Source organism: Quercus suber, unplaced genomic scaffold (assembly GCF_002906115.3).
Source record: "Quercus suber isolate HL8 unplaced genomic scaffold, Cork oak 2.0 scaffold_55, whole genome shotgun sequence".
Classification (NCBI taxonomy): Eukaryota; Viridiplantae; Streptophyta; class Magnoliopsida; order Fagales; family Fagaceae; genus Quercus; species Quercus suber.
The window spans coordinates 866,994-928,301 of NW_027069520.1; the positions used below are offsets into that span (position 1 = coordinate 866,994).

The following is a 61,308-nucleotide window of genomic DNA, read 5'->3' on the forward strand; positions in this document are numbered from 1 at the left end:
TCTATGGCCTCCTTGGAAATTGGTAGCGTCATTATTAGCTCAGCTGATAATTCTCTTTTCGAACTCTGCATGAATTAATTTTCACCAACCCCTATCCCCTATATAAGGTGAGGAGATGGTTTCTCCACAATCCATGAACTTCCCAACACAAACAGAAAAGACACATCCTTTCAGCTTCCCAATCCCTTTTAATAACTCCGCCGGAATTGTGACTGGAGTTGGCAAATATGAGGCGGCTTTGGGCGGGTGTGAGGACATCCGTGCCAAGAGCCATTATGGCCGCAGCCCCCATTGGGCTTCGGGTGCGGCAGAATCTAGGCGTAACCCTGATGGCGCCATATAAGGTGGCCTGGAGGGATGTTGTTAGAGTACCTAACGTCTCTCCTCGGAGCGCACCCCCGACGAAGAAGACGTGCTAATTCACCTAATGGGTGGTGCTTGAGTGTTGCCGTCTCCAACGGCCAACACTCGTGAGGATTGGAGAGAATCAAGGGAACATCATGAGGGAAGGTATCTCGGAGCCCCTGCATCTGCTCCTCTCTTTGTTCCAGCTCCGCCGCGCCGAGAAGGGAGTTATCGGTGGCCTGGAAACATGATGGCCTTCCCCCTTCCCTGCCTTTTGTGTCAAGCTCTCCCATTCTCTTTATACCAATAAAGGGACGGCTTGACACTTCCCACCGGCTAGTTTTTTTAGGGCGGCTCTACCTAGGCCTCTGATTGTAGAAATAGCTGGTAGGATTAGCTTGTAAATTTGTTTGTGAAACACACCTGCCTGAGCCTCTGATTGTAATTTGTACTGTTTCTATTTATGAAATAATAATATCAAGATTTCTCTTTTTGTTGTCGAATCTTCTATATTTTGTTTTTCAACCTACTGTAAAACGACCACTTAGAACAATCGCCTGGTGCGCCGGCCAGCACCCTAATCCTTCTCACAGACGGCGCCAATTGTAGGGACTCAGTTTGGATTGACCCTGAGTATGAATGGGTTTTCAGCCCAACAAGCCTAAACAATAAATTTATAGAGAGTGAGTTAAAGGTTTAGGCGCTGGCCGTCGTTCATCAAGCATGAACTCTCTTTTATAAAAAAGATACTTAGAGTTTCTTTACAACTGGGGGGATGCTCCTCGGCCATGGGCCGAGGAGACCTCTTTCTTTCTTTCTTTCCCCCCCCCCACTATTTTACTTTACTTGCTTTTCTTATATAGTCTTTATCTTCCTATCTCCTTATTCCATCTGTTGATCATCCATTTGTCTCTCTTCTGGCCGTCCGTCCCATCAGAGGCCTTATCAGTACTCAAGTGGTTCACTCTGATCAACGTCGCCCTGCTAAGGGGTTATATCCCCATTAATGCGGCCAGGGGGGTTAGGTGAATGTATTAAATGCGAGGGTGACAGCTTACTTTGGGCCTGGTCTTTGCCAAAAATCATCCTTGTCAGGCCGAGGACGAGGAGGTCCTCGGCGTGGATCCGGAAAAGAGACTTTCCTCAATATAGCCTTGAATAGTCAGTATTCCTCGGCGTGGGCCTTGGGCCTGCTACACGATGGGCCGAGGCTATCAGGCCCATGGGCCCCACAATAAATATTTTGGTATTTGGTTGCTAATTAAACATTTATTGAATTTTTTAGATACATTGGGTCAAAACTTAAATATATTTGTTTTGTTATTATAGATGTAGCGATTTATGACAATTTGCATCATATGATGCAAATCTTTGTTTTTTTTATTGATAAAATTATAATTTATGTGATTATTCAACATGCAAAGTTATTGTCAATGTGTTTTTTACTTTAAATATGAAAATATATAAGATCTTACGATTTACGATCCGATCTTACGATCTTGCCTACTCCTTACATAGGATCCTGATTTTGATAACCTTGATACCAAGATAGTTTCAAGAAACATTGCACAAAGAGCTGAAGCTCAAAAAACGACAATAAAAAAACTTCTAGCTGTGGGAAAATACTATTTGCACACTAACAAAAAAAAAGGGGGGGGGGGGGAACGTGACTTGAAGAAAAACCTGCACTCCTTTTTTTGCCAAATTTCTAGAAATTAAAGGCAGTCCAAGGTATTTAACAAAAAGCTTCCCTTCTTTAAATTGGAGTAAGCCCATTGTTTGTTGTTTTAGGCTTGGAGGAGTAGCTGCATTGAAAATTGCTCTTAGGAAATGTTTAACATGTTGTAATAGTTCTTGTAATCGAACGGTTATTCTTGTGTAATAGTTATCTGGTTATTTGATTACATTTTTATTATGAAAAATAACTATTTCTTAAAATGAAGAATAGTTTTACATTTCTACAATGGAATAACTATTCTTTAGTGCATGCAATAGTTTTTTAAATTAACATATTTTAAAAAATACAAATTTTCCTTATGCATCATCTTTACGAGCTTTTCATATGTAACAACCAAACTTATACTATCGCGCACCCTTAGCCTAATGGTCACTCCACAAGTACAAGTTCTTATGGGATGGAGGGGTAAGAGCCAAGATTCAAGTTTCTAGGAAGGAGTTTCACATACATATACTTAGATTAGTTTAGAGTATGATTTCTATCTCAGATAATTTTTTTTTTTTTTTTTTTTTTTTTTTTTTTTTTTTTTTTTTTTTTTAAAAAAAAAAAACCTAAACTTATGAATAAGAATAATACTTATTTCATTACAACTTCTTTTATTTCTTGTAATAAAGATTACTATTTTTAATTAATCTTTATTCAATGTATCTAATGTGCCCTTAACAATGTTTGCCCTCAAATCCGATAGTTTTGTGGACTTATTCAAAGCTTCAAGGGTCACTTGAATAAATTGTAGATAAGCTCCTCAAAACACCATCAAATCATCAGCAAAACATATATGAGTGAGCTTCAATGCAACATACTTTGGATGATATTTGAACTTAGCACATTCTCCCACTCCTCTCTACAAAATCTTGGAAAAAAAAAATCTCCATGGCTAGAACGAATATGTAATGGGAAAGGCGATCCCTTGCCTTAATCCTCTTCCCTTTTTGCAATAACCCACCAGGCTACCATTGAAGGCAATTGAAAATATTGGAGTTGTTATGCACTCCTTCACCCAATGGACATAGCCAAGCAATCATTCATCAATTGATCTCCCATTTGATTGATTTTATTTCAAATTTATTAATATCTAAATGAGTTTTTTTCTAAGGTTTAAGATTAACAAATTTCTACTTTTATTGTTGGACTAATTAATTTTTTTTTCCAGATTTTATATCAAATTGGTTTGTGATTAATTTTTTTAGTTTTTTATTTATAATTTTGTTGTTGGTGTTTAAAAAGACCAAGATAGTGTTAAGAGAATCATATTCAAGCTTATTTCAACTGGTTTTAAAAAAGAAAAAAAATTAGGATCAAGATGTTCAAATTTTTATTTTAGGGGTCAAAACTAAAAAAAAAGAAAAAAGAAAAGTAAAACACACACACATATATATATATATATATATATTTTTCAGTGTAGGGAGTTCATTTGAACCACTTGGGCTCCACACCCCTGAAGATAGTGTAGTACAATATCTCATTCAACAATATTGTAAGCCCCTTCATGAGATCCACTTTATGAGTGCATATAGGCTGGTCTTTATTTTTGTTGTAGATTTTCAGTATTTCCTGTGTTAGCAAAATATTCTCTACAATATTCCTTCTAGGGACAATGGGGGTTTGTTATTATTGTTGGGTTACACATGTGAGTAAAGTTTCACATTTAACAATGATGAAAAAAATTAGTTGTTAATATAACATAATTAAGTACATACCCATAGGGTTTAGGCATTTTGGGTTAAAATGTGTCTCTATAAGTTATATTAATTATTCAAAGAATCTCTCCAAGGTGTTCATATCGCTAACAATGGGTATCAAAGCCCATGGTGTTCTAGGACAAAGATGGCAAGGATATCGAGGTTCCTTTCGCAGTTGGACTGGGAATGGGGTGGGTGTACTTAAAGCCCTTTCACAAATGGAGCAGGGCAGGTCCCTTTCCCAATTGGAGCAGGGACAGTATATTGCACCAAGTAAGCCTATAAAGTCCACACAAACGATCTTAGAAAAGGACCAACAAAGGAGTATTATTGCCAAGGATGCTAGACAAAGATGAGATGCGAGGTTCCCACAGAGGATAAAAAACATGCAGGGTTGATACATGAAGGCCCATGAATAATGCACTAGGGAAGGGAAATGCCCATTACGCAAAGGGGAGCGAGTAGGACTTGTTCATGGCCTACGGAGAGGTCATGAAGCCTACAAAAAGGCAAACTTTTAGATGTGAGGGAGAGATTGTTGGGTTACACATGTGAGTGAAGTCCTACATTGAATAATGTTGAAAAGAATGAGTAGTTAACATAACGTAATTAAGCACATACCACACCACTTAGACAAGGCTTCAATCTATTTATTGAAATTGAAGTAATACATTTGTAGATTATGTTACAGCATGAGATAATTTGTTTGAAATCACCCATCTTAGAAGGGTTAGGGGTTTTGGGAATCAAAGACAAGATTCCTACAATTACCTCACCAAGGAGTTTACCTAATTGAAAAAGGACACAATAGCAGCTATAAGATCTTCATGAACAATGCCTTCATAAAAAATTGGGAAGTAAAACCATAGGATGCATACACTAAACAAATCATTATGAATTTTTAAGCTTGAAACCTCAGTTTGCAAGGCAAATTTCTATTGCTCGAAGATTTTATTAGTGAGAAACTAAGAGATCAATGCTACATCACTATGATTTAAGCTGATGCTTAAAATACCAAAAATTAAAGATGCTCATAAAATTCCATTGCCATGTCTTATAAGAGCATAGGGTTTGCAAAATTCTGCCACTATGGTCAACTAGGTGTTTGATAGTGCTCCTTGATTTTCTAATGGAAACAATTTTGGAAAAAGGAATTATTTTGATTTTGATCCCCTAGTGACAACCACTTCACTTCACTCTAGCTTTTTTCTTTAAAAAACTCTCCCTAGCTTGCACAAGGAACTGATAAAGATGCATACTTTCCCTCTCCCTCACAATCAAGTGAGCTATCCCAAGAGTCTGGAATATTGTTTGGACCTGCTTAAGTTCCATTTTAGCCTTAAGACCTTTAGAGAAATGCAACCAGATACTTCTCTATTATTACTTTTCAAAAATCTCTTGTGCTATTGCTTCATGTGGAAACCATACACTTAACCTCTGTAGCTATGGGTTTTTTTTAATATTAAAATCTAGAACTGCATGCATTTTCACAAAAATAGCTAAGATTTGTGTATTTTTTTTCCACAATCACAAAACTGTCTTTTATGTCTTTTTGAGTTTTTCCTGTTAGTATTGCATTTACAAGTCGCAACTCAATACAAAGGCTAACAAGAATCAACTTATATGGTTCCAGGTTGAGAAATCAGAATATGTGTTTAGGCCAAAGTCAATCCAAAAAATGGAACTATTGGTGCTCTCTCTACTAGATTGGAGGATGAACCCGGTCACCCCACTTTCTTTCATTAACCACATTATCAAAATGGTTCCCATGGGAGATCACCAGCATTTGGAGTTCTCTGCATTATTTAAGCATCGTGTTCTTTCTCTGCTCAGTGATTTTAAACTAGTGCATTATCAGCCATCTATAATTTCTGCAGCCGTAACACTTCATGTGATGAAGCATATGGATTTTGGTGGTGAGAATTTGGATTCCTGCAAGAATGAACTCTGTGGTATTCTTCAGTTCAACAAAGAGAAACACGAGGCATGTTATCAACTCATCCAGACATCTTTAGCAAATGGCAATAGCTACTAGTTCCTTTTTCTTTTCATTTTTTTTTTAAAATAAATATGGTCTTCTACATATAATACAACAGATCAGATGTATCTCTTCTAGACTTTCCATAGAAAACAGATAAAATTGAATGGTATATAGAAGATTACAACAGGTAGATTCACCTCTCTCATGATGTACTTTTTCCTAAATATTATTTATTATTTTCTAAAAAGAAAGTTAGATTACACAATAGCTTGGCTCTTCTAGCCATACGAAAGTTTGGGACTGCATTTACTGCCCACAATTCTAAATCTGTAAAATTAGAAACCAATTCAGGGAACATGATTCTTTTCATTTAATTTGAAATGGAAAGGGTCCATTTCATAATTAAAATTTTTTATTTCCACACTATTCTTCCGCCTGGAAAAAGAATATCTTCATTTCAAATCATGTTCATCTCATCCATTTTATAATTCAAATTAATTTTTATAAATCTAAAGATGTACTGAATGTTATGTCATTTAAAATTTTAAATAACCTAATAACCTCTACATTATTAGATTTGGCATATAAAATGTGTGAAATGGAGAAAATAGATTGAAATTTGCACTACAAGAAATCTAGGTTTAGGCGATGTTTTACAAACGTCGCTAAAAACCCAAAAACCATTGCTATAGACACAAATAATCTCCAACTACTTTTTTTTTGGCAACGTTCAAAAACGTTGCAATAGAGCTGTTGCTATATGTCTATTACAACATTTCTAAAAACGTCGCCATATAAATTTTCTAAAACGTCAATAAATAATATAACATTTTCATATGTAATGTAGAAAAATACATTTAGCGATGTTTCAAAAATGTCGCTAAAAAGTAAGAGAAAGTCCTTTTAGCATTTTAAAAGTGTCGCTAAAAAGGATTCCTCTTACTTTTTAGCGACATTTTCAAAATGTCATTAAAACCTGCTTTTTTTTTAAAATTAAAAATTAAAAATGCTATATAAACCTGCTCAAAATTCAATAATAACTAACATTAACTTGTAATAGATCAAATATACCTATTGATCATCAATATTCCACAAGAACAAATGCCCAAACTAACCATAGATTCAAGTAGATATATATATATATATATATAAAATACCAATACATGTATCATCTTGAATTGAACAAAACACTTGTCTACCTACACAAAAAGAAGTAAAGAACAACCACTTAAACTATGATAGTATTATAAACAAAGTACAATACTTCCAAAATAAATGTGGCTGTAACAAAACCCTTGTCTACCTACACATTAAAATAATAATAATAATAATAATAATAAAAATAAAAAAAAAATAAAAAAACCCACCTAAACAAAGTACAATACTTCAAAAACAAATGTAGTTGTTCAAAACAACTATGTAACAACCCATGGAATTCTTAAAACACTGCATTTACCACTATATGCTAGTTTCTTGACAGGATGAAGTCTGCAATCTATGAGGAGTTGGAGATTGATGATCTAAACCAAAACCATCCTAAACACAAATTAAGAGTATCTAATAAGTTCATAAAGAAATCATTTTGAGTAACAAAATAATAGATGCTATACTTAAAAAATTTAAACACCATGGAAGTAGAATTATGCATACACTTAAATATAGTGCACAACATATTCAAAACTAAATAGTTTCATAAACATGCAAATAGGATTACATATAATCTTAAATATACTAAACAAACCATATCAAGTCTATCAATATCCTCATTCACACAAATGGACTAAGTCTTAAAACTCTACAAATTTAAGCAAAAACCATGGAAGTAGGATTACACATGCACTTAAATATTATACATAACACATTCAAAACCACATAGTTTTATAAATATGCAAATAGGATTACACATAATCTTAAATATACTAAACAAGTCATATCAAGTCTATCAATATCCTCATTCACACAAATGGACTAAGTCTTAAAACTTTACAAACTTAAGCAAAAATCATGGAAGTAGAAAACAAACCTATGCTTCTAAGAAAACAAGGCAAACTTTCCAAATTTGAGAAAATGACTTGCAAGTCACACCAAGGTCCCAAGTGTAGGCATAAGGAGTCTAATTTCATAAGTAATTTATTAATACATTTGGTAACTAATCAATATCTCTTGATAACTGTCATTTAGTTTGCATGTTTGACATGTGAAAGAAATGAAATAATCAAACAATAATCCACCACAAAATAATTATCAATGCAAGCCACCCGCTTGCTCCAACTCAACAATCTACTACAAAAAAAAAAATTATCAATAGAATGCTTACAAGTATTGAAGTCCAAAAAGTAATCAACAATTATAACTCAAAAATATCCATCCAAATTGTCAAAAAATAATAAACACTTCCAATATGAATGTAAACCGCCTTATAACACCATGCAAACCACCTGCTTTCTCCAACTCAGCAATCCACCTCAACACAATTATCAACATCTCAAGTACAAAGTTTTAAGCAAAAGTTACTGAATTAAAACCTGCATGACACTTTGGCTTTACATGTGTTGAATTTCACTTGGTTGCATGTGTAAGTGAATTACCACTATATCCTTTCTTTGACTACCTACTTACAACCTTAACCATATTATAACATCTCATGTATTACACCTAATTAAAAAACCAACTATATATCTAATAACTTAAACCACTTAATATAGTTTGTACATACTTAGTACACAATCATAAATTCATAATACAATTAGCCATTCAATTATATATAATCTTTACAATTCTTATTCAAAGATATTATACAATAATATGTTCATTAAATACTCTTCTATTAATTATAGAAAGGAAGTGGCTTAAAATAATAATTAACCACTCAAACACATAGTTTAACTATAAAGTTTTGTCGGGATGTTACAGAAAATGTGACAACAATGTGGATATCAACAATTCATTTTCAAGGACCAGATCAATGATGATCTTCAAACACTAAAAACCTTGTCCAAACAGTAAAGAGCGGGCTGTTCTGGACTTGCTAAGTATAAGATAAATTGGCCATTATCATTCCGAGTTGCAGGTAGTCATTTTCCAATAATACAACATTGGAAAACATACCAGTATGTTCATAACTGTAGTATAGATACCAAATACATATTTAAACTATGGAAGAATAATCTATTTCTAAGCATAGGTGTTGTTACTCTAAGCATAGGTATTGTTATTGTTGGAAGACCATCTACCTAATTTTATTTTAACTAATGTCTAATGATATTAGTATATTACTTCCTCAATACATCAATCTTGAGGAATCCATATTGTCCAAGTCCCTGTATGTAGCCATTAGTGGGTAGTTGGCTCTTTTTAAAAATTAATCTCAAGCTATCTAAACCACAAAACCAATAACAAAAAATTCAAAATCTACAAACTATAGAAAAATTAAGTAGAAAAAAAAAATACAAGATTTACAAACTTGTACATAAACTTTCAATGATTCGGCCCTTGATCCTCAGGTCCTTTTGCTCAAAAAGCCAAATCTGAATAAGAGCTTTCTATACCAATTTCCAACCAAAATAGAAAAGGAGCAAAAATTAGCACAAAAGCTCCATGACCCATTAAAGAAAAACCAAATCAAAGCAAACCCATAAGCCAAAAAGAAAGAATTACACTCTAAAGAAACTTGAACAACAAAAACATTCCAACCAAAACAGAAAAAGAGCAAAAATTAGCACAAAAGCTCCATGGGACCATGACCTATTAAAGAAAAACCAAATCAAAGCAAACCCATAAGCCAAAAATAAAGACTTACACTCTAAAGAAACTTGAACAACAAAAAAGAGGGAAAAGAATATGGTGGTGGCAGTGGGTGGTAGTGGAGGTTGACAATGGCCGTGGTGGCTATGGCGGTGGTAGTGGGTGGTGGCTAGGGAGTAGATGACGATGGTGGGTCGGCTGTGGCTTAGGGTAGCTATAACGGTGGCGAGGGCAGTGGCTATGGCAGTGGCTAGGGGTGGCAAGGGAGGGAAGAAGATGTGTGGTGTCGTTGCTTTGGAGATTAGAGAAGTGGGAGAAGAGAGACTAGAGAACTAAGAGAAGTGGGAGTGTGGGACATGAAGTGAACAAAAGAAAAGAAAGAAAAACAAAGTGGAGGGGGGGAAAAAAAAAGAGAAGTGGGAGTGTGGGACACGAAGTGAACAAAAGAAAAGAAAGAAAAACAAAGTGGAAAAAAAAGGGGGGGGGGAAGTGTGGGAAATGAAATGTTGGCAAAAGTTTGTGCTAGAAAAGTCCAAAGATGGATGGAACTTATAGCGATGTTTCCAAAACCTCGCTGGGGAGTCTTCTTTAATATCTACTGTGAAATCTTCTTAAAACGTCATTATCAACTAGAAAAACGCTGCTAAAAATATACTTATTGCGGTGTTTTTAGAAACACTGCTATTGTTTTGAGTTACATCGATCTTTTTTAGAAAACTTTGCTAAATCCTCACTCTTTAGTGGCGTTTTTCAAAAATGTCACAATATACCACTTATAGCGGCGAATTTAAAAACGTTGCTAAAAAAATGCTGCCTAAACCTAGATTTCTTGTAGTGTTGAAATTGACGCGATCCTATTCCTTCTTGGATGGACACAAGTAGTAGCTTCACAATTTTTTATGGATCTTATAACCATATTGCAATTAGATGTTGGGATTTTTGTTTTTTCATGTAATAACCCCCCCCCCCTTTTTTTTGGTGGCAAAATAAGCCTTTGCTTATAACGTAGATGGGTCTATTCTCAATAAACTCTAGTGTGGATAAAAAAAAATACGCAAATGCCCTTTTACCAATTCTTATTAGCTTTTTCTTTTTCGTTTTTGTTTTTATATATGATAGAATTTTAATTTACAGTGTTCATCCCATGATAATTACTCTTATCTTCTGAATAAGATATCAATCAATTTTTTTGTGTATGCAGAGTTTGAACCCCAAATTTAGTATTCGACGATAAAAGACCTTACTAGTTAAGCTAATCTATCATCTCTTACAAGAAATTAAAGTATAACAACACTTTTCTTATGAAGGTTTGCTTATTCAATAAAATCATATAGGCCTTAGCTAGGTCTACGTTCCACCATATTTTCCATCATATTGGCATAAAATAAAAACATTTCCATAATATTGTCACGACAAATCTTAGGTAATTGGTTGTTACGTATATTTCTTGTTATTGGTGAGCAAAAAAGTAATTTTAATGGTGGATTCAAATTAAAAACCTATAACAACTTTCTACCAAAGATTTGTTATAAAAGTGTTGCGAAAATATTGTAGACATATCTTTTCTCCAATACAAATGTCTCAGAAGTCAAGTGGAAACTATGGTAAGTAAAAACTAAAGTCCCTGCCTGTGTTATTTTGAAGTAAACTACAGGCCCACAACTTGTCTGCCTCTTGGTTGAGACTTAAGAGGCCTTGAATGAGATTCCAAATGGGACCCAAGGCAAGCCAATTATCAAACTAAAAATTTGTAGTCTTATTATTTCTATAATGGGTTACGTATTTTTTCCATAATACACTCAAGTCCATTAATTACCCCATTCCTAATTCAATCTCTAATTCCTTGCTATGGGTGGCAATATTTGACATAGCATGTGAAATTGGTGCCAAGAGTGCTTCATATGGACTTCCACAAGTTGCCCATTTTTGAGGTATCCGATCATTCACCACCTTCCCCACCCTGTTTTGACTCTTCTAGGATTTTGAGGGCTACTTCGTAGCCACTTCTAACAAAGAATGCACCATTTTTTGTCCAAGCCCAGGATTGAAAGTCCTCAAGTAACCTCAAACTGATTGGTATGCCAAGAATCACCTCCGCTTCATGATGAAGGAAAGTGCCTCTTACCTTTTCAATGTCCCAGCCACCCCTATCCAAGTCCAAGAGGTTGTCAAGCCTAGATTCTTGTCTTTTAGGACTAAGCACCTTGAAGGAATCAAGGGTAGGCAGCCACCTATCTTTCCAAATGTCCACCTTACGACCATTTCCAATGTTCCATCAAAGTCCTCTCTTAATGGTGCCACATGTAGCCATAATGCCCCGCAATGTCTATGACGGATTTTTTCCTAATTGGGCTTCCATGAAGGAGGACTTTGCAAAGTACCTAGCCCTGAGAACATGGTGAAGAAGAGAGTTTTGGTTCATTAAAATCCATTAGCCTTGTTTCACTAACATGGCTATATTAAAGGCTCGGAGATCTTTAAAACCCAATCCGCCATTAGATTTTTTGGAACACAATTTCTCCAAAGCCACCTAAGCCATTTTCCGCTCTTTTTCCTTCTGCCCCCACTAGAGGTGTTCAATTCATTACACAGTGACGAGAAGTAAAAAACAACTCATCATATAGATGGGTGTTGCTTGAGCCACCGCTTTGATGAGAATTTCTCTACCGATGTTGGCTAGGAGTTTCCCTTTCCACCCCACAATTTTCCTCCCCACTTGGTCTTTAATCTAGCTAAAGGCTTTTTTCTTTCCCCTTCCAACCATCGTGGGCAGACTGAGATATTTCTCATGTTGGTATATGATTTGAGCATTAAAGAGGTCTTTTAGGCCTTCTTGAATCTAACCCATAGTGTTTTTGCTTGTAAAGTTGTGATTTACAACCATGTTTTAATGTTGGCTTTATTCCATGACAAAAAGTGTTGTATTTGCTTTAATTTTGTTCATTATATTTTGTGGGATTTTATTATATTGAGTTTAGTATTAAATAGGTGAAGACTCAAGCTTAAATGAAGAATCAGTGGATTTCACGAGAAGCTTGCGAGAAGCTAACCCGCGAAAGAGCCACGTGAGAAGCACATGATTGGAAGCTAAAGAGTCGTGCCAGGCTGTCATTTTTGCAAGTGTCTCGCGGGTAAGGCCTTCCCGCGAGATAGTCGTGAAACATTCTGCCTGAAGGATTTTAAGTGTTACTTTCTTACCCTTCACCCATACTATATATACCCTCATTACCCACAAATGTAAAGGAGGATATTCAAATAGAAATACTCTAGATAGGTTTTCTACACACACCTATCAATTAGAGAGAGAGCTACTCATCCTTAGTGAGAAATCATTGTAGCCACTTCTCCTTCCCTCTCCCATTGTCATACCTTAAGAGGAGATTTGTACCCAAACACAACCCACACCTTTTAAGAGTGTAGTGAGTGTTTTGGAGCTTGAGAAGTTTTGGGAATTTGCCAAAAGAAGCCGATGAGGCTTGGTAGATGCAATTGGACGTATTGCGGGATCCGAAAAACTAGACTAGACACAGTTCCAAGAAGTCTTGTTGGAGTAGGAGTTTAGAGGGCTTAGGTACATTGGGTAGATTAGGCTTGAAGGGTCTTTTTCTATTCATATATTCTAACTTATTGTCTAGTGGATCGATTTACCGCTTGGAGGGCGATGGAGAGGTTTTTCATAGAGTTCTTCGGTTTCCTCTTCGATAACATATTGTCGTGTTATCTTGTGTTTGCATCTCTCTTCCCTTACTCGTGTGTTTTACTTTTATTGTTTTTGTTCATGTTTATGCACTAGAGTAGTATCAGTTGATTGCGCTTCATTTACTCTTGTTTCCACATTTAGATAAGTTAGAGTAAAAGAAATTTAGACGTAATTTTAATTTGGGGGTCTAAACAGCTCTTGTGTTTTAACACAAATTCGAGATTTAAATGCTGAAGAAAAGGGAAGTCTTTTCTTTGTTTAACTTTTGCCCCGAAACTTCCTCGTAATCTTTTACGACCTTGATTACTTGGTTTCCCTCTTCCATAATAGCTCTGTAAAAAATAATACTGTCGTCAGCGAAAAGGAGGTGTGAAATTTGGGGAGCCCCTCTGCACACCGACACCCCTTTGATCCTCCCCAAGCTCACCTCCTATCTCAGTATTGCTGAAAGACCCTCAGCACACAAGAGGAAAAGATACAAAGATATGTGGTCACCTTGTCGCAGCCTTCTTGAAGAGATGATTTTACCTTTTGGTACTCCATTTACGAGGATTGAGTAAGTTATTGATTTGACACGCATCATGGAAAGGGAGATCCACCTTTCTTGAAAGCCCATTTTCCTCATTATTGCCTCAAGGTAAGCCCATTCTACCCTATCATACGCCTTGCTCAAATTGAGCTTTATTTCCATCCAGCACCCCTCTCCAGTCCTTTTCCGATTTATGCAATGCATGGTCTCAAAGGTAACTAGAACATTGTCTGTAATCTGTCTTCTGGGTACAAAAGCCCTCTGTTCTTCACTAATCACCACCGGCAGAATTTTTTTCAACCTATTTGCAAGGACTTTGGAAATAATCTTGTATATGACATTACACAAACTTATGGGTCTAAATTCTGTAATTTTTTGGGGGCATTTAAAATTTGGAATTAAACAGATATAAGTCTGATTTAAGCCTAAAGGCATGATGCCTAAGTTTAGAGTGTCCAGTATGCAGCTAATAACATTAGGACCAACCACATCACAATATTTTTGGAAGAAGATAGGGGACATACCATCCGAGCCTAGGGCTTTTGTGGGGTGCATTTGCTTGAGGGCCATTCTAACTTCTTTAGCTCTAAACTCTCCCATAAGCTTAATGTTCATGTCTGGGGAAATTTTTGGAGTCACCGCATCCAAACTTGCTTCATCAATACTAGGTTGTCCAGTGCTATATATCTCTGAAAAGTAATCCAGGATAATTTTCTCTATCCCCTCTTGATTTTCACACCATACCCTATTTGGATCCCAAAGCCCTTCAATCCTATTTTTCCTCTGTCTCTGTGTTGCCACTGCATGAAAAACTCTGGTGTTGCGATCTCTGCACTACATCCAAGTGGCTATATCCTCTGATTCCACATCATCTCTTCCCTGTTCAGCCCTTCATTTATTTTCTTCCGCAGATCCTATAACTCTTCAGTAGTTTCATGGAGGAGATTCAAAGTCTCTAGTTGTTGCAAACACTCTTGTTTCTGTTTCAAAGCCTTTGTCACATTGCCAAAGGTCACACAATTCCACCTCTGTAAATGGAGTTGGCAATTTCTAATTCTATCTTGAATTTGAAAGTTTGGACATTCCTTGAAAGGATCCCAGGCCGATTCTATTACCTCTCTACACCTTTCATCGCGAGTCCACATGGATTCGAAAAAAAATCTTCTCTTTATGGGTTTCAAATGCACCCTCTTTTTAAAATATAAAGCTAGAAGACAATGATTAGAGGCTAATATCGAGACATGATGGACCGTTGCTTTAGGGAACAATGCTCTCCAACCTTCATTTGCTACAAATCGATTAAGTCTGACTAGAGTTCTTTAGGTGCCCAACCTTTCGTTACACCAACTATACCTTTGCCCCACAATTCCCAAGTCTGTAAGCCCACAGTTACCTAAGCAATCTCTGAAAGCTTGCATTTGATCAACGTCTCTATCCAACCATCCTAGCTTTTCGTCCAAATGGGTAATCTCGTTAAAATCACCAAAGACCACCCACGGCATGTCGCATTATGCCTTCAACGTTTCTAGCAAACTCCACAAAATAAATCTCTTGCTCAGCTCAAGTTGCCCATAGAAAGTCGTTGCTTTCCATGGTATCAACCCAGGCCCTCCATAGACCACCACGTCTATGTGTGAGTTAGAGTAGCTTTTGAGTCTAATGTTAGAGCCTTCTTTCCAAATCATTGCGAGACCTTCACTTTGACCATCACTCGGAACTGATATCCCTTGCGTTAGCTAAAGCTTGTGGTGTATTCCTTTTATTTTACTTGACTGGCTTTCGTCTCCATAAGGAAGACGAGGATTGGCTTCTTGGATTTCACCTCGTTGATGAGAATCTGAACTGCCAAGGATGATCCAAGTCCTTAACAGTTCCACGCCAAGACATTCATCGGGCTTGACATTGCTTCCCAACAATCGCCACCTTACCACCATCAGTTAGACTCTCTAGCTTTTGGATTTTGTGGGTTTGATTTTTCTGTTTTGGTTTTCTGAGCTCCAGCATATCCTCTTCAAGTTCTTTTAATAGAGTCGGGCTCTTTCTCTTAACATTTGTTGGGCCTAAATCACTTTGTTGCCCTTGGGCTTGGCCTCATCATGCCAATCTTTTCCAATGCCTGCTATTATGGCCCAAATTCTCTACAACCTAGCCTGAGTCCTTATCATATGTCATCGCCATTGGGCCTATGCTATCGTATTCCTTTTCCGCTTTTTCCCCCAAGCTATTTTTACATGGGCTTTGTTCCCTCTTGAATTCAAACGGGGGTCCCCCACGTGATGGGTCATAATCTCACATTGCATCGGCTCCTCTATCACATTTTGAGATTCGGTCTTTGCTATAGCTTCCTTACCTAATATGGGAAGAATATTTTCTAGGGACTTACCTTGACGTTCCTCAAATGCATTGGTATTGTTTGTTTCCTTTTCCGTGATACTCTTCCCTAGGTAGGCTAAAGTTGACTTTGGATCCCCACCTACCCCTACGGCGGTTATCAGATCTTAGATTTCCTTCGCCACGTTCTTGTCGATGCCTTCATCAGAACTTCTTCTGCTTTCCATTGGTTCCTTGTTGTTGACCTTTTGATCGTCTTTTATGTTCCTCTTTATGATATCACCCCTCAACCATGGTCCATATTGTAAACTTTGTGGATCTAGCATCTTGTCCAATCCCAGGTTTTCCAAGCTGTTAGGTTCTAAAAATTTGAGATTTTATGTATTTAGAACTCTAATTTGTATTGTTGGCAAACCATGATCAAAACAGATTGTTTAGTCTTGTTTAGGCTTACTCAAAGTTGGGTTTTTCATGTAAAGTTGGAATCGAGAGGCGGCAAATGCATTGGTGCATTTCGGCCTGGCTAGATCGATCGAAAGAAAGACTCGATCGATCGAATCTCAAGCAAAATGTTTTTTCTGCAGAATTTCCAACTCAACCCAAGCCCATTAAGGATTAGGGTTTCAGATCTACTTCTCCCACTATATAAAGGAAACCCTAAGCCACGTTTTTTAGAGCTTTTAGAGAGAGAGAAGAGAGTGCCTCTTTTGTATCTAGGGTTTTGTACCCAAACCTCTCTAAGCCTTCGTTGCTCATATTTGCGGTTTATGTGAATCTCTTGTGAGATCTAGAGGAGCTTTCCTTCCCATAAACTTAGGGCTTTTAAGGTAGAGATATTATCTACATCTTGATGATCAACAAGGTTGCTGCTATTGGAGCTTAAAGAAAAACAAGCGGGGGTGCTTGTATCTTGATTGGAGAATCCAAGAAAGAAGGAGTCTGTGGATTCGGAGCTTGCACGTGGTCGTGTCAGTAAGTTCTACTGGTGGGTAGCATTAGGAAGTCAAGCGGGGAGCTTGTAAGTCCTTTTGTATGAACTTCGATTCTTTCGCAAAGTGGATTTAGGTTAACCTTGAGGATAGCTAAGTCAAATCCTCCCCAGGTTTTTACCGTGTGGTTTCCTGGGTCATCATATCATTGTGTTCTTTATATTTCCACTGCTTTGCATGATATGATATATTTGTGTTAACCTAGATTTGTTTAATTTTGACTAAGTAATCACTTGGCTAATTAACTAGGTTAATCTAATTGTGTTTTAAGGGGTCTATATTTCTATCACAAGCAGTTGAGATCATGGTTTAACATCCCACATTTGTAGCAGAAGTTTGGGAGTCGTTCGTACTTGAAGATAGCTCATTTGCCTTTGTCTTCCTCAATGGCTACCTTTTTTCCCCAGACCAGACGTTTTGTAACATCAACACTGACCTTGACTCTAAGACATTTCCCCCATTGTACTCCACTTTCTGCTACATCCACATCCAACGCTTCACCTATCGTGGCCCCAATGGCTTGGCTCGTTTCCCTTGTTCTGCTCTTGAGAGGCAGGTTGTGAATCTGTATCCAAAATGGTGACCTTGTTAGGTGTATCTCCTTTGGTGCCTATTCGCCTTTGAACTCTTGGAGAAGGATTAGCTGTTTTTCAAAACTCCAGGGGCTCATCTCTAACACCTTCTTCTTATCCTTTGCATCCTCGAACTCCACCATGTACATTTCATCTTCTATTTTTGAAATCTGTACTCCTTTTTTTACCTTCCATATCATTCTCAGGTTTTTTCTTAGTGAATCCAGCATGATACTCCTGCGGGAGAGTATTTACATTACAAGGCAGTTTTTTCCACGATCCTTCGCCGCTTTTATGCTACTGCTACCTAGGGAAATACTTTCATCTTCCTCCTCTGTAAAGGAGAGTTTCTTCCATAGCTTTTCTAGTTCCTCTGCCATCTTGGCTTTGTCTGACCTTACTTGAAACGGAGGTCACTAAAAACTCTTGCAAGGGAAAACTCCTGCAAGACTTACACTGCATCCACATGCACTATGGCACGAGAGCATATTATCTCCAGTTTTTAATTCTTGAGCTCTTAAGTTTTAACCATGAACAAATTGCTAATTAAATCTAGATATTGTAAAAAGTAGAAGAACAAAAAGTTAAAAACTATGACTCTGTTGATAAATAATAGTTTTGATGAAATGTGTAATGATTATATTTCTAGAGCGCATGATAATTCATTCTGATCCATAACACTTACCCTAAAAAGATTTGGTGATCTCGAGTGCCATATCCCTCATTTTAACCTTCAACATAGACTTTGTATGCAGCAAATAAAACCATACATGGAAAGGTCATGGGATAGGCATTTTGTAAAGATTCTGATCCCAATTAACGGGTGTTTATAAGGCATTTATTAATAGATGATTTGAAGAAAGTTTTAATACTATTTTAATGAGAAATATAAAAAATGGTTATGAGATAGGCATTTTGTAAATATATTTGATGAGATCTTTTCAAGATCCTTCGAGATTTTGGCTAGATCTAGGGAGATCCAATTGAGATTTGGCGAGATCTAGTCAAGATCCATCAAGATCTAAGCCAAATTTGGTGATATCTTGTTCGCCACCACCTCCATTATTTTCGACTGAATCATGGATAGCCCTACTTTAGGTCATCAAATAATTTCATTCAATTCCACCATTGGCTCCAATGATTTCTATTCATACTTTTCTATTTCTTAAATTTTTTGAATATTAAAAAAACTACTTAAATTTTTCGCCTTAGACATCAAAATGTGTGTTAAGTCGAACCTAGAGTCAGTGCCCTCCTTTCCAAGGAGTTGAATTTTCCTCAAGTCTTAAGCATGTTGTCTGGATAATCATTCAATATGGTTCAGTTTGGCTTTTGTAGGGCTGAAAAGCAACGTATTTGTTTGTCATGTCATGGACATTTTCTCTAACATTGACAAGGAACAACAAAGCAATCAATTAGAATAGACATATAACAAATGCCCTATTTTTCAAGGCACAAAAATATTTGGGACTTAGCCACCTATTAGGTATTAACAACTTATCGACAATCTATATTTCCATTATGTTGTACAATTGGATTGTGAAGAACAAGTAACAAATATGTTTTGTGTTGAAACTTAAATGTCCATTTTAGTGACATGGTTACTTTCAATACTACATATGACATCATTAAAGATTTTTGGCCCTTAGATGTGTTCCTCAGTATTAAATGCTAATCGCCTTCAAGAAATAATTATTTTTGGGGTTACTTTTATATATGATGATATTGCAGAATTATTAAAGCATATTTTTGGAAGCTTTTAAAATGCACACAAGAATTAAAAAACCCAAATCTATTTCCATTGAACGGGATACTGCAATGACAAAAGTATAAGTTGAGATAATGCTAAAAATGATGCAAAATGACATCAAGAGAAATTTTGGAAGCTTTTTATTATTATTATTATTATTATTATTATTTATTTAAAAAGAAAACTTGTATGTTTGTGTAAAAAGATAAAACATTTAAAATTATTGATTGAAGATAAAATTTGATTAAAAGCACCTTAACCATAAACATAAACATAAATTGAAACAGAAATCGAATATTTTTTTTTCTTATTTTGTACCAAAAACATATGTGTTTTTTAATCAAATATAAATATGGAATATGTAACTATTCAATCCATATTTGAATTAGTTATACAATTAAAAAATCAATTTTTGACTATAAATATAAGAGGTGTTTTAACTTTCAGTCTTTAGACTCTAAGAAATTTTTAGTGTCTCTCCTATAGCACTTGAGCATTTGGTGAGGAAAACAATGATCACCCTCCCTAATAGATGATTCACAATTCTAATATTAGGTATTAATTTTTCAATCAATTTTAGGCCATATGCACAAAATAGAATGAAGTATTTTTCAAACTTCATTTGAAAGCATTTTGAGACATGTTCGGGGATAAAATATTTTCAAGATGCATTCAAAAGACTAGTTATATATGGTGTTTTGTCCTTTCTTGTAGCAACAATTCATGCTTCTTGGTTCTTATAATTATTTCGTGCTGCCATTGGATTATTATTTTATATATTTTCTCTACCACAATTATTAAATTTTTCCAACTATTTGCAGCATTATTTCAATTTTATAAACAAATGCATCACCTTGACTTCGTTGCAAATATCAATTGTAAACTAGTTTTCCTTAATATCATATGTACTATTTCCCTCTGCTTTATTTTTTCTTCATCAAATACTTAGTTATCACTTCTCCCATTGAGTTATGATTTTTTTATTTTTTTCTCCACTACAATTATTGGATTTGCAAACTAAAAGTAATTGACCTTTCACACTAATATACCATAAGCAATTTTATTAGTATTTAGTGGGGAGAGAAGGTAAATAAGTAGTAGAATTTTAAATTATTTAAATAAAGTAGAAAATAAAACAACTTTAGAATTATCTTTCAAATCTAATTAAATTTGTTCTTTTTTCATGAAATTTGTTATACAAACAATAAAATTTATGTTAATGTTGACCTTTTGTTTATGAGGAAATTACACTCTATCCTCCTAAACTATACCTCTGAATACACTTTGCACGCTAAACTTTTCAAATGCACATTTTGTACTTTAAACTATGATCTCTGTTATACTTTGCTTCCCGACATCAAGTTTGTCATTAACTTAGATGGAAAAATATGACACTACGTGAAAAGAACTAAATGTCCATCTTCTTAATTCCTTAAAAAAATGAGAAATTACAGTTTACTACTTTAAACTATACTCATGATTATACTTTGTATCCTAAACTTTGAATTTCCGTCAAAGTTAATATCAAACTTAACTTTAGAGTGTAAAGTGTAACAAATATCATAGTTTAGAATGCGAAATGTGCATTCTAAAAGTTTAGAGTGTAAAGTGTAATATATAGTTGTAGGGTTGGTATTTGTGACCCAAGCCCAAAAACAATTAATTTGTAGAGTATGGGTGAAAGAGCTAGGTTAAGTATGGGATTGATAACAATGGATCACAACATTCAAACACAAGCCAAAATGAGTTTACACGTAAAATCCGAAAATCCGAAGAGCTACACTATTATTTATCTGATGAACATAAATTTTAGGGTTACAATCAAGCTCTCTTTTTTCTTCCTTTTCCTCTTGTTAGGGGCTTCCTTCCTTTATATAGTCACCCTTCTCGTCATCTCCATCGTCCACTTGTTCCTCATCCATGAGTTTGCTTAAGTACATGTCACGTCAGGCATCTTCTTTTGGCTCTGTGTGAGTGGCGATAGGTTAGGATGCACTGTTCAGGGGTCTTCTCCACATAAATGCGGCTAGAAAAGTTGCTGCAATGCATTAAATACGGCGGTAGCAGCTTTCCCCTTTGATATTTCTCCATCCTTATCGTTCCATAGCATGCTCAGAGCTTATCTTGATCAGATGGAGTCCTCGGAAGTTTATTTTGGCCTTTCACACATTCAATTGATTTATAATATTGCGTCAGAGGATTACAACCTCTTCGGACAGGAGATATCCTCTTCGGATTATGATAATTCTTCCTTCTGAGGTTCCCACTTCCAGACGGGCCCTGCCTTTTTTATCTTCTTCTTCTCAGTCGCAAAATAGCCCTCCTATGGGCCTTCGACCCATTACGTTGGGCTGGGCCTTTTTTCCTCCCACAATAGTATATTTTAGTGTGGTAAAGTGTAATTTTCCATTCTTTTAAACTGGAAGCAAAAGACCACCCACGTGACCATCACCATGAGAGTATTGGGCCATGTTTGGATTTTTTGGGTCTCACTTGTATATGATGAGAGTGAGAGATGTAAAGAAGAGAATTTATTAGTGTTTATTTTCTTTAATTATTAGTGTCACTTGACCAGCACCACTACTACATTGTTACTCTAAAATTTTTCTTATGAATTCTTCTAAATTCAATAATTGCCTTTGACCAACCCTACTAGTCAATCTCCAAGCCTGACCCAAGGTCTCCACGGCTCCAAAGATCCCACCCCTTCAATTAAAATATTCCACCTCTATTATATATAGGACCCAGGATAATTCAAATTTTACTGCATACCATTTACCAATATTAATGGGCAAAATTTAAATACAGTATTTAGGTACTGTTTCTTACTTTTCCTTTTAAGATCCGGTCATGTGACTTTTTTCTTATTGGATGAAAGTATATTTTTAGTTAAGTACAACCATATAGCTGAATTTTAAGAGAAAAACCCAAAGGATAGCACCTAAGTACAAAACCTAAGTTTTGCCCATTACAAATTGATGTGTCCCAAAAAAAAAAAAAAAAAGTAATTTATTGATTTTTTTTTTTAATCCGATAATTATATTCATTGTCACATCAATTTATAGAGATTATATAGTAAAAATTGTAGCATTTTTAGCATTTTTCTAAATTTCACTACATATGGCTTACAAGTTAATATGTCACTAAAAACAAAAAGGTAATTCAAATATTCATTATTTAGATTGTTGAAATTCACCAATTACATTCATTGTATGATAAGTTTGTAAACATTTTGTAGTAAAAACTTTAGCATTTTTTTTTTTTTCTCATCTCTAGCAAGGCTTCCAAATACTAGACCAATAGAAATCTAACCTAATTGAAACCCTAAACAATCTGGGAAAAAAAATATTGTAAACATGTTAGACCATCAATGATAATTAATTTCTCCGAATAGTTTGAGACTTTAATTTTTATGAACCAATATCCTACAAGACCTACAGTATAGATTGTCAAAAGGATACGGTAAAAAGTACAAGAACAAAAGTTAATTACTCTGTCTCTGTAGATATATAATTGTTTTGAATGTGATTACTAGTTTTAATTATCATAATTTTAGAGCACATGATGGAGCTCTCTAATCTATAAGACCAACCCTTCGCTTCCTTTTTTTTTTTTTTTTTTTACTACAATGTTGAGTGCATTCATCATCGTCTGATGTTTTTGACTACGCATTGTAATTTGTAACCTTTAGCAGAATGCTTTGTTGCAAATAAACCATAGGATAAAAGCTACTCCGTATTACACACGTGTTGTTACTCACATAAAAAGGCAACTGAAATCATGGTCAATTACTTTTTTATATGTGTGTAAATATATGGAAGAGATCATAAGATAGGCATTTTAGAAATATAAAATGCAAAAGAAGAAGAAGAAGAAGAAGGAAACAATATCTAATTACAAGTATAATACAATCATATTCATAATTTTATTGGAAAACGAAAAGAATTTTTCTCCAATTTCACATGTTGCTTCACTTTCATTAACATTAATAACATATAATGTAAGTAGCAATTAACCCCTTTTTGTCATTTGCGTGACAAAAAGCTACAAGTAAACTTATTTCTAAAAATAAAAATATAATACTGGCAAAAAAGCTAACACAAAAAAGACAAAAAGCAAAAAGATTTTTGCCTTTATCCAAACGGACACAAGTGGATTAATGGATGAGGAAATGCAATAATAACAAAAAGGAAAAAGTCTATTGCACAGTGTGTTTTATTACACACTACAATAATACTCCGAAAATGTGACCTTATGTCACATTTTCAACCTGAAAGATTTAATACAGTTATATTTTAATGGAATATAATATTTTTTTTTTAGACTAGTCAGTGTAGATGTGTCAATTGAAAATGTGATTTTAGTTTTTGTAAGTTTTCAATAGCCAAACATAATTTATTTTGCAATCATGGAAAATGGTATTGACGTGAAAATGTTAGTGGAACCTTTACCCAAGGATTTATGAATTTTTTCTAATTGTCCTCACTATCTTCCCCAAGAACTCGAGCAATGACACATGAATAGCATTTCCTAGGACAGAATACCAACGAGGGTGCTTGCTATAATGCTATGAGAAGAAGAACACACAATTATCTGTTGTCTAGAATCTTCAAACTCACATGGATTTCAATTTGTCATTAGGTTTTTACAAATTAATATATGTTAAACATGGTGACTGCTGATTGCAAATTAGAAAAATATTGTAGTTTGTACCTTTACATTTGATTTTAAAATAACTTTTTTTTTATTCAATTTACTTATCTTTATTTTATTTATATTTCTTCATTATTATTATTTTTTTGAACACACCTTCAACTACTATATATAAAACTTTAATAAGGAAAACAAAAAAGGCATGAGATAATTAATGATGAATATCATCAGATCAGAATATGCTTTATTAGATGTGATCAATTTTTATTTATTTTTTTTTTTTTTGTCAATGACCTAGCCTTTTTGAGAGAGAGAGAGAGAGAGAGAAACATGCAGTGGAGGAGTAAGAGAGAGAGACGTATATATATATATATATATATATATATTTTTTTTAAGATCCTCTAGATTTCTTAAAGTACTCAACCAATAGATTTCTTTAAATCCTAACCACTGTTTTATGATTTAAGAATCTAAATTCTGTCATGTTAGTATTTTACTAATAATACTCTTAAAATAATAAAATAATTATTCTAAAAAAATTAATAAAATAATGTTGCAAACAAAATAATTAAGATTATTGTTAGTAAAATGTTGACATGGCAAAATCTAGACCATTAAATCATTAAAGAATTGTTAAAATTTAAGGAAATCTATTTAGTAGAGTACTCTAGAAAATTTAGATGATCTAAATTCCTTATTTTTAGGTTTAGAAATATGTATGAAATGTAATAAATAAGGAATAATTAATGAGATTATAATCAGAATATTAGCATTAATGAGTATTTATTTTTAACTATTAAATCTACTTAAATCCAATGATTTAGAAAATGTGTAACTCTTACATTAGATGTAACTTAGGCTCCGCTTGGGAGGAGGGAATGGAATGGAATGGAAAGGAATAAAAAGAATAATTTTAGAATATTCTTCCCTTCTCTTGTTTTGGAGTTTTAATGGAGGGAATGGAAAGTTCATTCCCTTGTTTGGGAGTTTAAGTGGGAGGAAATGGAATAGGTAGGAGGGAACACTCATTCCTTTCTATTCCCTTAAAATCTCAAATTTTCATTCCCCCCGAAATTTGGAGGAATTGGAGAGAATGGAATTAGATTTAATGATTTTTTTTACTAAAACTCCTAAAATACCCCTATATATTCAACCCTTTATTTTAAAACAGGGGTTTAATAGTAATATTGTCATAAAATGATTCCATTCCATTCCCTCCATGTTGCTCCCAAACAGGATTACTTACATTCCATTCATTTTCATTCCTTTCCATTCCTATATTTTAAAACATCCAAACAAGATTACTTAATTCCATTCCATTCCATTCTTTTCCATTCCTTTCCCTTACTTAAATACATTCCATTCCATTCCATTCCTTTCTATTCCCTTATGATTATCTTATTCCATTCAATTCCATTCCCTTATGAACTCCCAAGCGGAGCCTTAAACTCATCTCATATATAATATATAAAACTTTAATAAGGAACATGAAAAAGGCATGGAATGATTATAGATGAATATTATCAAATCAGAATATGCTTTATTAGATGGGATAAAAAAATTCTCCCAATTTTTTTCACCTCTTCCTCAGTTTCAAAGTCCGTTAAATTACTATGTGAGTCTCTCTACTTTAACTCTACTTCCATATTTTTTTAATGTTTAGAAATTTGGAATTTTTTTAATGTTTAAAGTTTTGGATTGTTTTTAATTATTGATTTCAAGGTTTCTTTGTGTGTATGGTTATGTTTTGTCGCAATTTCTACTCTCAATTTTAATTATTTTTTTAAAATTATAAATTTGGATAGTTTTTAATTTCTGAAATTGGGTTTTCTCGCGTAACATTATATATCAGGGTGATTGCTCGGTATTAAAGCACAAATATTAGTGCACTTTTATTCATATTTCGTGTAACATTAGGGTGTTAATTATATTTTTTTTTTTAATAATTAAGTTAGGGGATAAGATGTTGATATTAATTTTGTACTTATATTTAACCCAAAAAAAAAAATTGTACTTATAAATTGATTTATATAGACATTTTAGAGTGTTAAGAGTTTATAGAAAAGACATGACGCAGACATGTAATAATAATGGATAGAAAAAACACTGTTGACTAATAACTTTTCTTTATGTCATTTCCTTTATTAGGTCTACAAGGAAATTGTGTTACAGATTTTTTTTGCTGAATAGAAATTGTGTTATAGATAGTTGTTGGAGAAATTGAAAATTTTATGACTTTTAATGCCTGTTCCTTATTAGGCTAATGTTTTAAGCTTAAAGGACCTGGTGTCTGTTAGGCAAAAAGATTTTTGCATTTTGCATTCCATTTTTTTGTCTCAATTTTTTATTTATTTAAATCTAACTAAATTAATTTTTATTTAAAATAATTTAATTTTTATCTTTCTTTCTTTTTTTTTGTCACATATTTAACAAATAAATTATCAAAATTTATATATTTTGTCTCATATTTTAACAAATAAGCTAAACGAAATTAAACAAATGGTGTGTTATTAGTTCATGTGGGCTTTGCTATTTCTCCGTCATGATCACATTCACATTAAGCTAATGAGCTCCAAAAATACGATAGAAACTAAAGGATACACCAACTCAGAGTCCTTGACATACAATTTCATTTAAAAATAAAAATAATAAATAACAACAACAATAAGACATAAAGAGTACTTCATTTTTAAAAGATACCTTATAATATTATTTTTTTTATAAAGAAAGTGACTCTATTTCCCAAGCATTATCTCCTTCAAATCAGTATAGACACTTTAGATACTAAAAACCCCTTTAGGACCTCTTGCAAGTTGATTATTGACACTTGCATTTATTTCATCAGATTTCACCTAATTCTGGTAATGATATGGTGCTTGTATATTAGCCAGAGAACGCCATCTGCAAATTTCATTACTTTTAAACTATTCAAATATTTCTTATTTTTATATATGTGAGTCACTAAAATGACTCGCAAAAAAGTGCTAATATGATTCTTTGTGATCAAGAGTTATTCTTTTTATTTTTTGATTAAGTTTGACATGCTTTTGTAGTAAGGAGGAAAAGTAAACAAATGCCCTAGGTTAAAGAAATATTTTTTAATATTTTTTATGAAAAAATTAAAAAAAAAATTAATTTTTTAACAAGTTTTTATATTTTTCATAAAATTTTTATCAAATCTTTCTTAATATAGTGCATTAACCAAAAGCCACCAGCTACCTAGACCATTGTATTAAGAAGCCAATACTAATTCTAATTGGTTGGTGAAAAGTACCACATTACCCTTTTCAAAGTATCTAATAATTTTCCAAAGTGAAGGACTGTTTGTTCTCGGCTGTAGGTTAGGTCTTTGTCTTGCCTAGTGTGCCAAACGCGCTTCCTTTTTTTTTTCTTTATTTCTTTTTTTTTTTCAGATGGATAGTTTGACTTTTGCGGACTTTTTAATTATTTTTTTATTAAAAATAAATTTTACGATGCTATTTATATATTTAAAAATTATTTTATTACAATATTTTTTAATTTTTAATTTCAGATGGATAGTTTGACTTTTGCGGACTTTTTAATTATTTTTTTATTAAAAATAAATTTTACGATGCTATTTATATATTTAAAAATTATTTTATTACAATATTTTTTAATTTTTAATTCCAATTTTCAGTTTCCATCTATATTTAAACGGATCCCTATAGTCAAAATTGGCAACCCAAGTTGGACCGACTTCTAGACATCATGAGTACGACATTAACGATTGATGTATACAAGTCTCAGCATATGTAGAAGGAATTGTTTTCCAAGGGAGAGTAAGACAACAATGGGTGTGTTGAAAACTAAAGAACAATAGGGCTCAGTACTATCAAAAACAAGACAACGAACATGTGTTATCTCAAATCTCAATCAAGACATGTACACGATAAAAAAAAAAATGGAAAAAAAAGAAATGAAAATAAAAATAAAAATAAAAGATCACGCAACAAATACTGCCAGCTTTATAGTTACAATATTTTTCAGTTTTCAATTATATTTAAACGGATCTATATAGTCAAAATTAGCAACCCAAGTTGGACAGACTTCTAGACATCATGAGTACGACATTAATGATTGATGTATACAAGTCTTAGCATATGTGGAAGGAATAGTTTTCCAAGGGACAGTAAGACAACAATGGGTCTGTTGAAAACTAAAGAACAATAGGGTTCAGTACTATCAAAAACAAGACAACCAACATGTGTTATCTCAAATCTCAATCAAGACATGTACACAATAAATAAATAAATAAAAAAAAGGAAAATAAAAATAAAAGATCACGCAACAAATACTGCAAGCTTTATAGTTACTATATATGATGGCTAGTAGGTCCAGCATCAATTTGAAGGCAGACATGAATGGAGGATCTCCAAAAAAAAAAAAAAAAAAAAAAAATGGATATCAATATTTTTCAGAGGTAGAGGAGATTTAGACACAAAACCCAGGCCCAGTAACCTGCATCAAAGGAGTTCTTCACAGCCACATATATATTAAGGTCAGAAAACACTGGCAAAAAGCTTTCATTGACATCCAAAATCTGCCATGAGGTACCACCCATTGATGGTACACTAAAAATTATCTGAGCTTAAGGGGAGGTTATCCTGGGCTAATTGCAATCAACTTGGTTGCTTTTGCACAAGCCTCCTAGAATAAATATATACATACACATATATACACGCGCACACACACACACACACGAAGATCTACCTGTAGAGAGATGCAAGACTAATGTGATATCAGAAACATATATATCTTACATGAGTTCCCAATTTAGTAGGTTATGATAGTGGTAATTAAGGATGTTGAATGTGCAATAAAATCAATGAATTAAAGAAAAAAAGTACATATATAGAGGATGATGCTTACAAAGGATTGCAAGAGGCATTTACATATAAGCACTATCAATAATCATCACATTTGGGCCTGCGTGACTCCCCTCATGCCAAGTAGGAAGGTTGCCAACACTCTTTGACAAGCTTCATATATGGCATTCAGGGAGCCAGGCAAGCATAGCTAGGCATATCAACAGTAGACGAGTACTACTACCAGACTTGGTGTGGTCCCCTAAGTTTTGAGCTTCCCAAACCTGTAAAATCACCACAAAATTATGTAAGCATTTAGAATTACACCAAGTACAAAAACAATGGCAATTAAGAACATAAAATTCTTCTTGCCCTACCTTTAAAAATGGAAGAACAGAGTATTTAGTTAATAATAATGTTGAAAATATGAAATCACCAATAACTAAAACTGTTATTTTCAGGTATATATTGCTGACTTTATTAAATAAAGTGTTCCAGGACTTGGAAAACGTACCAGCTGATATGCAGAGAGAATAACAAAATTTGCAGATGGTAACAGCAGAATTTCAGAGAGAAAGCTGTGTGTAGCTCTTGCTTTCCCCAATATATTGTAGAACTATATATATATATATAGCATAATTAAGCTTTGATGAGCTTCCTAATAATATCATTTGTGTGGCCTTGAAGAGAGGCAAAGAGTAGCAGCTAGGAATGGATAGAGAGAGAGAGAGAGAGAGAGAGAGATGTAAAAGCAGAAGGGTAGAGGAGATAAGACAATAGAAAGCCCATAGATAGGAGAAGGACAGGTCCTATAGAAGGCAGCAGCCAAGGCCTCTTTCTAACAATAGTTCCATCGATAGAGCCAAAGCTGCCTGGGTTTTACAGGTAGCCTCCTTTGGATTTTCTTCACTCCCTCGGAAAAGGTGATCCCTCTTTCCCCATTTCAATAACTTCTGTGTCTTTTTTTTTTTTTTTTCCTAATTTCAATTATATTTATATACTGTGTATATGTTAATTTTCTTCTTGGAAATTAATTATTAAAATATTTTATTGGGTACTAAACTCTTTTAGGCTAGAGGAAATATCAGGAACCCTCTTATTTGATTCTTCGCCCATCAGAATTACTATTTTCATTTTTTTAATTTTTTTTTGTATCATATCAAAATAAAAAAAAATTTATTAGAAAGCATAATTTTGAGTTCATTTTTAATTTTATCAATATGTGTTTTTTACTCGATTTTGTAATGGACATAATAAATGATTAAAAGGGTTATGCAAAAAATAAATGATTAAAAGGGACTATTTGTTATATAAATAAAAATCTCCGGAGATGGAACATAGTTTATAAAAATAAGCAAACTTCGAGAAAGGTTATTGCAATTTACCATTTTCTTTTCTTTTAGCATTCATATTAGTGTAGTAATAAATTTAGTAATATGGTTTCACAAAAAACTATTTTATTTATCTTACTTTCTTATTTTATAAAACACTGTGGTTTTATTTTAACTTTCAACATAATAAAATAATATAAATAACACAATAAAATAATATATTCACTACAATAAAATAACATATTCACTGCAAAGTAACGTGAATACATAAATAAATAAATAAAGTTTAATATAAAGCAGTGTGAACACATAATTTAATCTTTTTTTTTTTTTAATAAGCTACCGTGCATAGCCACTTTTGGCTGTGCATGGTCCTATGGAGCCAAATTATTTGGTTTTGGTTTCACTAATGTAACCATAAATTTGTATTTGGTAATACTAAAAATATAGCAATTAATATAGCTTTTTAGCACCATTAATACTAATTTCCTCCTCTTCTTCTGCTTCTTCTTCTTCCTCTCTTTTTTTTTTTTTTTTTTTTTTTTTTTTTTTGTGCAGGGTTAAACCATTGAATTGTACACAACGCATTCATATGAAAATCCAACTTTTTATCAGTATATGAACATCTCTATACTTTTTTTTGTGGGAATAGTTAATAGTCGAAAGAAAGATGGAGACTTCTACCAAAAAAAAAAAGAAAGACGGAGACAATACCAGTGAATAAGACAAGGAAATAAAGTGTTCCACGCCTTGCGTTAGATGAGGTTGAGGTTGATTCTCCAACACTGAAGCTTAGTCATGTATGGACAAAGTCATCTATATCAACTTAATTGGGGTAAGGGACAAACAGAATCAACAAAATTCTACTCGATCAAAATGGGGCCTATTTTTGTTCAAAGGCTATGACTTATTACATCGAGTTTGTGAAAACAACGTCAGTAGTTTCACTGAATGAGCTAGGTTTTCCCCACCTTCTCCTCACCACAAAAGTAAATAGTTGGATCAGCAACGATTCATGTTAAATAATCTCCTTAATAATGATAAGTTGATTGTAATTAATATCTTTTCAATGCTGCCACTGGCATTATTATGATTGTGAACTAATGTCTCAACTTCCATTCGATTAATACATTGCTAACCCATTCTCAAAAAAAAAAAAAAAAAAAAAAAAAAAAAAAAAAAAACCATTGCCAATCTTTCTATTTGGAATAGATCATCCATAATATTATGTTTTGGACGTTGTTAGATTAGAAAAATAAAAATTTAATTGTAAAATGGACTTTTCATTTCAAGTAGAGTGGAGATAATTTTTTTTTTTTTTTTTAGAGAGAGAAGAGTGGAGAGAATCTCATTCCCAATGTTTCTTCATAATTTATCATCCCTTTGCCATTCTTCCATCAAAATTGGTTCCCTAGTAATCGATTCCATCATTTGGCATCATTAATAGCCATTGTTTTCTAAAACTTATTGAAGATAATTTTGTTCTCCCTAAAATTTAAAAAAAAATTCTAAAATTATTTTTCATATTTCTACCTCTACTAATATATCATTCTATTATTTTGATTGAGTTTGATTAATATTTTTCATTTATAATGTGGTTGATATTCTTTGAAATTATATTATAGTATGCTTTTTCTTTTTCTTTTTTGTACAACTTAACTTTTTAAGTTTCAAATAAATTATTCAAATTCTTCATTCTCTTAAAGGAGACTATCATGATAATCAAAACTCATAACAAGCTTATACTGAATATGTATAATTTATTCTCTAAATTTTATTGTAGATAATTTGTTCTTCCTAAAAATTAAACAATTTTGAAAAGTAATTTCAATCACTTTATTTTACATATATATAATTTTATAATTTTTTATATTTTTTATTGATATCATTATTCATTTTTGAAATGGTTCATATTCTTCTAACTATTGTTATTTTGCATTATATTTTCATAATTTCTTATTGTACAACTAAAATTTTAAAGTTTTAAAGTTATTATTGAAATTCTCATTCTTTTAAGGGGATTATTATGATAACCAAAAATTTGTATGATTATTTATGTAAAAAGTTGGAGAATGTGTAAAAATAATTTGGAAAACTAATTATGGGAAGATGATGATGAGTTGAGAGAGAGAAAAGATAATTGATTATAGAGAATGTGTGAACTAGAAAAAAAAAAATTTTGACATGTTGATCATGTGGTTCACCTGAAGCGCAACAATAAATTTTACGATTCAGCTTTAAGATATATAAATAGATTATTATAATTTGGATAATAAATATTCCAAATAAAAATAAAATTTTAAATAAATAATCATATACATTTTTTAATATAAATAATTAGCACACAGCTATAGATAATTAATACATGTATTTACTCATCAAGACCCCCTCCCTCCTTTTTTGTGATAGATATGATAGTATTTTAAACTTATGTCGTCCATTACATAATGATTTCCCTTTATCGTCATTTGTGTGTTTACCAATTGATTTTCAGTATAGGTGACGATTGAAGTCCAAATCTCTTATTTGACGATAAGAGACTTTATCAGTTGAGCTAATGAGAACCCACAACTTTTCAAGACCCTTTTAACTCAACCAGTTGTTATCTCCTAATGTCTCTAATAGAAACATCTATGATTCAAATCTCTTATTCCCCTTTGTAACTTGTAACATGTAACTATCAAATTGTCAAAAAATACATGTATATGTGCCACATGGAAAAAGTTTAGGCTATAACAGTTGAGGTACCTGTTTATATATATATATATATATATGTTACACCACCTAATAACTTTTAATTAAATGTGGATTTGTTAATTAAATGTGAATTTAAACAAATCCACTGTTAGACTAAATTTTCTTCTTATACTCTTTGTACTTGCAAAATTTTAAGATAATTTGAGATCAATAACTATGTCATTAATCAAATGTAAAAATTATAATTTTTTGTATTTCAAATTGTGCATAAAAGATGATTTTCTAGATCAAATAGAAAATAATATCCAATTGGAAGTGGTGGATTATTTTTAAAAAAATCCAATAAAAAGTTGTTAATTTGTGTAATGAAAAAAAATAAATCAATCGTGAGGTCTAGTCCTTGGATGTTATTAGGTGGGTATAAACAAAATATCTAGTGTGTTGGAAATATCCTATATCAGACTCTTATTTGATACACTAAATTAGATAGGCAGTTTGATTACTTTTTGATTGTCTAATAGTTGGGTGATGAGAAATTTAAACTTAAATATTATTGTTAAAAAAATCAATAAGTGCCATCTATGATGCACAAATGTTATTATATTGATCCAGGTTGGGTCATTTGGTAGACGAAGCTAGACAGCTGCTCAAGTTCTACAGGCCATTGGACGTAAAATTTGGCCCAAGAGAGACATACCAAGAGGCCCATTTTTGGGCTATACAGGCCCAATATGAATTATGTTAGGAACACAATTTTTGACACAATTTTGTACCACAACTTGCCACATGGTGAGTTATGATTGGTAAGAATATATTAGTGGGCCATGTGGGGATATATTCTTACCAATCACAATTTGTCATATTGTAAGTTGTGGCACAAAGTTGTATTAAAAGTTGCGTCCCTAGCATAATTTGCCCAATATTTATTGACCCAAGGATCTAGTTGGATCTCATTGACCAGCTTTTGCATTATGTAACCCAGGGAGGCTTTTTTTTAAAACATATTTTATTTTTATTTTATAAATTCAAGATTTGAGGACTTGAAGGCGAGGGAATTTAAATCGTTTTTATAAATATTTAAAAATGTTAATTAAACTATAAAATTTTTGGTAATCGATTCAATTTTATAAACTGAAAAAGGTTATATTTTGCTTAAAAAAAAGTTATTTTATTGGAAACAGGGATAAGCTCTTCTTTTATTGTTGATTCAACTCTTTTTGTTTATTTATTTCTTGCTAACTAAGGAATTTAAAAAAAAAAAAAAGAATTAAAGAAAAGGAATATTCATGACGAAAATCCAGGGATGTCATTGCATAGGTCACTGTATTTGGTGGTTGGAAGACGATAAAAGTGGCAGTGGAAAGGATTTGAAAGACTAATAGTATTGTTCGACGTGGCACTTTTAGTCGTATATGATTGGAGACTTGAAATACATTTTCTAACAGCAAAGTGGAAAATAGCACTAGACTTTTTTGCGTATTGCTAGCGAATTGGATTTTAATATTGTTGGAAACTGGAATTGACGAAGACTAGAGGGCGGAGCACTTGGATTAAGTCGGAGGGTTTCAGATTTTAAAAATTGATTAACTGAGACTCTACCGAGCCATACAAAGCCAGTGAAGGTTAAATAATTACTGCAATTTTTTAATTTTTTAGTAATTCAATTATTGCCACTTACATCAACGAAGATAGGAGATTTCAACCATAATACTTTTCATAAAGGTAAGATGGCTATGGTACCATAAATAATTGCACTTAGAGTCGCATAAAAAGTGATGTTAGGATATGTTATTAATTGATGTGTTAAATTTTAAATACAGAACAAAAAGATAATAATTATGAATTTACTAATTATGCTGTTGATGTAGCCTAAATCATATTTATTGTTATCTCAGTTTATTTTTTATACTAATGTACGAATAGTTTTAATTTGTGATTTTCTAGAGAGTTATTCAATTTATGGCTTGAGGAGATTTCTTTTATCTTTTCTTGGTCGGTGGCTGCCTTGACGTAAATAGTAAAATCATATTCATTGTCTCGTTAATTTGTAAGAAAACATCATAGTTTTAAGGTTATCCTAAACATACAGGCTAAGATTAAGAATTGCAAATAGCTCAAAAAAAAAAAAATAAATAATTATTGTCTTTCTTTTTAAAACAGGGTAGTAAGTATTTGTCCATTTATATCAGTCAAGGGCGTAGCCAGGAATAAATACTTGGGAGGGCCGGGTTGTAACAGATATATACTAAATATAATTCTTAATTTTATTGAATACAAAATTATCAACTTTCATATATCATCATATACTTGAACATGTTGGGAATTCAACCGAAATTCCAAACCTGTGAGAAACAAAAAATAGAGAAAACAAAATGCTAAAAGAAAAGCAATCACACGCACATTACAGTATTTACATGGTTTGGTAATATGCCTACGTCCCTGGAGTTGCAGAAATTTCACTATCATCAAAGAAAATTACAATGTGCAGCTACAATATGACTCAAAAATTAACCTGAAAAGAATTTTAAAAAATAAAATTCTAATTAGAAATTTTTTCCTTAATTATATGGATATTATTCATACTCAAGAAAAAATAAAATTTTCACTATAATTTAAACAATCAAACCCATCAATCATCATCATTCCTATTATTAAAATTTTCCTGTATTTTAATTTTTTTTAATACAACTTTAATTAATAATAACCCCTTAAAGGCTTAAACAAAAACAAAAATTAAACAAGGATTTGTACACAACATAAACCAAACAATTTAACAACTTCTACCGCCACATGATATCTAACTAATCAAAAATATGTAATATATCAAAATAATTTTACCTGTCTTCACAGAATCACAAAGTGCAAAAATGGGTGGGCCGTGTGGCAATGCTTATTTGCCTACAACTGTAGATATTCTTCCCTTCAAGACTCATCAGTCATCACAAACAAATTGAAACAATCTCCTTATCATTGGTTAGTGACCATCCAAGGCTTGATAGATAGACATTTCTTTCTTGCCTTTCCAAGTTCTTTACTTGAAAAAAGTGCTCACAGAATCCAACAAAAACAGCAACACGTAACTGCAATGGAAGCACCCTTTTCTATTTCATTTTGGTAATAAAAAAAAATAGCAATAACGAAACAAAAAACACCCTCTTTCTCTCTCTCTCTTTCTCTAACATTATTTTTATTTTTATTTTCAGAAAGCAGGAAAAAAAAAACATTTTCATGCTCGTAGAAAGGCACAATCTTTCTTCTGTGTTCTAAACCAACTGATCAATAAAACCCATTTCTCGTTTTCGTTTCTAGTCGTCAAAAAACATGGAGCTTCAGAGATCAATTATCTCCATCCCAATTCCTTCAATCATATATTTCTCTAAAAATTTATGAAAATATAAAAAGCATGTGAATATTTAGGTGTAGATAGTTGAGAAAATCAAAAAAATACACTGAAAATAGATGTAGGTCTAGTGCTTAAATAAGAGAAGAAAACTCACCACTTCACCAGGCAGTTACCAAGTTCCAAATCCTAAAATTTGACAATGAAATATACTGAGTGATTTGTTTTAGAAAGCAAGAAGAAAGAAAAAATTGGTCAGAATTTTTTTTTTTTTTGGGACTGGAGGACTGATGCTGCTGAGTTTTAGGGGCTGGTAGACAATACTGGGAAGTGTATCACAGAAGACAGAAAAGAAAAGAATAAGGGATTTTGTGGGGGACCATGGGGTGGGTTTTTGAGATGGAGAAGTTATGTGTTTGGATTTTAGTATTTAAATGTTTGTGGGCCAATTTTGTGTTTTATTTGGAGTATGAGAGGTTGGAAGCCCAGTAGAATAGAGGCCTAAACTATAATTGGGAGTGGGAGAAATATGGGGGGCCGGATGTCCAAGAGTGGGGGGCCCAAAAAAATTTTATACCTACTCTCTAGGAAATTTTTCTTTTTTTGCAGGGGCCACGGCCCCCCCAGGGGACAACGTGGCTCCGCCCCTGATATCAGTTGTTTTTGCGAATTCGAGAAGTGGACAACAAATATATCCTGCACATATAGTATACAAATAAATGTTTTACATATATAAATAAGCACTGTTTCTTTCTCTTCTCGTACTCATCATTATCATCCTCATCATCCTTCCACATAGGTAATGCAGTGAATGCCAAGAAGTTCTTGGGATGGTCAAATAAGCTTTGTGTGTGTGTGTGTTTTGGGGTTAAATTTATGTTGTAATAACTAGTATCTATCTTTTGGTGGAGCCAGCTTTGTTTTTTATCTGGTACTATGCAAGAATGGTTCTTTTTTCTCATGTTGACATTCGAGTAGAGTTGAGGAGTTTTGTGGTTGTATGGAAATTTCCTTGAAGGTTACTTCCACTCTTACTGGTAAACAGTTTCTAGATGACAAATAATTTCTCAGTAGGTTCCAAATGATAGTTGGAGCTGAATATTATGCAACTATTGCTTTCAAGTTTATTTCCATGAAAGTCGGTTTCTAAAGAAGTTCTTGGTCTTTCCTTGATTTTGACAAAGTCAGTGTTGACATCTATGTTATTGAAATTAATTCGACAGTGTTTTTTCATCTTTGTATCTGCTTCCACTTATTATCTCTCTGCCTTCTTAGTATAAGACACATGATTTCTGTACCAAGCTTTTGATCTATTTACATTTGATCTAATACAGATTGCTTTTTTTTCTGATTGGTTTTGTATACTTATACGGGTTGCTTTTCAGGTAGGGTTTTAAAGACAGTATATTGTTATTCTAATAGAATTAGAAATTTCCTAGTAAGCATAGTTGTTATACTCTTCGGATTTCTATTTTGTCTTGTGGAATATCTTGTATTGGTGATATTTGGGTATTGATATTTGTTTTTACTATATGTATCTGGTGGATTGATATGTGGCCCAGGGAATGTTGGGATTACAATTGTTTACCTCTGAGAAGTAAACACCAGAATTTCAGATACCTTTCGTAATTTTCTGTTTTTAGAGGTTTTGGAGTTTAATAGGATTGGCTTATTTATTTTTGATTGAAAATTTTGTATATGATTTTTTAATTTGTTTGAGGAATTGAATATCCCTTTTTGCAAAATGATTAGTAGCTCAAAGCTTGCAATTGAACAAAACTGATCAAATTTCAACATGTAGTTTGTGCCACAGTTAGAGGGCCTCTGCAGAAGAAGAGCGTTATCAAATTTTTAAAGCAGTAGTGAGTTGAGACATTAACATGGGAGGCAAATCATCTAAATCTGACAGTCCACGATACTGTTGCAACCATGATACTTCATATGGTTATGCTTCTCAATCAGACCTTGGCTCTTCATCCTCTTCTTATCCAAGAAATTACGCTGATTATGAAAGAAGAAGCAAGCTGCAGTCAAGGTACAAAAGAATTGGTGACAACTACCACTCTCTGGAACAGGTATTATGCATATGGAACTCCATGAAAAAGATATTTGCTTGTATTTTTCTAAGCTTGCTTCCAGGCCATTCTGATAACTGGAAAATTTGGAATGCCTATGCTGTGTAAGCACACACATGTTATACATTTCCATTGCTGATTATAATAATTAATAAATGCAGCATAGATCAGGAAATTGGATTACACTTATAAATCGTCATTGAAGAATCAAATACATAGAACTGATATTTGAATAATTAACTCTCTCTCCCTTGTTAATCATGGTAAAGAAAAACAATGCCTCCTCTAGTGGCTTTCACACTTTCTAGTCTATTATTATTGAAAAAAATTGAGGGCTTTTCTTGTCTCTCTTTCATGTACACTAAAAATGGTCAGAGAGTTGAGTTTAGTTGATAGTATTATACTATTCTTAATCTATGCACTACATTTCATACTCCTGACTCCTACTCTTAATGGTAATTGTAGATTGTAACTTTATATTTGATTATACATTTCATACTCCTGACTCCTACTCTTAAAGTTAGTTATCAATCTTGGATCCTAATATTTGATTATACATTATAGGTGACACAAGCTCTTCACCAAGCTGGTCTCGAATCTTCCAATCTTATTGTTGGCATTGATTTCACAAAGAGTAATGAGTGGACAGGCGCACGATCTTTCAACCATAGGAGCCTGCATCACCTTGGAGATCACTCAAATCCATACGAACAGGCAATATCAATAATTGGCAGGACGCTTTCAGCATTTGATGAGGATAACCTTATTCCTTGTTATGGCTTTGGAGATGGTCAGTATCAGTAAAACTTTCTGCTCAGATAGAAACATACATCACACATGCACAATCTCTCTGTTGTATGTGTCAATTTAGTGTAGTTCAACGCATAATAGTGTAAAATTTGTTATGCTTTTGCAGCAACTACACATGATCAAGAAGTTTTTAGTTTTCATCCAGATGAAAAACCTTGTAATGGATTTGAGGAAGTACTTTCTCGTTATCGAGAAATAGTGCCACAAGTACATCTAGCTGGTTGGTTGAATTACTTTCCCAATGTTGGTTTTTGTTTCACTTTCCTCCTGAGTAATTTCTATAGTTCAATTGTTCTATTCTGATATGACAGGTCCAACATCTTTTGCTCCAATCATCGAAACTGCAATTGGAATTGTTGACAATAGTGGTGGTCAGTATCATGTTCTTATGATCATTGCTGATGGACAGGTTAGTGACAGGACTTGAATATTTTCTTTTATCTGAATGCTACAATAGAAATTTCTTCTCTCAGAATTATTGGAAAGATTATAGTAAATTCAATTGATGTTGCGTCTGTTTTCATCTCCCCACTTCCCTATTTTGCTTTATGGTCTTCTTAAAATCATGTTCTTGATTTTAACATGATTTGCAAGGTAACAAGAAGTGTGAACACCCGTTATGGTAACTTTAGTCCTCAAGAGAGAAGTACCATCAATGCTATTGTGAAAGCGAGGTTGTAATACTATATTACTTGAGCACCTTATTTTAAGTGATATGTCTTCCACAAAATCTGAAGGCCTTATTATCCCTTTTGTAGTAATTATCCTTTGTCAATAGTTTTGGTTGGAGTTGGTGATGGACCATGGGACATGATGCATGAGTTTGATGATAACATTCCATCTAGGGCTTTTGATAATTTCCAGGTAAGAAACTGAATTGAGCAACTTATGCAACATTTCTAGCTAGGTTTTTACTCTGTCGTGACTTGTTTGATGCAGTTTGTAAATTTCACTGAAATCATGTTAAAGTACATCCCTGCATCCAAGAAAGAGACAGAGTTTGCTTTGGCTGCACTAATGGAGATACCATCACAATACAGAGCTACAATGGACCTGCAACTTCTGGGGTATTGTCACTACTGACTAGCACACACTTTCACATATGACATGTTAGTAAAAGAATGCTCAAATATTTTGAATGCTTACCTTCTTACTTTCTTGCAGCTGCCGAAAAGGAACTCCTCGGAGATTTCCACTCCCGCCTCCAGTTAGAAGCATTTCAGAAAATCCTTATCCAAAGTATATACAATCAAGCAGCAATGAACACAGCAATGAACGTTATAATGGACATAGCAATGAACACAACAACGGATTTACGTGGTCAAGCAGCATTGAACAAGAAAGTGGAATTCATTATGCTTATTCTACTCCATCATCAGAACATTCTCCACATAGCAGGGTAGGTTTCTGCTTTCTCTCTGCACTGACACACACATGTGACCTGTTTGTCTATGAAATAGTGAATTATAAAAAATAGATAAGTAAGATTTCAATTAACCTATAATCTTTAGTTCTGATTTATTGATAGTCCTTTTTTGCCATACAGAGTTGTCCTGTGTGCTTGTGGAGTAAGAAAGATCTTGCATTGGGATGCGGACATCAGGTAATCTAAAAATCAAAACTGGGATGACATCAATATTTTTTCTAATCAACTCTGGTTAATTGCTATTCTATCTTTATCTTTTGCAGACATGCTATGATTGTGGACAGGTCTTAACCTCTTGCCCAATTTGTCGAACTCACATAACAACAAGGATAAAGCTGTATGAGTAATGCATCTGGCCAAGCAACCATTCTCGGAATCGATGGAATGAAGATTGTTCAACTCTCTAAGCTTGTTTATCAAAGGGCCAAATGGGCATCTCAAATGATTTCCTTGGGTACTCAAAACATTTCTTATAAATAGTGTAACAATATGCTTTTTTTTCCCTGAAACAAAATTAGTGGTTCACCATTTGTCTATCAAAATACCGAATCTTTCTGAATTGATCATGAATAAAGATAACGATCCAGTTGAAATGGGATCATTTCAAAAGAACTTCAAATGAGGTCATTTGAGTCTCAGCATAATTTGGCTCGAGTCTTATTACACTCTTACTACACCCGTAACAGCCTTTTCAAGCTAATGAAGCAACATGAGAGCTTCCAAGTTGGATCAAGTTTTGAATATGAACCAGGGATCATCATGATTGAATGGTTCAAGAAAAGATTGCTAAAAGAGAGTTGGTTATAGGCCACAAGGGGATGGATTCTGTTGCAACTACGATCAAATTTTGACTGAATGACTATAAAATTACTTGGATACTTTCACATATAATAGGCAATGTTTGTTTTAGTCCCCTTAAAACACAACCAGATTAACATAGTTAATTAGCCAAGTGATGACTTGGTCAAATTATCAGATCTAGGTTCACACAAACATATCATATCAATGTAAAGTGCAAAAAATAAAGAACACAAAGATATGATGACCCAGAAAAACCAAACCAGTAAAAAATCTGGAAAGAATTTAACCTAGCTATCCTCAAGGTAAACCTGAATCCACTATGAAAAAATCGAAGTTTTACAATAGCAACTAAGACCACTAACATCCTATTGCTACCTCGTGTAGAAAATTTACTACTACGACCACGTGACAACTCTGAGACCACGGACTCCTTCTTTCTTGGATTCCCAACAAGTACAAGCACTCCTGCTTGTGTATTTTTAAGCTCTTGTTGCAGCAGCTAAATTAATCATCAAGCTATCGACATAATCTCTTTCTTGATAATCCTAAGCATGTGTGAAGACAACCACCTCTCAGATCTCACAAAAGATTCACACACACAGCAAGTAGAGCAACCACAAAAACGTGGCTAGGGTTTTCCTTTTATACCTAGGACAAAACATAAAACCCTACACGTCATATGAACTTAGCGCTGAATTGAAAATTCTGCAAAAAAAATAATCTACACGACTTTCGATCAAGTCTAATTCTCGATCGATCAAGCCAGACAGAATTGCACACTCAATTCTGCAGTAACTCGATTCCAACTTTACATAAACTACTTATACTTTGAGCAAGTCTAAACAAGACTAAAAACTGTTTTGATCATGGTTTGCCAACATATAAAATAAAATTCTAATACATTAGCTCCTAATTACTTAGAACCTAACAGGCAACATTGGAAACATCTCCATTTAGGGATTATTAAAAGTTATTGGAAGAAAATCTCCATTTGAGTTTCACTACCGGAGAAATCAGATGGTTTATGGACCTATATGTGATCCTCATATCACAAATTCCACCCATTTTTGCATGAAAAGGGGTCGAACAAGCAAAACAGTCCATCTACAATTCATGCCACACGATTAAAACCTTACAAAGACCTTGGAAAGAGGAAACTGGATTGTTGACATGAAGATTACCCTCTTGACAGACCTTACACTTCAATATCTATTGACTTAACCCGGTGAGTACTTAGAAGTTAGAACAAAAACAGAATAATGCAATTTTCAACTACCAAATGGCCTTTCATTTTTACAAATTGATTTAGAAAATGCAGTTTGTGAAACTGATAGTCATTATAAATATAGTTCCCAACCACTTGACTACCTATTTTACATTAGAGTGTCAAAATCTTGGGGTTTTAAATTCTAACTAGGATATTATTATTATTATTATTATTATTATTATTATTATTATTAGTTTAGCAAAAAAAATTATTATTATTATTAGTAAAAAAAAAAAAAAAAAGGATATTTTCTTTAAATACTAGATTTATAAATGCTTGTGAACTTTCTATAAAGTTTCAAAGATAAAAGTAAGAAATCTTTTAGCCTACTGATGTGTTCAGTTCATAATTTCATGGAAAATTCTTAGGTAGTTCCGAAGTATAGTGAAATGGTGCTCCCTCCTCTCACATTCATCATAGACCTCACCATAAATTTAATGAACAGACCCCACCATAAATATGACCCAGGAGTACCTAAGAATTACTTTAATTTCATATAGCCAACTAGTACAATCAAGACAGAAATGTTTGGCTTATGTGAATTGACCAGTCAAAAATATCCTATTACCATTTTTAGTACTTACAAGTTACAATATATTTATATTTGTTAAAGGATTTTACTAATGTATGTCTTAAGGGCACACAATAGTAACCCAATTTTGGAAAAAGTTTATTGGGAATTGAAAAAGTTTTGACAATTTTTTTAATTCCTAATAAAACTTTTTCAAAAACAGATTTGTTAATATGTGCTTTAAGAGCACACATTAACCGGACCCTTTGTTAAAATTGAATGACATCTGAAAGGATGGGGCTCAATTCTTACAATCTGAAACAAAAGATACCGCCAAACTTAGTCAATAATGGTAGACGCGGTTTATGTATACTGTGAGCCAAGGATTCTTACATGGACCAAAGGACAATATGTGCATATGTTAGGATAGATGAGCATCACAGGCTTAGATGAGGGAGAGACGGTGCAGAATCCATTCCCTTTGGCTAAAATAATTTCCAAAAGGGGTGACACTCTTATAAATAACATGAAAGAGTGCAATGATGTCATACAACAGTTGGTCATTCAATTTGAGCTCGGTAAAGATGGTGAGAAAGGAAAAATTAGTGATTGCTCTTGCATGGCTGCTGCTAATGGCATCCATTATTATGTCAGCAAATGCAATGGTAGGTGCTCGCCTCAATAAAGTTGAGCATATGGTTCATCCCCAAGGTAAAGTTGAGCCATTAATTCTACTTGCTCAAGATTTTTTGTTATACCTAACAACTTGTACTTTAACCATGACTTGTGCCACTGCATGTGATATAACACATAATCATGATATTTGAAGGTTGTCGCTGCTGCTGGTTCATTTGGAAGCCTGTAATCCGCTGTGGAAAAGTATGTTGTGAAGACGGATGTTGCACTCAAACTTGACGCATAAGCATCAGGGTTGTCTTGTTTATGTGTTGGTAGAAGGTACGCTTGTCCTAATAGATTGGGGCTGATGCTTATCAAATAAAAAGATCGAATAAATAAGTGTTGTTGAAATACCATCATGCAAGTTCTAACCTCTGTTTTATTTAAAGAGGAGGTTTTCTGTGAGTAGTTATAGAATTGACTTATGCATTCAACAATAAGCCTTTGCCTTTAATGGATGTCTTATGCAAAGAGATACATTTGAGTCAGTTGAAATGCCATAATGCACTGCAGAACCGTGGTCCATCAGTTCACAAATCTACGGCCCGTTTAGCTTCTTGGTGTCATATAATCACAAATCATGCTTCAAAATGAAGAATGTAGTTCCATTGCAATTCTAAATATCCAATAGACTAGTATATCCATTTGAAATAAAAGAGAGCCAGTGTGGATATAAATTATATTTAAATAGTTCACTACATAAGCTTTTACTCTGTTTCTTACATGATGATAAATAAGTCAATCAAATATCTGGAATAATTTTGGACATCTCTAGATAACAATCGTATTCTATCACCTAAGTTTAGCATCATAGTATCAGAAGGGGGACTGAGAAAAACCCACTAAAGAAACCTTTTTTCATGCTGCAAAAACCCAAAACCCCCACAGGATCAAAAACCAAAGAATAAGCCACCTACAATTTGGTCGATAGCTTGATAAACTAACATCGGTGAGGCCCACAACAAACCTACAATCCCCAACAGAAGGGTCTAGGAAGGTGACCATACCAAGCCCATCAAAATCACAGCTCTGTGAATTCTGCATTTGCAGCTGATAGTAACTGTTGAATGCGTATGAGATATTTCCCTTTGCTCCAATGGCATTACATGATCCCCCATAGTTAAGTGTAGTACAATCTGCAACACTACAGGCAAGTTTCATGTGGTTCGTCACCTCTGACAAATCTGTAGATGGGTTTGCCACACACCATCTAGATGGAAGATATTGAACATTCCTTGCATTCTTTAAAAACCTGTTGCCCGAACCAAGGTTTAGCGCATATTTCGCTTGGCCATCAAAGGAAAAAATACCCCAATGCCTCTCAAAGTTTCCTGGAAGTACACTCTTTGCCCCTTCATCAAGGAGACTGAAAAGGTAAATATCCACTGGAGGGACACCAGGCCTCAGCGGGGTTCCTTTGTTACTCAGAACATGATTTATGAGCCCTTGATTAAAAACCCTTGCTGCAGTGAGATTTGCACCAATGGCTCCATCTGTAGGCCAACCTACTTCCCCAATAACTATGGGCATCTGACCATATCCAAGTTTGCTTAGAGCTGCAACTAAAGTGTCAAAATTCCCATCAAATGCATTGTAGTAAACATTGGGCCCATCCGTAATAGCATGAGTAGTCCCCTCGAAAAATGCATACTCTTGTGGAAAATCAGTGTTCGCATAGAGACTTAGAAATGGGTAAATATTGACTACAAATGGGGAACCATTTGAGTTGAGGAATGAAACAATTTGAGTGATAATTTGAGTCAGTTCAGGTCGGAATGCCCCTTGAGAAGGAAGGGTGGATTCATATGCATCAGCATTGCAAGGTACCACCAACTTTACATAGCCTGCAAGATTAGCTTTGGCTAAGGACTGTTGAAGGTTGAGCAATGCGGGCATGACATAGGACTCATATTGACCTGCATAACTAGAAAGGAAGGGCTCATTTCCTACTGCAACATACCTGTCATGAAACAGTAATAAATGAATAGCTTGCTCAAAAATTCAAAATTTAGAACCCCTAATACATAGAGAAATTTACTGAGACATCTAAACTGCTGAAAATTTTGAAAAATAATTATGAGATATCAAAATTTAAAGTTAAGAAAAATATTAAATATCTGGTGCGAGTTCCCTTTTAGAAAAGAAGTGCGCTGTGAAATTTTTCGAAGAATCAAACCTACCGCTATCAAGCTTTTTGACAATGATATGTCAGAACTAGGCTCTAGTATTACAACAGGAAGATATGGTGTATTACCAAACTTGAGGATTAATTGTATCGCTAGCCTCCAAGGAGGTTCAGATTTATCATAAATCAAGTCCCTACCTTTCTTCTCAAAATATCAATAACAATAATTCAAATCCCTACCTTACAAATGTGAATACATTATGCATTTAAAAAGTGTTTACATGAGTCAATTTATTGGTACCACCTAAATGAGCTGAAAAATGCATCAGCTCAATAAGTTGATCTCAATTATTAAATGCTTTGAACAAGAAACTGGTTTGCAGGATAGAACTCTTGGGAGGAAGATAATAAGCATTGCAAATCTAACCCATTTTGATTTTGACTGTAAATCAATAAGTTCTAAAAATACTGTCAATCACTACCACAAGGTAAAGGCTGAGCAAGCCATTGAAATTCAGAGCTTTCATAGGAAAGAGCCTGGCAGCATAGAACTATGCATCAAAAGTTAGCATAGAAAGTAGGCTGCTTAAGTGGAGACAGACATCAATTAGACTTATCCACAGGTCAAGCTTCATTTTTATTTGGTTAATATAGCCAATTCATGATCATGATAAGCTTCATGCCAAAATTCCCAAATTATTCACAAAATTTTAAGTGTGTCTGTTTTATTTTTTTCCCCTCTCAAGAAGTATACCTGTTTTCATTAACAAGTTATGACCTGAATATGTTTGTAATAATTTAACTACAGTTCTTAAAAAAAAGGCAATAATTCTAACTATGGGTCAATCTTCAATGATGCAATAAGAACCACATTACCAATAATTTTACTACCTGTCACTATAATTCTATAGTAACTAATTGTAAAAAAAATCAAATAAAAAAAAATTTTGGCAAAATAACATTTACTTCTATTACAGAATTTCCTACAATGATAGTTAGAAATTGAAACCTGACTCTCAAATATATCACCTTTTTTTTTTTTGGCCCCTTCTTTGGGGTACTATTTTAATTTGATTAGAAATAATCTCAGCCTAATACAACTAGTGTGCTTTGTTGGATTGAGTTGATTCTTGTAAACAAAAACGTAAGATCCAAAAAATTTCTTTCTTTTCTCACTTTCCTCCTTCTTTGCCAAACAAAGAACACATACACCCCAAAAAAAAAAAAAAAAAAAAAAAAAAAGGGAAGAAGAAGAAGAAGAAGCACTTGAAGGATATACAAACCTGATATCAACGCCACCTTTAACTATATATCTGGACACATTCTGGCGAACCCACAAATCGGAGGCCATAGTGGATGAGCTCAATGTGGCCAGCATATCATTGGAGATTCCAACCATGACTTGAATCCCAGACCCCATGAGAGCATTAAGGGCACCTGGGTCTGCATCAAAAAGCTTAACTTTTTGTACCTTGTTCTCTTTTAGGAGATCCACCACTGTGGTAGGTTTCAGCTTGTGGAATGACAAGGTCCCCCAGTTCACTCCTATGGCTGATTCTGCTTTCAGAGATGAGTTTATAAGTATGAGAGAAATAAAAGCAGCAACTCTGAATCTAGGCAATGACAACATCTTTGTCTGACAAAGGAGTTTGCTGCTGGGTTCCAAAAAAGAAAAATAAAAACCATTCAGTCATTCATACACATACATTGGAGTTTTTGTCTGAAAGTGAGTTATTTCCTTTGCCCACAAAGAAAGAAAGAAAAAAAAAAACAACCTTTTGTTTGTGTTTGTTGTTGGTTGGTGAAATGAGAATGAGTTTATGAGAGTGAATGAGGAAATGGGCGGAAGTGCCTTTGAAAGAAACTGTGTCAGTGTCTAACCGTTTATGGAAGAGTAAAGATTAAGCTCCCTTTAGAGATCTTTATTATCATTATGAGTTTTACTTCAATTTGATGATGATGTACAAGCCAATAGTAAGGAAATGACCAGAACACCCTTCCTCCAGTGATAAGGGATGGGAGTCGCCTTTGCCACTTGCTCCAATCACATCACAGTATGCTAGCTTGTTCTTTTGGGAAGGGACCCTTTTTAAAGATCTTTTCGGAAAATGTAATGCAAACACACCTAAAGAAAGAAGAATGTGTTATGTATAAATGATGTGACATAGTAATGACCACCTAATGACATTAGTCAAGTGATATAAATAATAGTTTATTCTTCAAAATTTACACGTTAGCAAAAATGTTTAGGTATCCTTGAAGGGAAAATTTTGCTCCTTTCATTTACATATATGGTAGATTCTGTTATAAATTTAATAAGTTAATTCTACCATAAATGTGAAATAAGGAAACATTATTTCTTCTTATTAGAGCATCCGGCATAATTTATGTCATTTTGTCACACCAAAGGCTTACTTTATTATTTTATCAAATTATTTTACATCTCATTTATCAGATGTTTTATCATTTAATTCTATACATTAAAATAATATTTACTACACATTAAAATAATATTTACATTTCATCAAACACAATCAAAAGCCACCACCACACAACCACCATCTTCATCCACAACCCAAAACCACAAACACCAAATCGGAAGCCATAGCCCACCAACACCAAATCGAAAGCCCCAACACCATCACCACCTCAACCACAAACCCTGACAAACCCACCGCCTCCACACCCTCACGCACACCCACTTCCAAACCCAAAACCTTCATAATCCAAGTCAACCCAGACTCCAAACCCACCATCTTCATCGCCATCATCGTCATCTCTGTCAACCCAAACTCTAACCTCGTCATCACCGTCATCGACACTGACATTACTCCCAACCACAAAAGCTTCAACGACCAACACAACAAACCCATACCCACCCACCACCGACCCATCCATCTAAACCCATAGCCTAGCCCATCCGAACCCACTCACCTCCGTCAGAACCGAACCTAGCAGCCAACACAATTTGAACCCACACATCACCATCTAAACCCACCCATTGCCCAACCCACCCATCAAACCACAGCACACAAAAAAAAAAAAAACAAAAAACAAAAAACAAAAACCATTGCTAGAGAGAGATCAGCGTCGAAGTGATCGTCAGCATCGGCGTCGGCATGGAAAAGCAGTGAGGTTGGGGTTTGAGAAGAGAGGATTGGGGTTTGAGGGTGAGACTGACAGAGAGATGAGAGAGAAAGAGGAATAAAAAATAAAAAATAAAAAAGCATATGCCACATATGTCTGTACCGTGGCAAATTTGTGAGGACACTATAGCATGTTACAAATTTTATATGATTTGGAACATTTGATAAAAGGGGTTTTTAGTGTTTGGTGTGCCAAATATTGGCATTTGACACATTTGAGAGAGCTGCTACGGATGCTCTTATAAGAGTAGTTAAGAATTACTCGCTAGTTAGAACAATAGCATTAAATATGATAAATGCTAAATTTTAGCATATTGATAAATGCTAAATTTTAGCATTTTAACCTACCAAATACCAAAAAAGGTTCTTCATTGAATGTGTTAAACTTTAAAAAATTTAGTATATATGGAGCTACAATACTTTTTTTTTTTTAATACAAGATAGAAATTCTATTCTAGTCTAATCTAAGTATATATGTGTGAGAAGCTTCCTCTTAGAGATTTGAACTCCGACTCTTACTCCCCACAAGCGCTTATTCTTGTGGAGTGATCATCACACCAAGAATGTACGATGGCGAAGCTAATGTAGCTTGTAGGGGGAAAGGCCCAGAAGCCCATATCTACGTATATATTGGGCTAAGGGACCAACCCGAGGATGCAAACAATCTGAGGATGAGTAAAACACTTTCATAAGGATTTGCGTTAGTAAGTGAAGAGAAAAATCCTATTAAAACCACTCGAGGGGTGCCTGGAGGAAAAATCCCTCCTCAGCTGGGCGAGGCCAATGTCAGAAGGTATGGTTTGCTATCAAGAGTAATGCTCCGGACTATTCTACCATAGAAGATAAGTATCAAGAAGGAAAAATGATAAAGGAGAGCTATGAAATATCTAAGAAAACCTGCTAACATAGCATTGAATGCTCTGCAGTTGACTGAGTAATGCTTTATAACCTTACAGCTACTTCCAAAGACTTTAGGGAGAGACTGATGGGACAAGTATCAAGACTATCAATCCAAATTTACACATGGAAGGATGAAAGAAGGGAGATGGAGTATAAAACTGGAGGGTAACAATGAAAGAAAGGGGACTCTATTGAGTGGATTTATAGGAACACTTGCCTCCTCGAACAAGAAGTTCGTTCATGTCAGTATTCCTTATTTGTGCATGATGGCCATTCAATTCCATATTAGCCGTTGTCTAATTTACTAGGGCCTAATTTTTTGACCCACTCTTTACAAATTCATTGTTTTGAGCATTTTAAGCCTAAGTCCATTCATCTTGGACTGAGCCACAAATATGGTCCTTACATAGCTCATGCTAATTTTTTTTATAAATAATTTCTCTTCCTTTTGCACTGAAGCTCATAGGTCTTTCTTTTTTCTTTCTTTTTTCTATTTTCTTTTTTTATTTTTTAAATTTCTTCTTTGTTTTGAATTGGATGATGTGTTGAGATAATATTATTTTAATGTATTGTATATATTATTTTAATGTTTTGTAAAAAAGAATAAAGATATTATTATAATGTGTTATAAAGACTTAAAATAGCTATTTCATTTTTGGTAACATCTGATACTCATGTAATAAAATTATGAACCAAAGAAAGATCATTCCCCCACAGTAATAATATAATAATTTATTAGGAGCTTTAATAATTTTGAAAAGAAACAATGGTAGTGGCATCAGCATCATGCCTTTGTCTTTAGTGAGGAATAATTTTATCGGGAGTGACCGACTTCCCATGTCGAATTTGGAGATAGATAGATGCACCGCATTACATCACCGACGTCAGGGGCTTTGAAGTCCAAAACTCCGACGCAGTGCCAATGGCGGTTTGATATTGTTTTTTTTGTTGTTGTTGTTATTGTTGTTGTCGTTTTTTTCTTTTCTTTTTTCTTTTTTTTAATGTCTTTTTTTGCTAAATAAAAAAAAGAAGAGTCGACCTTACACTACGTGATAATAATGAATAATACTACATGTATCACATGGGTCTTATTAAGGTTATCCCTCAAACCGCTTTTTTTAAAGTTTTGAGACAAAAATTTCTACCATTAAACCATACACCATGTGGGTTTTTTTTTTTTTGCCCATGTCGGCTGTACAAAACAGGGCTTTCGATCATTATCTAGAAAATGGTAGAAAGTTTGGTGTTTTTCAACGTTGATTGTGTCATCTTATAGATAAGTATTTATGACTACGTTGTTGTGGTAGGTCATGAATGTCACCTCTATTGAAATGGAAAGGTTACCTGACTGTTTCGGCGTTTTGTGGCTGCAAATGCAATAAGTATGATCACACAATTTTGCACTTTTATCTCTCCAAAAAATAAAAAAGACTGACACCCTTTGTTGTGATTAGTTTATTAAAAAAAAAAATGACGCCGTTTGTTGTGATTAGTTTATAGGTCCGGTTAGTGTACCAATTTAGTAAAGTTTTATTACCATTTTTATTGAAAATATAAAAAATTATTAAAAAAATTAATTTTTTTTTCATAAAAAGTTTTTAAAAATATTTCCTAAATTAATGCCCACAGGACATTCATCAAATTTTTCCTAGTTTATTTTAAGTGTTATTAATGGCAAGTGCATGTTTTAATGATATTATTTCAATCCTTATTTCTTATTCGATAATTACAACACTAAAAATGAAGATTTGAATCATAATTCTTCTAATAAAGAAACCGCTCTTCTACTATCACAGCTTTTGCCCCATATTTTTTGTCCACAACTCTAATGTGATCAACTATAAATGATAAACAATCACTTTTATATGGATTCACCATTCACAATTGATTACATCAAAGTTATGGCAAGAATCGTGACTTAAAAGTTGTGTCCACAAACTTTCTCATAAAAAAGACCAAACTATATTATTAAGCTACAAGTCTCTTGAATTTATTGCAATAATAAATTGTGAAAACAGAAGAAAAAAGAGTTCATTAAACATATATTCAAATACACTAAAAAAGAAAAAAGAAGTGCCATTATTATTATTATTATTATTATTTTGAGAATTGCCATTAATTTTATTCATGAATGATTAGGTGTTTGAACCAAAATATTTTGAAAATTTAAAACGCAGAAAGACATATTAGCTAGTAGTTAAATTCTTCAATTAAATTCAAATATAAAGTTGCATTAATCAATAATCAATAAAGTATTATCTTTTTTAATAACAATTGAATTTAATTAGAGAACATTAATATATTGCACGTAGGTAATTATAGCTACGTTTTACCCAAAGAAAATAACCAAGTAATTAAAGCATTCCTTTCATGGTAAGCTTGGAACTAAACCTATAAACCTCGTACTACTCATCTCCTTTCTTTTTTTTCTTTGCCAAAAAAAAAAAATGTAATTGATGACTTGTGTTGTTTGTACAACTCTTATAGGCCATAGCGTGCACAAAGTTCATTTTTTTTTCTTAATTTTTTGCTGTTTTTAATCTTTATTCTTCTTTATAAATAAAATAAAATAAAATAAAAATCATAGAAATGAGTTTTGTTCATGAGTTATGGGCACAAATCTTATGTGATAGTATTAAACCCTAATCGATGTCTTAACAGCACATTTGGTTTTGGAGTATTATTTGTATGATCTATCATTTATACATACACATGTATCAGTATCAGTAGTGAAGAAGCATGAAAACAAGTTGGAAAGAAATACGCCTTAATCCAGCCATATTGCAAAACCACCTGAATTTACAGTCCTAAAATTGATTTTACTAGTAGCCCAAAAAACCCAAAGGAGATCACTCATAAACAATCTTTTGACAACGGTCGACTTTGGAACATGAATGCTAGCTATATCATCATGTCGCAACACATCTTTTGATGCCTCTCAGACCTACAATTTTACTGCCACTCTTATCAAACATAGTTGGGGCCAAGCCTGTCCTTGTTCCATCATCCCCATATTCAAATACCATAGGTTGAAAGTTTTTGTTCCTATGTTTTCGTATGATTTTTTTGGGTAAAGCTAATTGTCCTTAATCATTATCATTGTCTATGCTTGTTGCCTATTTTTTTTTCTTGTTTAGCTCCTAAATAATTCTCATAAACAGGCAAAGGTAGTGATAGGATAGCCACTTGTCTAAGGCTCAAATTCTAAGGCAAGCTCTTAAGAGCAAGATGTTACATCTTATTTGAACTGGAATGCAGTAGATGCTACGTAAAAGGTGTGTGGTTTCTGTTTGGAGGTTGATAACTGCACTTGTAATTTATTCATACTTGCTTTTTGAACTTTTGAAGATTTGTAAAAGTTGAAGCATCATTTTTTATGGCCATATAGCTAGTAAAGAAAATGTAATATTCCCTAGCATTCACAAAGCCACAAAGCATTTGGCTATCTTGTTTTTTTCTTCATGAAAGTGCGTGACACAGTGGGAGATTATCGTCAATATGGGAGAGGAAAAAGAAGAAGAAGATAGAAAGAAAAATCATTAACAATTTCTCAAATAGCAAAGACAATATGTGATTCCTCATTGAAAGAGACCTTGTCTTTTTCAACTTTATCTTACATGGAAAGGAAGACAATTGGACTATTCAAATGGAATTGGATACTAGTATTTGCATAATTAGATTTAATATTAGTGATTAAGATTAAAGTTTCTGCACAACTTTTGTGTATGTCAAGTGCAAATACAAAGTATCATATCGAATTATGAAGCCTGAGTAACCAATTAATGCGCAATTGCACATGTTCATCACTACCGTTGCTCCTTTTGCACATTATTTGCGCCTTAGCCTACGACTAAGTGGTTTCACAAAGTTTGGTAAAGTAAAGCTAAGTATGGCCCCAGAATCCAACCGTAAAGGACACCATTAAAAGAATAATATTCTCAGTTGTCTTTCTAAAAGAGATAAACATATATAGCTGACTTTGCTTTAATGGTAATTGTTCAAGCGTTGTGCGGTAGAACAATGTTCATGTCCTTGATATCTTTTACTACGAGCACACTAAAGGAAAAAGAATATAACGAAGAAAGAAGAGTAGAAGACATCAACTGTGACAGCTTGACCAACACAGCTGTTTATATGATATGACAGTTCCAAACATTCACAAGTGACCCAACCATAATGTACGCTAGATGAGCATCATAAAAAAAGAAAAAGAAATAAAATAAAATAAAATAAAATAAAACAACAACAACAACAACAACATTGAATTATCCCAATAAACAAGAAGGTTTCGGGGACAGCATTATTTGAAAAAGGAGACCAAATATAATCAGTCCACCCTTAAAGTTTCTTCATCCCATGCAATACATTTCAACACTGCCACTTTTAATCTTACCCTTGAATCAACCCCTTGAAGCTACCAAGTAAATCTGTTACCTGGAATGATCTGCAAGTTGAATCCTGATAAGGTTCAAAAAGCCAAGAAAGCCTCAATGTGAATCAGCTTAAGAGACCACAAAGATGAAACTTGTTGTCTATAAACTGTTGATTGGTTTTTTATGTTTAGACCTTCATAAAATCGGGTTGATTGGTAACAGATCTCACCCATGCCCATTTGTGATCCTTTGTGTCAACTTCATTCTTAGATTGTGCCACCTCTTCCAATGGAATATATGCATAGATGCCATTAATAGGACCAGGGACGAATCCAGTGTACCCTGCCATAACCCCATGAATTGCAGAGTGCGCTAAAAGTGTACAATACAATCTATCTGTAGCATTTGCAGGAACGGCACGTATCATGTATGTTGGATCTATGTACTTCACTGCAAGCAACTCATTTTGGTGATTTCTTGCCCACCAGTTCTTTAGCTCTGACTTCAACCACCCGCCAACATCTAAGAACACTGGGTTGCCAGATTCATCCCTCTCCTCTTTCTGTGCATCAGTCCTGGGTATCATATCCTGTCCTGCCCCCTCAGCAACTACTAGTACTGCATGACTATTCTCCTTCAGTCGCTGCTCAAGAAATTCAAAGAGCCCTCCTTTTCCTTCCAAGTAAAATTCCATTTCAGGAATCAAGCAGCAGTCCACAACACGACTGCTCAATGTTGCATGAAGGGCAATGTGCCCTGTGCTTCGACCCATTAGCTTCACCAAGCCAATTCCATTAACTGCACTCTCAGCCTCCACATAAGCTGCACTAATTGCTTCCTGTGCCATTTCTACTGCTGTCTGGAAACCAAATGATCTGTCAATGATTCCCACATCATTGTCAACGGTTTTAGGGATGCAAGTAATTGAAACATTCAGTTTCCTGCGACGAATTTCATCAAATATGTTCACAGCCCCACGCATTGTGCCATCTCCACCTATGATGTACACCTGTTTACATGTTGGGGTATGAGCAAATAAAGAAACCCAATAAGAACAAGTATACACTTAGAAATATAAAATTTACCCTGATTGCTAGTTGAGAATCTACCTCAATTACAAGAAGTTTTTTGTAAACATATAAATCAAGAAATTGAATTTCAATTATTTGTGGAAACATAGCAATTGGCAGAACCGGTGATAAAAGAAAGAGATACTGTATATGAATCGCTCACATATTCTTCTGAATTATATGTATCCATGGGATTAATTTGGAAAAACAGTAGAGATATGCAAGAACAAAAACATTCCTCTAATGAATTCCTTGGGAACTTCCATAGTAAATGGAATATACAGAATTGTGATCAATCAAACATTGCAAAGGACCCACTACCCCCCCCCCCCCCCCCCGGGCGGGGGGTGGGTGGGTGTGTTTAGATTAGAATTAGAGATTGATCAAAAGGCAAGGATATGGGCCTGTGTGAGTAGGAAATCTGTAAAAATCTGTTAAAGCTAATATGATAACATGTGATTATACCATTTAACAAAGAAGATATGAAACAAGATGTACTTGAATGGCTGATATGATTTGTGTAGCAAGCCCCCGTACAACTTGCGTAGCATTCTGTTTGTATTCATTAACATCTAGAAAATGTCAGCATTTATTGATTTTGTGGGCTAGAAGTCATTTTTTAGAATCAAATAAAACTTAAACATAGCAATTCAGCATTGGTTAAACTTACCCAATAATAAATAGCGATCACCACATGTTAACGTTCAGCACTTTTGGTGTACCTTATAATCAATAGTATGGATTTTATTAATGTGTGTTTTTATTGGAAATAAGCAGGCCTCAATGGGACAGGCTTGTGTTTTGAGTTCTCACACAATGGAAAGGTCATGCCCACTATATAGCAGAATATCGGTTTGGCAATTAAAAACCAATAAATTTTGACACTCACATGTATAATATATTAAGTGTAGTGTGCAGACTAACTGAAGGTGAGAGTGCAACGGAAAAAGGTGTAACACACACACACACTCTCAAGTGTAATATATAAAAGTGTTAACTGAATGTGAGAATGCAAAAGGAAAAAGGTTTAACACACACACACTCCATTCTAAAAAACAAGCAACTTTCTTTTTTTCATGGAGGGCTCATCATCATTATCATGTGAGTCGCAAGTATGGAATCATTTGCCGGCTGTTCTTTTAATATATGTAGCGATTCTAGAGAGTGGTATTAATTCATTTTCTGGTTTTACATCAATAAGTAGGGAAACTTTAAAAACATGAATTAGTAAACATCAAAGGCATGGGTGGCACCAAATTTAAGTCAATTTAACAAAAAAAGAGGACAAGGAAGAACTTAAAATGAAGAGCTTATTATAATTACAGAAACAAAGAAGAAACAAAGCAACCAATGAGAGTAAAGGCATAAAGGGCATGATACAACATAGATGAAAGAATTCACTCTCTTCTATATAGCCAAAGAACTAAAATAATATTTCTTGCAAGGAAAGGGTATAAGATTTACTCTCTCCAAGAAAAGATTGAAAAGTTCTCTAGCCTCATCTTTACTAATGCAGATCTCTAGAGAGTATTACCAATTAATGCATCCAAGAGAGAATATTAACATAAAATTGGTATTTTCTAAAATAGACTCTGCAAACATGGGGTTCTGTCCCAGGAAAATTATTCCCTCAGAAATTAAGCCTTCATCTGGACTACCATGCCTATGAAAATAAGAATGGAACACATAGTTCAACTAGTGAAAAAGGTGAGTACCAATTAGAAATCTAGCACAGCCTCTGCATTCCAGATAGTTTCATCTTGTATATCTTTGTTTCTTTTGGTGTCTTGTCATTTTTGTAACTTTTTGGAATATGCTATAGCTAAAAAGACTATGCTTTGAATGTAAATGGACCTAGATGAGGACTTCTTGTCTGATAAGTTTGGGTTAATAACACTATCAATCATGCAATTCATGCCTTCTAAATAATTGTTGAAAAGGAGGGAGAAAGTGCCAAAGGATCTAACACTTCGGGTTCAAAAGGAAGGTAGAACTTAAGAAATTCATAATATTTCAAAAAATTACGAGGAATGCTGATCTCACAAGCCACAACCAACACTATCTTTTGTGCTGGATAAAGCAAACTGAAGATTGAAGATAACATAGTTTACATGCACATCCATATAACGGGCATCGATCATTATGAATACACCCTTTAAAGTTGATTATCTAGCCAAAGATAATTGTTTAAATAAAAAATGGCAACACTGCTTTTAGCTTTTCATTTTTTTTTTTTTAGTTTAGCCTTTAGCCTTTTAATTTCTTGTTCTAGTAGTTATCTTTCCAAACGTTAAAGACGTATACATAGACCACATAAACCAAAGTCTTGAGGATTTCATAGAATCTTAGTTAATTTTAAACAACAAATATTCAACTCAGTTCAGAATCCAATCTAATCACCAAATTCAGATGTAGTACAACGATCTTTTTTTTAAAGAATTTTACCATCCCCATCAAACCAAGACCATGCTTCCAAAATTGTAAAACACTCTTTGTATAGATTCCTCAATTAAATTCATACAAAGATAAGAAAACAAAACCTGATTAAAGTGACGATCCTGAATACCATCGACAATCTTTTGAAGATCAAAACCACCCCTAGAGGTCTCAAGCATAGTGCCACCCTTATTGTGCCAACTATGCACTAGCTTGGGATTGAGCTCCACAGGTTCAGAGGAGTAAAACCCTCTGTAACCAGCTTTAACACCGAATATCTGACGCACACCATAGAGGTCCCAGAGAGCCGCCACGAGCTCCCTGATGACAGTGTTGACACCAGGACAGAGTCCACCACAGGTGACAATAGCAGCCCGAGTTTGAGACGGGTCGAAGAAGACACGATCACGTGGACCAGCACGGTGGTAAGCTATGGAGGAAGCAGAAGAAAGGAAGGACTCAAAGAGGTCGAAAACTATGTGGCGGAGAACAACATCGGAGTGGGAGATGTAGAAGCCTTGAGAAGGGTGGTAGAATGGGTTACGCTCTAATGGGTTGGGTTGGGTTTTGAGGGCTTCTTGTGGAATGTAGTCTTTGAGGTGTGGCAGTTTTTGTAGGGTTACTGGTGATATTGAAAAGGTGGTGGTGGTGTTGGTGTCATTGCCATCATTGTTGTTGTCTGATGATGGAGTAGTAAGGTTTGTGGCTTCAGTGTGTGAAACAGCAGCCATTTTCAAAGATCTATATATTTTCTGCAGAGATATGAATGGATTGGAATTGGGATATGATGACAAATTAAACACAACACAAAGACAGAGTTGGGATTTTCTGGAGCTCAACTCTGATGAGTAAACTCTAAGCTTTGAGTTTTGATTGTTCTTTAACAGCTTTTTTGGGTAGAATTAGATACGTGGTAGACTTCCTAGGCGACACGTTTGATTTATTTAACCTTAGTTTGTTTTTTCATTTTACCTTGGTTTGGTTTTTTAAGAAGAGTTAAATTAATGGGAGTGCTGAGTGATCAATTTGAAATAGGTGGCAGCTCTCAATTGCATGAGAGTCCTCCAGGAGGTTCTAATAATATCTGTAACTTGTAAGTTGCTTTGTTTTAGTACTGATAAGTTGCATGATGGAGAGTGGTCGTTTCTTTTTTTTCTTTTTTTTTTTCAATGAATTGGGCCTACTAGTAAGTCATGGAGTGTGTTTTGAAAGGAGGCAGGCTTATGAGCTAGAAGCCCAATTATAAACCTATTTTGAAATTGAAATTAGATATGGGCTTAGATGTAAAGGATCAAAGGGCTGTACATCAACTTCTTCTTCATTTTTTCCCCTTTTCCATAGCTTATTATTTTGATTTTATTAAAACTGAACTCTTATGTTGGGGTTTATTATTTATGGTGTTAGTGGAAGTTGATCTAGTTTTGCGTGTGAGATAGGAATTAATTGAGCCTTTCTAACCCATATATATATATATATATATATAATTTTTAGATACAATGCTTGAGGGAATTTAATTCAGCGTGTGAGAAAATTAAAAATAGATAAGAAAAAAAAAAGGCTTGATAAAGGACTCAAAGAGGTCGAAAACTATGTGGCGGAGAACAACATCGGAGTGCGAGATGTAGAAGCCTTGAGAAGGGTGGTAGAATGGGTTACGCTCTAATGGGTTGGGTTGGGTTTTGAGGGCTTCTTGTGGAATGTAGTCTTTGAGGTGTGGCAGTTTTTGTAGGGTTACTGGTGATATTGAAAAGGTGGTGGTGGTGTTGGTGTCATTGCCATCATTGTTGTTGTCTGATGATGGAGTAGTAAGGTTTGTGGCTTCAGTGTGTGAAACAGCAGCCATTTTCAAAGATCTATATATTTTCTGCAGAGATGTGAATGAAAGGATATCATGACAAATTAAACACAACACAAAGACAGAGAGTGAGGATTTTCTGATGCTCAACTCTGATGAGTAAACTCTAAGCTTTGAGTTTTGATTGTTCTTTAACAGCTTTTCTGGGTAGAATTAGATACGTGGTAGACTTTCTAGGCGACACGTTTGATTTATTTAACCTTGGTTTGGTTTTTTAACAAGAGTTAAATTAATGGGAGTGCTGAGTCATCAATTTAAAATAGGTGGCAGCTCTCAATTGTATGAGAGTACTTCAGGAGGTTCTAATAATATCTCGTGCTGTTGTAAGTTGCTTTGTTTTAGTACAGATAAGTTGCATGATGGAGAGTGGTCGTTTTTTTTTTTTTTTTTCAATGAATTGGGCCTACCAGTAAGTCATGGAGTGTGTTTTGAACGCAGGCAGGCTTATGAGCTAGAAGCCCAATTATAAACCTATTTTGATATTGAAATTAGATACAACATGGGCTTAGTTGTAAAGGATCAAAGGGCTGTACATCAACTTCTTCATTTTTTCCCCTTTTCCGCAAAGATACAACCATATATGTAGTGTTATATTTATGTTTATGTTCTCAATATACATTGAATGTGAAGTTAACTCTCATTGAAATAGAAAATGAACTAAACTAAACTTTTTATTTTTACAAAATATGTTAAACAAAAAGTTGACGAAAGAAAATATATGTGGTCGACCTTGATTAGTTTGTTGAGAATTCATACCCGACCCCAAAAAATATATAACTAAGTCATGGTTGTTGTTGTATTTTTTTTATTATAAAAATTTCTCAAAATATATATATATATATATTCATAATATTCATTTTCAAAATTAATTTCACTTATTATAGATTAACAAATTTAACATTGATGAATGAACTCTAAGTTTTGATTTTTTTTTTTTTTTTTTTTTCTTCTTTCTAGGCAATACGTTTGACATTGAGACTGTGCTGTTGTTAGTAGCTTGGTTTTAGTACGGATACATTGCATGATGGAGATTGGAGAGTGTGGTCGTTTTTTATAATTTTGCTTTCAATGAATTGGGCCTCCTTGTAAGGCATGGAGTGTGCTTTGAAAGCAGGCAGATTTATGAGCTAAAAGACAAACTAAACCTATTTTGATATTGAAATTAGATACAATATGGGCTTAGTTGTAAAGGACCAAAGGGCTATACATCAACTTCTTCTTCATTTTTTCCCCTTTTCCGCAGCTTATTATTTTGATTTTATTAAAACTTAACTCTTATGTTGGGGTTTATCACTTATGGTGTTAGTGAAAATTGATCAAGTTTTACGTGTAAGATAAGAATTAATTGAGCCTTTCTAACCCAAATGAAGATATTCTAGGATTAAATTCCTCCACTCCCAACTTTGATTTACTCAAAAAAAACAAGAGTCTAATATTGTTTGCGGAGCTTAAAAATAATCCTTAGTTCCTGTGACGTTCAAGAAAAGAAAACAACCATCCTCCATGTCATGTTATTATACCCATTTTGTTGTAACACCAGTTTGAGTGAACTTAAAAACTTCAATACGAGGAAATGGTTATCAAGAGTACATGACATGGAATTTTATTGATATCAAATGACATGCAA

General features: G+C 33.9%; 4 protein-coding genes and 2 long non-coding RNA genes across 12 annotated transcripts in view; 3 read left to right on the top strand and 3 right to left on the bottom strand.

The window, feature by feature from the left end:
- The window catches only part of LOC136067011 (cyclin-D3-2-like), a 15,681-nt gene extending 9,705 nt beyond the window's left edge, over positions 1-5,976 (top strand). The window contains exon 2 of the mRNA XM_065772203.1: positions 5,399-5,976. Within this exon, the coding sequence (XP_065628275.1) occupies positions 5,399-5,800 (402 nt within the window). The 3' untranslated portion in view covers positions 5,801-5,976. The remainder of the gene's footprint in view (positions 1-5,398) is intronic.
- Positions 5,977-28,798: 22,822 nt separating this feature from the next.
- On the bottom strand, positions 28,799-29,796 carry LOC111985490 (uncharacterized). The gene is made up of 2 exons (XR_002880043.2): positions 29,355-29,796; positions 28,799-29,124 (listed from the first exon to the last, which is right to left on the bottom strand). It is a non-coding gene; the product is annotated as an uncharacterized LOC111985490 (long non-coding RNA).
- A 4,701-nt stretch (positions 29,797-34,497) lies between these two features.
- LOC111985502 (E3 ubiquitin-protein ligase RGLG3) lies at positions 34,498-41,131 on the top strand. Of its 5 annotated transcripts, none has more exons than XM_065772204.1 (11): positions 34,498-34,590; positions 38,010-38,283; positions 38,848-39,073; positions 39,200-39,313; positions 39,405-39,502; positions 39,688-39,767; positions 39,852-39,957; positions 40,033-40,160; positions 40,258-40,492; positions 40,640-40,696; positions 40,783-41,131. In XM_065772204.1, exons 2-11 carry the CDS (start codon positions 38,089-38,091, stop codon positions 40,864-40,866), a joined length of 1,323 nt encoding a protein of 440 aa, XP_065628276.1. In that variant the 5' UTR covers positions 34,498-34,590; positions 38,010-38,088; the 3' UTR covers positions 40,867-41,131. The 5 variants fall into 5 exon arrangements, with proteins under 5 accessions (XP_065628276.1, XP_023872919.2, XP_023872920.2 ...); XM_024017151.2 differs by lacking the exon at positions 34,498-34,590 and adding an exon at positions 36,835-37,007; XM_024017152.2 differs by lacking the exon at positions 34,498-34,590 and adding an exon at positions 36,835-37,007 and having other exon boundaries at positions 38,022-38,283.
- Positions 41,132-43,388: 2,257 nt separating this feature from the next.
- LOC136067012 (uncharacterized) lies at positions 43,389-44,599 on the top strand. The gene is made up of 2 exons (XR_010628545.1): positions 43,389-43,809; positions 43,928-44,599. It is a non-coding gene; the product is annotated as an uncharacterized LOC136067012 (long non-coding RNA).
- On the bottom strand, positions 44,421-47,855 carry LOC111985489 (glucan endo-1,3-beta-glucosidase 6). Of its 3 annotated transcripts, none has more exons than XM_065772205.1 (3): positions 47,677-47,855; positions 47,185-47,553; positions 44,421-45,736 (listed from the first exon to the last, which is right to left on the bottom strand). In XM_065772205.1, exons 2-3 carry the CDS (start codon positions 47,529-47,531, stop codon positions 44,635-44,637), a joined length of 1,449 nt encoding a protein of 482 aa, XP_065628277.1. In that variant the 5' UTR covers positions 47,532-47,553; positions 47,677-47,855; the 3' UTR covers positions 44,421-44,634. The 3 variants fall into 3 exon arrangements, with proteins under 3 accessions (XP_065628277.1, XP_065628278.1, XP_023872904.1); XM_065772206.1 differs by having other exon boundaries at positions 47,185-47,458; positions 47,677-47,850; XM_024017136.2 differs by having other exon boundaries at positions 47,185-47,458; positions 47,608-47,850.
- A 6,182-nt stretch (positions 47,856-54,037) lies between these two features.
- LOC112016389 (ATP-dependent 6-phosphofructokinase 2) lies at positions 54,038-58,699 on the bottom strand. The gene is made up of 2 exons (XM_024048956.2): positions 57,931-58,699; positions 54,038-55,329 (listed from the first exon to the last, which is right to left on the bottom strand). The coding sequence occupies exons 1-2, from the start codon at positions 58,555-58,557 to the stop codon at positions 54,508-54,510; spliced, it is 1,449 nt and encodes a 482-aa protein (XP_023904724.2). The 5' UTR covers positions 58,558-58,699; the 3' UTR covers positions 54,038-54,507.
- Between the last annotated feature and the right edge of the window lie 2,609 nt (positions 58,700-61,308).

Excerpts from the sequence above, each read along its gene's own strand:
- LOC111985502 (XM_065772204.1), top strand. The coding sequence starts at position 38,089 with ATGGGAGGCAAATCATCTAAATCTGACAGTCCACGATACTGTTGCAAC. Across the intron at positions 39,314-39,404 it reads GCCACAAGTACATCTAGCTG|GTCCAACATCTTTTGCTCCA; the intron begins GTTGGTTGAATT and ends CTGATATGACAG. Across the intron at positions 39,768-39,851 it reads AATGCTATTGTGAAAGCGAG|TAATTATCCTTTGTCAATAG; the intron begins GTTGTAATACTA and ends TCCCTTTTGTAG.
- LOC111985489 (XM_065772205.1), bottom strand. The coding sequence starts at position 47,531 with ATGTTGTCATTGCCTAGATTCAGAGTTGCTGCTTTTATTTCTCTCATA. Across the intron at positions 45,737-47,184 it reads AAAGGTGGCGTTGATATCAG|GTATGTTGCAGTAGGAAATG; the intron begins GTTTGTATATCC and ends GTTTCATGACAG.
- LOC112016389 (XM_024048956.2), bottom strand. The coding sequence starts at position 58,557 with ATGGCTGCTGTTTCACACACTGAAGCCACAAACCTTACTACTCCATCA. Across the intron at positions 55,330-57,930 it reads AGGATCGTCACTTTAATCAG|GTGTACATCATAGGTGGAGA; the intron begins GTTTTGTTTTCT and ends ACATGTAAACAG.